Source organism: Dermacentor albipictus, chromosome 5 (assembly GCF_038994185.2).
Source record: "Dermacentor albipictus isolate Rhodes 1998 colony chromosome 5, USDA_Dalb.pri_finalv2, whole genome shotgun sequence".
NCBI lineage: Eukaryota > Metazoa > Arthropoda > Arachnida > Ixodida > Ixodidae > Dermacentor > Dermacentor albipictus.
Window position 1 is genome coordinate 106,020,879 of NC_091825.1, and position 72,089 is coordinate 106,092,967.

Below are 72,089 nucleotides of genomic sequence, written 5' to 3' on the forward strand. Positions count from 1 at the left end.
TATATTGCTCTGCTTATACTGTATTGCATCCATTCGCCATTTTCGTTGTCACGGTTATTTTCTGCTCTGTCATATGCGTGTTCACTTTTTTGGCAGTGCATCGCTTGAACTGGACACGCTTCCTTTTTTAATGAAGGTGTTGTCATTCTTTTATGGACTGTGAACTTCGTTTTCATAAACGCTGCCTTGTCAGGTTTAGAGTTATACACGCTAAAGAAAAAAAAATGGCTGTGGCTTAGGTAAGGTTAAGCCCAGGATGCGAAGCATACTAGCCTTTATTTTAGTTGTTGAACCACTGTTTAGCCTGGTGAACTGCTGTTGCTTGGCTATATTTGGTTCGGCTAGACGAAGAAACAACTCATGCATTACTTCTTCGCCTTCAAGAGTGGAACGCGACAGCGTTCCCGTCGACCCGCCAAGGGGTGTAAGACAATGGGCTACAGGGCAGCGACTACGCGCCCCGCATTGGACGCGGTGAGCGTCGAGCAAAGCAGCGTTCGGCGCGGCAACGAAATGTGCGCCTGAGCAAGAGACGCACGCCTTAGAAACAGCGCGTTTCTAAGGCAACACCGCATTCACTAGAGGCGCTTTTGTACCGCTTTGAAGCGTTGTACTCGTGGCTCAGTGGTAGCGTCTCCGTCCCACACTCCGGAGACCCTGGTTCGATTCCCACCCAGCCCGTCTTGCAAGAGTTGAGCCAAAGCCACTTCTCCTCTGTCGTGACGTCACGGTGTCACGTGATTTCATGGTCACCGCCGCGCCTGAGGAGCTGGGTTGAGCCCTCGTAATATGCTTCGCATAATTCTCCTCTGTCGTGACGTCACGGTGTCACGTGATTTCATGGTCACCGCCGCGCCTGAGGAGCTGGGTTGAGCCCTCGTAATATGCTTCGCATAAAAAAATGCTGCTTACTAACTTAACAAGCATGGTGTCACGTGCAGCCAGGCAAACGTGAACACATCCCACTCGATGACCGCGAACGCTCGCTGTCAAAAACGCCGGCGTGAGGAAAAGCGGAAGCATCAGCGAGCGCAATGTCGAATGCCTGCCTGTCGCTTCAACTAAGCGGCGAGAACACAGCGCGCACGGAGGTAACGGGCCTCGGTGCGCCTATGCTCTGTACACATCGCAGATCGCTCTCAAAATAGCGGCCGCGCGGCCGCGCCATACACAGCCGCCACCGGAGTAGAAGGCTCCCCTCCCCGCCTCCCGGTGCCTTGCGCGTGACGGAAGACGACGCGCTTCCTCCCCGCCTTCCTTCCTTGCGCGCACGATATCGAGCTACCGTCCTCGGCTCAGCCTCGCACCCACAGCATACGGTGCGAGGCCACCATGTGATCGCGCTTGGACTTTATACTGAACATCAATAATAACCGATTCGATTACGACTACATTATTTAAAGAAGTAATTGCAGAGACCAATTTCTGCCCCGCAATATGCAACTGCACTATTGCTAAGAAAAGTAATTTATTACATATTACGCCACATTCAACGTTTAATACGCCTTTCTGCAGCTCTTACAACGATGTTATTCTTCACTGAACGGTTCCTTCAGAGAGAGAAAAAAAAATCGGTGATCAACGTTCTGCGTTATTTCTTTAGGGGTGTGAAAACATCAGCAGTGACACTTAAAGCGACATGCGCATCCACGGGATTGTATGCGTTACGCAACCGAAGGATTTATGCGGTAGTTACAGTGTTACACAGCCCATGACGCAGTCTCGTGGGCTCTGTTGCAAACTCTATCGGAGCACGTTGAGAACCAGTCGAATGTATCGTATGATAATGCACCGTACGGGGTTGTAGAAAGATTCACTCCACTGCATTCTAATACCTCTGCCACGCGGGCAAACTAAAGTGTATTTTGACCAAGTGCACTTCAGCGCGCTTGGCGGTGTGCTGCTGCAGGAGAAAGAAAAGTGTTCTTTCAAAATGGTGGTGATGGCGATCGACAGCCAGAAGGCGAAACATGTATTTGTTCACTTAAATATGCGTGCACAGAAATAGTTTGTTATTGTTATGAGCATGATTTACAATCAACTTATGTGCACGTCAAGTCATTCATTGCAACCTCAATAACAAGATTAATTATCACGAGCCAAGACAAGACAAGATTTGACCAGCTAGTACCAGTCCAAACGACGCGTTCTGCCAAACAAGTGCGCGGTCATGACCCGGCGCGGACATAAACAGTGCAAGAGCGAGAGTAGTTGTTTTGCTGTTTTATTTTTTTTGCAGTGTGGCACAATTTATTACCTTGCACCGTTATCAATTAAAACTACGTTGTTAAAAGCTACTCCTATATTACTTTACTCGTTTTTGCTCATTGCTAAAAAGGCTGCACATTTCGTCGCCGCGAAGTGTGCAGCCTCGTTCATTCAGCGTTCAGTGTCATTCGCCACAGCCTGCGAATGACACTAGCGTCGAAGAAAGTGCGCTCAAGTTTGCCCGCGTGACAAGGGTATAACGACAAGTCACCAGCTGCACAGCTCGGCACTCCCACATTTGCAAGAGGGAAAGCATTCACACGTGCTGTTCGCTGTGAAGCTTGGTGTGCCATTTTAGTTCGATGTGGTATACAGACGGATCGTTTAAAAGATGAAAAAAAAAAACCACGCAGATCCCAAGCACCGGAGGAAGCACTGTTATGCGAAGCATATTGCAGTTGGCTGGCTATCCAGCATCATTTGGACTTCTTCGAAGAGTTGCCGGATGGGCCAAAGCGTTCGCGTAAAGCGAGCAGTTGTGTGTGTGACGAGAGTCTGTGTGCGTCAACAGAATGCCAACGATGACGATGGTTTCACGGCAGTTAACGAATTTTAACAGATTCTTAGTACTGTAAAGAGAAAGCAGTGAGACATTTTGCTTGCATTAGTTACAGAGCACTGCGGATTTTTTAAATGCGAAAGCAATAAATGGCTCACGCGGCGGAAAATCCAGCATTGTTGGCGTGACCAAACGATCGTCGAAAAGGGCTACGAACCCTCGACCTTTGGTGGGAGTCGAAGCCGCGACCTTTGTTGTTAAGATGAAGTTAATTAAGGCACAGGTAATGAGGATAGAGTTAAGTAAGGCACTCGAACTCAGACCTTCGGTGGGAGTCGAGCCCACGACCATTGGTATTAAGGCGACGTTAATTAGGGCACAGTGAATTAAGGAAGAGTTAAGGCCCTCGAGCCCGTCACCTTTGTTAGGAGTTGAACCCTCGACCTTGCGTTGTGGCACAATGTCTAAGCATTGCCCGGTGGTCGCAATGCTTTCGCATTCATCCACGTAGACAAGGAACTGGCTCTCTAATTTTCTTTTTGTTCGGTATAAAATTATGCAGATCTCACGTACTGTGGCAATCGAAGTTAGGCGAAGCATATTGTAGTTAGCTGGCTATGGCGTCAACCCTGCGGTAGTTTGCGCCTACCAGCTCTTTTCACTTGTGGACTTTGGACATGCTGAAGGTGAGAACGAGCGCGGGCTTGCCTAGTTGTTCTATCACTGTCAACACATTCCTCTTCCTTTGTGCCCCGTGGAACCTTAGCAGTGCGCCATCCTCGAGCTGCTCAAGTAAACCCCCTAGGAAAGCAAAGTGTGATTTGACGCACTTTATGACGAAGCTGCGGCAGAGCTTTCTGTTAGAGTCAAAAGCCGATCCGAGCCGCTGTAATGACGCTGCCATGGCGGAGTTCGGCGCTGCGTGGTCGTACTCGGGCACCATGTCCAGCACGAAAGAGAAGGCCTCGATGCTTGATCAAGCGGCCTGGCAAGGACAAGAAGTGCCGGGAGAGTACGGCGCGAGCGTGGGGAAGAACGAGAAGGATTCACCGCTATATTATCAGTTAATCCACCGTCTATGAAGCCATACGCCTCTCAAAACCTATTTAATGCCGAAATTAATAGATCTGGGTTACCTGAACTCAGAATATTGACTACGACAGTGAGAAAAGTACGTTTGTTAATAATTGCAGGCGCACTCAGCTTTGTTCCCCCACATGCCCTTGTGAATTGGAGACCGTAGAAAAGATTAGGACGGAAATTCCCCACTGACGAATCGTCATATGCTGTATATCATTCTTTGTAATCATTACTTTGGAGCCTTTACTGCACCCATGAAATCAAGACTGCCGTATTTTAAGAGATAATCAACTGCTAAAGACACCATGCGCGCTATGACGATCTCCCCACTAAACTCACTTTTACTCCCAATCCTGTGTTTGGTAAATAAGAGAAATGTTGCTGTAGTGCTTTTTTTCTCGCATAGTTTGCCCACCGACACACTAACCTTCTTTCCAACGCGTCCTCTTCAGAAGCATCTCCCCGTATTTACAGGTGCAGTAGTAGTAGTTTTTTATGGTTGCTTGTGTTCCCTGTGCGCACAAGCGCTCCCCTGCGTTATAATTGTGCCCCAGTAAAAGGCAAAAAAAAAAAACGCTTGACGCGTCTCAACGCGCTCACTTGCCCGCGGCGATAAAAAATTCATAAATGCCTATTGTCTATGCATGCGCCCATGGCGTGATGGTTTCAATATGGGGCATCTGTACTTGAGGTCGTGTGTACGAATCCCGCCGTCGGGTAACCTTAGTGGTTTTTATCTAATTATTTATGAAATAGTACTGTGTTTAAAACGATGAGTTTACAAAGTCCCGGATTCGTTTGAAGCCAGAAGGACGAACTTTAGGCAGATATATGTACTAACCCATAGGGTTTCCTACAACTTAGTAACAATCACACCCATGCCGGCTGAACCATAGAGTTATTGTATGAAACTCTATGGGCTGAGCCACCCCGCTTGCAGCTCCTGCAGATACTAGCGCCAGAGCTCCCTCTATATAGTTACAATTGTATGAACCACTATGCTTAGGGCGTTATGCGTTGGGCGGATGTGTGTCAGCTCCTGCACCGGCTTCCTGGCAAAATATCGCGTCGGAGTTTTGCGGGCCCGCAAGTAGGTGGCAGTGAGCGTACAGAAGTTCGCGCGTTCACAAATTCAAGCCTAGTAGATGTCGCTAGAAGTTTTGGGGGACACGAAACCGGAGGGACTGAACATAATGTAGCAGAAAATTACCCTGGGCGCCTAGCCATTCACCTAATTTGGAAAACGTAACCACTAAGTCAGCACCGTGCCTCACCAGTTCTGGACTTGCTGAGCCCCACGATATCCCAGATGACATCAAATCTCCGAAAAGCTTGCTACTCCAGTTCATTGGATCGCCGTCACATGTTAAGCATTGCCAACTTAAATTTCCAGTGACAGGTTTCCGGGCCACGATCTCCTCTTGGTCCGGACAGAAATTCAGAGCATCTTCGGTTACGCAGAAAGCACCGACCGGCGCATTCATTAAATGCTGCGCAGCTGAGGAACCGAGGCCAGGGGTTGTTAGTTGCAAGATTTATGAGGAAGGCTGCGGCCACATACCGGCACCAGGTATAGGGGCAAGTTCCTGTTTTGGCGAGGGAAGTGCCTTTTTTGGAGTTCGTCTTAAGCCAGGAAGAACGTCTGTCGCTGCATTGCGCAGTCGCGCAAAAGGAGAACAATTCCCTAAAGTGATTAATCGCGGGGGCGCTAGAACCTAGAGTTATTCCATTCTGACTTTATTCCAATCTGACTTTAAATTTACGTAACCACTGAAGCAAGCACGGGTGGTGACCCGCAAGGTTAACGGTTGAACAGCCTAATCAAATGCTCTCCACGTTTATGGGAGGTGAAATTTCTGTGGTTTCAAAGGGGTTAGCGCTGTCTACCGTCGTAGCTCTTCCTTATTTAATAGGCTGACGAGAAGCGAAAAGCGCGCAGGAGAGGAGTGGGTTTCGGTGGTGCCGAGCTAGCGCCGTAAATGTAGATAACCGGGTGAGGAAAGTGGAGCCGCCCTCTCCGATTGGTCCGCTTCCCCTTGCTTAGCTTGCGGTGGCTCGTCGACATTAGCGGCGACGTGCAGCGGTGCGTTAAAAATGCCGCTAGAACGAGTGCTCAGGGAGGAATGTTTGGCACAGCGGCGTCCTATACGCGCCAAAAGGGCTCGGCAACATCATACTGCCGCGCAAAATCTTCATCATGTGCGAATGAATCAATCTGCGCCGGCAGAAGAAATCAGCGCCACTGGAACGATCAGTGGACAGCCATGTTTTATTCCTTTCGGAACGAAAACAACCACTCCCCTCCCCCCTCACCCCTGCTGTTCCAAGAAAGTACAGTGATGGGCATAATAATGCAACGCTAGTGTGTAGACTACACTCCTACGTGGTGTGTTTCTGCGGATGTTGCGCCCGAAAACATTTTCGTCAATTGCGAAAGGCTAACAAGCATAGTAGTAAGTGACATTCATAGGAAGGAAACTGAAGAGAAAAAAAGTACGCGCAGCATCTCTTGCAGGAATGATCCAAATGATGCATAAGCATTGGCTGCTAACACTCGCTGTTTCGTCATCGTATGCTGCCGTGTTTGGTATAATTGTGAGAAACACCACGAAAGAATCGTGAAACGGAGAAGTGCAGTTGCTGTGCCGAAATTTTAACTGAGACCATCGTGTGACGACGAAGAAGAGGCGAGTGGTAGCGATGTTTTCACTCATGTTATCCATAACTCCTAGAGCACGTGAAAGTGGGATTAAATGACGAGGGATATTTTGTAAATTAAGCAAATATATGCAAGATTTGTTATGTACACTGCCTCTTGTTTGGTTCTTGTTGCGTTTTTTCTTTATCTTGAAATTCGATTCGATAATGATACATTTGGATGATGCTGTTGCTTCATGGAAGATGATCACTAGCTGATTCGTGTTGTAGTAGGTGACGTAAATGAACAGTACCACACTTGGTAGAAGTCGTATGTAGACGTGGTCGATGACGCTGCCTCCTCTCGACGCGAACCATTATCAACCGTGATAAACCGTACTGCGGTGCAGCTGCATATGACGCGGACGCGTGGGCCCCATCTTAAAAGCGATGTTCGATGAGGACAGAGTGCGCCGAGTGCTGATAGCTTCGTGTGGTGCTGTACCTTCACTGCGCTGGGGAGGGGTAAGGGGGAGGAGGCCTCCCCAGTAGCGGCAAAGCCGACCGCCCGAATAAAGCTAACATGCATGAACGCGCGTGGACGCGCGCATGTATTAGACAGACGGGCGGACAGACGGACGGACGGACAGACGGACAAGAAGACGCAAGGCCAAGCTCATTTTCATTTAGCTCGCCCTTTCTTCGCGACAGCAGTACATGAAAACGATCCTGCTCATCAAACGAAATGGATCAGCCAGCAACAGATTCTTAGTGAAGCGTTCTAGAAGTTAATTTATGAGGAACGCTTTCAGCATGTAATATGACAGCTCGTTTTTCATAACATGCGACTCGGCATCTTCTAATACCAGTGATGAACTGGAGACAACCTCCAGATGGCTTGCTTTTCCCCACCTCGTAATGTTCTGCGGTGAAGCATCCAAGTAATGTAGAAGGTATAGGTACCGTTATTGCCTGCTCTATGGTTCCACGTGTCAGTGGGTTTATGTTATGGAGGTCATATGCTATATATAGAGGTCACCAGGTGAAATATAGGTCATCACGGTGTTAACGGCCACCTTCGTTGTTGTGTGCCTCTTACTACGCGGGGATATGTGTGCAGACCGTGCACATATATTTTCATTTTTTTCTTCGTCAAGGAATGCTTTTATGCAAGGCTGGTTTATTTGTTCTGGCTAGGCAATAGTACAGTTTACTTAAGCATTTTTTATTTATTTGAATACCCAGTGTGTAAGACATTTCACAGCGGAGATGTAAACCATAAGACGCGATGACAGGTGTCTTTTTTTACTTTTGGCAAATTCGCCAGTTCATCCGCTCTGATTGGTTCACGGGGCTGCTATGGCCTTTCTCATTGGCTGAGAACTACAACATGGTGGAGTTTGACTCTGCGAGCCTTGTTGAGAACCTGTGTGTGTGGGTAGTGAAGAAGCTCCCTTGTGGGAACCGAAGCGTCTTTTAAAAAAAATGTTCACTAAAATTTTTTATTGGTCGATGTTTCCTTTTTTTCGTCATGCCACTTCCCGACCAGACGGGATTCCGTCAAACCCTGGATTTCCACCAATATAAAGTGTCTTTTCAGATCATCCAGTTCTTTAAGCTTCTTGAGATAGTAACTGTTTATGGAAAGGTTTTCAGCAAGATCTTCGGCGTCGACGTAAACGTTACAACAGACAAATTTATGTGCCTTAGTAACGCCCACTCAATGCAAACATGCGTTTTGATCGAGCGGCCGTGCTTCAGTTGTCGCTTTGTACGAGCAATACATATGGTGCCCTCGGACTCGCGATGTAATATGTACTTTCACTATTCAAAAATTATAATGTGACTTCTCGACGAAATTGCCCAATGAAGATTTTTGTTATTTTTCGAGTAAAGGTTTCTTAGGGTGTCTCTAACAGATACACAAAATATGCGGCCCAATATAAAGTAGATTTCAGATTTTATTCTAGTGGAATATCCGCAAAAATAATAATAAACAAAGGAAGGAAAGTAAAAAAAGAACGACAAGCAGTGTCGTGTGTTACATATGCAGCGCTGGCGTCTGTACAGCTTTTCTTTTAGCTGCACCAAATTTTAAAAAATTGCCTGTACATGGCAGAAGGCACAATTCTAACCCTTGATCTAAATTGCTCGATGAGGCGGCCATTACATCTACGAGAAATCAAAACGCTTATCTGTATGATTAACACAATTACGCTTATTACCGTTCTAAAGAATATCTTACGTCACATATTTTAACCTACGAATTGCAGCAAGCGTGTTCGCAAGGCGCATCCATTTAGAAATAATTTTAAGGACTGCACTAATTTCGAGAGAATAATTTTGAAACTGTCCGACGAGATGCATTGGTGTTCCAGTTACTTTTGTGCTTCAACGCATGAAACAGGGTTTCATTAAAACAAGTAACTGGAGCGCGAACGCATTTCGTCCGACACTTCGAAAATTTTTATCTCGAAAGTGGTGCAGTCCCGAGAATTCGTTCCAAGTGGATACATCGCCTTGCGAACTCACCGGGTATAACTCGTAGATTGAAAATGGGCCATGAGGTAAATAATTAAATAAGTTGGTTAGCGTAGCTGTTAATTATTCAGTTATGAATTTGGTTTTTCGTAGAAGTAATGCCCACCCCCTCGAGTAATTTACATCAGGAGTTAGAATTGTGCTACCATAGGGAATTAAACAAAAATTCGGTGCAGCTAAAAAAATGAAACCCTCTATTTAGTTGGTTGAGTTCGTGGTATCCCAACGAACGTTACGGTTCTTTCTTAATAAAATGAGTCCGTTTTAGTTTCTCACCAACCTCGTAGCGAGTAATGCGGTATACCAAATTGTAAGCGCCGATAGAAATGTACGAGCGTGTGTCCATTAAATGTTTACAGTACGAATCATGCATTTTATGTTTCCCGTTCCAGCCTCCAGACAAAAAGCATTCAAAGGAGAAGCTACCGATTTCTGGCCAACAGGTGAGATGAAGTCGGCACGTGCTACAGTATCGTCTGTTAAAGGCTCTTTGAATGATTGGTTAGGGGTTCGGTGCCCTTTCGCGAGTACAACTCTTCACTCACAAAAAGACCATACAGAGTTCTTGTTAGTAGACCGTTCTTCTTTCTTTTCAAACAATTTCATCCTCCAAGCATGAGAGCAAAGCTTTGATATAGGGACGGTTGTCTTTGTCTTTCTTAGAAGGGGGAAAAAAAAGCTCAAGTTAAGCTCCACGATATGACTATGATGAGGCAGGCCGTATTAGGTGACTAGATTAGTTTTGACCATCTGGGGATCTTTAACGTGCACTCGATGGACGACTCACAGCATGCGCAACGCCGCAGACGCTAGGCCACCATGGCGGGTAGGGAGGCGGTGAAGGGCTGCTGTGTTCCTGTAGTAACTCTAAAACATAATTTACGACCAATTTTATTACTTTCATTCAGCAAGTTCTTCCCTTCAGTGCGTAGAAGACGATGAATCCCAATTTCGAGACGATGGCTGCAGTGCCCATTCTCGTTTATTTGCTGCTTTAGTTGCGAAATTGATTGTTTATCTATCGACTTTCAACGCGACAGGGCTCCGTGTCACAAAGAGTCCGGTGACGGCGTCTTGCGTTGGACGCGTTTGGCGAAAAATCATTTCGAACCACAGCCACGCAGGCACTCCGCGTGGTGCAAAGGCGTTACAGAACTAATTGAATTACTCAAAGTAAAATACGTCAGAGAAATCGCACAGTACAACCTAAACACGACCTACAGGCATGTTAGCGTATGATTGTAATTTGAATATATCAGAAAACATAATCCTGTTACGCGGAAGCTCAAACATAACCCACTTTTCCAGCGTTTCTACCATTCAACAGAGCGGCGCGGCCCGCCCGGTTCATTGAAACAACAACATCAAGATGGCGCTCGACTCCCCGCATCCGTAAAGCCCCTTAAACTTTACGCATCCGCGGCCCGCGCAAGAGGCCGCGTATCTATCAGAAAGTTCGCCTGCTCTCCCCTTCGTGCATCGCATTCGCTGCCAGCGTTTCCCGTTAAACATTACGGTTAGATAGTTGGGTAGTTCCCGGGAAGCGTGGTAAGCAGTCCGAGATCTTTGAATGTTATCGCGTTCCACTCTTAAAGGCGAAGCTTAATCGTCTTTCAAATTTTCAACAGGGTCCCAGAGGCGCCGCAGTTCACACAGATCGCGATCATGTTTTCACTTCTGCAATACGTTACTAAGTTCATCGTAAGTGACTGATGACAGGTGCTGGATATTATTCTCACTGAACACTGTTTCTAGCAGATTGCTTATCTCGCGAAGTTTCCCCTACAGAGCTGGTACTAAAAACAACCTCTTGTTAATTTTTAATCTGCGCTTCTACGCCACTGGGCTAGCTCTTTTCTACAGTTTAGAATTTCTTGTAAATTGTTCTTTGAGTGTCTTTTATCGACTTGTAAGCCCGCTCAAAAGCGCCACTACACTGACCGAGATGAAAGGAATATCCAAACTGAATGCAAGTGCAAATATCCTCTTTCTGCGCAAACGCTGCGTCGCAGGACGAACAGTGCGCAAAATATAGCAATCATAGGTTCATCAGCAACAGCAGTGGCGATGGTGAAAGACATAGACAAGCAATGGAAACGATTAGCACCATCCAAAGACCCTGCGTGATGGTGTGGCAGCTTTGGCACTGCGCTGCTAGGCCCGACGTAGTGGGATATAATGGCGAATGCACCGGTCGCATTTCCGTCGCACCGAAATGCAAAAGTGCCCGTGCGTTGGGTGCCCGTCAAAGAACCCCAAGTGTTCAGAATTGTTCAGCTTTTTCATGCTTTCTTTTCGAGCCTTTGCATATTTAGGCGTTAAACATTCGCGAACACCGCCTATGTGGAGAGAATGTGATTTCAGTGAGCTCTAACGAAAAGCTTGCCCAATGTGTCATAGTCTTTGGTGTGAATATGTAACGTGAATAATTGCTGTTGCTGTCGGTGCTCTTCACCGCAGTTTGCAGATCGCAACCGGGACACTATACATCACAGGATCCGACGACATGTTTTCACTGTGGCCTTGTCAGCGCTGTCCCAAGTTTATACCTCCTCATGCGGGAGCTCTGTACTCGGTTAAAGTGAAGCTTCTCACCCTCCTCGGAACATAAATTTGTCACTTTAGCTTGACCTAACATTTGTATTTATTATCTGTTTAAGCATTTATGTTTATTAATCTACGTCTGATGTGTTTTTTATTGGAAAAATTTGCCTTTGTTTCTCTTCGTCCTCTCAGGCGTTGCCATCGACAACACCTCGTGCTAGAGCAAAGAAAACGTTGGTGTGCGTCGTCGTACTCTTGGTGTTTTTCTGTTTCATGGTGTTCACCAGCGTGGCGTTGTTGAAAATGTGGTGGCTTGCTCCTACGGTGGCCACGTGCACAACGCCGGGATGCATAGAGCACGCAGAAGCGCTCAGGGCCGCCATGAACGAATCGGTCAAGCCGTGCTCCGACTTCTACAGCTTCTCGTGCGGCTCTTGGAAGCCCGTCGGTCGTCACCGTTCCGTCATCGAAACGATTTTTGCCCGCTCTTTCGACATCGCGGTCCAGCAACTGGAGAGGAATGCCAACGACTCCGACCTTCCTATTGCGCAGCTGTACTTCCAAAGCTGCCTTGCCCAGCACTCCGACACTTCGTTAAAGGAAGAGGTACGCAAGTTCGCGCAGTTCAAGCGAGATCTCGGCCTCTTTTGGCCCGAGGAATGGCCCGAGAATGGCAGTCTGGCCGTGCCCCCTCTGGAACATCAACCTGATCTTCAAGGTACAGGCCATGCCAGGGTACAAAGGTCGGCGCAAGGCACTCTTCATCGAGCAATGACTGTTGAATCCCAAGCGGGGAATTGAGACGGTCGAAGAAATGAACCGGTCGGTCACAGAACACTGCGCGTACTTCGAAGCCCCTGCGCCTACGCTAGATCAGTTAAATGAGCTAAAAGATGTGCACAAAGCTGTGGTCGGTGCAACCCGGAGCTCCACGCCAGACCCTAGAGATGAGGAGAGGATGGAGCTAAAAGATATTTACGAACGTACGAAGTCTAAGAAAGACAAGTGGCAGTTATATGTGAACGATATCTTCTTTCCCGATTACAAATGGGAACCCCAAGACGTCGTGTTGGTTCAGCACTCCAACATACTCAGCAGCATCGACGATCTGCTGGAAAGTATGGAGCACAAGCCGCTCCGGTTGGGCATCGCGTGGGTGTTTATCCGTATGAACCTTTGAACGGTCACTGGAAACGCGCCTCTGCGTTACAATGGCAGTGACACCGAGCTCGCGTTGAGAAGAAAGACTGCCTGCCTGGCTCATGTGGCGCACACGTTCGGCCTGGTTGTCTCGACCCGTCACCTGCGCGCACGCTTTCCGCAACAAGTACGCGACCACGTGGGTTACGTATTCGAAAACGTGAAATCCCAGTACCGAAAACACGCCGCCGACGCGACGTGGATCGACGAATCAGTCAAGACAAAGCTGAGAGCCAAGATGTTGGAAAACTTAGACCTCGACTCTTCGCCCGGCAGCGCGTTCTTCTCCAACTTTACCACCGGGCCATTGTACAAGGAGTTCCCGAAGGAGTCGGCTAGGGTCGTTCGACAACTTCGTCAACGTATAGCCAAGGCCTTTCGCAAGAAGCTGGCCTCGGACAATTCGTCACCACCTTCTCCAAAGGGCTAGGTGACGGTCGCGTGGCCACATCGTACAGCTACTACTACAACAGCGTCCACTTCGCCGTCGGGGCGCTCGAGCCGCCGCTGTTCCACGCCGAAGGCTCGTTCGCCATCACGTACGGCTCGCTGGGCACGCTGCTGGCCAGTTCCATGGCACGGGCGTTCGACGACTGAGGCATCATGTACGACAAAGGAGAGGAATCCCCGTGGTGGAGCTCGGGCCGCGACGCCTACAAGGACCGCTTGAAGTGCGACCTCAAAGCCGGCACGTCTCGCTCCGGCGACGACGCCGCTCGCGCCAACTCGCTGTGGTTGCCCGTGCTGGGCTTGAGGACCTCGTACGCGGCGTTCCGTGCGGCCATCAAGGCCTAGGGCTTACCGGACGTCTTCCGACTCAATGGTCTCGAGGCGTACAGTGACGACCAAGTGTTCTTCATGACGTATTGCCTCATGACCTGCGCCGTGGGCAACAACGGCGACGATTGCAATGTGCCCGTGCGTCAGATGCGCAAGTTCGCCCTCGCCTTCCAGGGCGTTGACGGGACGCCCATGAACCCCAGTGAGAAGTGCGCTTTCTTCTAGCGAGCGCGCGCCGTTAACATTTATCTCTCTGTTACTTAGTCTAATTTGCCTTAATGTTACTTGCCTTCAGGGTGCGGGATATAAGTTTCACGTATATTTAGTGCGCGCCAGGGCACTCAGATTTAATAAACTTTTATTGGACATCAGCAGATACAGATTCGAAGATTCTGCTGATCCTGCTGAAGGCTGACACAAGGTGCTTGACGGTCTGCGCTGCTGTTAACAAAAGTATCCGCATGAAGCGAAGTTTACTCGGAGATTGTCAGCTCCATGCTCATTTGTGTTGCAAGTACTCTTGAACAAAGTTGTAAAATAAGGCGATGAAGCTGTTTAGTAGAGTACTTTTCACGGCACAGTCGAGTTCTCGCTCAGGCATGTCTGTCTCTCTTTTTAGTGTGTGCGTACGTGGAGTAGAAGTGCCCGATTTTTTCTCCTGTTACAATTCGTGGTTTTGCGATTGTCGGAAAAGACAGCACTATACATCTGAATTGCACTGCGTTATGCTAAGTAGCATATTCCGTTATGCAAGTAGCATAGTCTCCTTGTAACGTATTGCTGTGCTTGTACTGTTTAGCTTTCATTCGCCCTTTTGTTGTAACGCTTATTTTATGCTCCATCAAGTGCGTTCTCACTATTTTAGGATTGTATCGCTGAAACTCAACACAAGCCTTTTTCAATGAAAGTTGTGAAAACGTTAATTTGTGGGCTATGAGCTGGTTTTCATAAACGCAGTCCTTTTCTCTTCAGACTTCTACTCAATAAAGCTAACAAGTACCGATTACTTCACTCAAAAATGTTGAAACAGACCGACAGAAGTATCTGCGCAATTGCTAAGAAAGGCAATCAAGTGTATAATACACCACCTTGAACTTTTTAATACATCTTCAGCAGTTTTACAACCTTGTTGGAAAGCCTGAAATAAACGGATACTTTTAAAAAAAAGTTCGCCGGATCTCTGAAGCTTATCACATCTCGCTCATCTTCTATTCGCCAATGGCGAGATCCCAGATTTCCCGGCTAAAGGAAGTCGTGCGCTGCGATTGCTGTTTTGTTGGTTTGACCTATAGTTGCGCTTCAATAGACAAACGACTTTCTCGAGCACCTATTCATTCTTGCGGCTACTGATGCCTTTAATTTAACGCGTAAATTCACCTTACACACTTGCAACGGCGCTTGATGTATAGCAGTTCTGATATTTTTGTAACTTCGAAAAATCGCTCCGTTTCTTGGCCAATGCCCTGCAGTTTGTGTATGAGCCACGTGATGGTTAGGCAACAAGAAGAGCAGCCTTGGGAACCGTACACGAAATTCGCCTTGCGTGAAGGTTAATAACCGCATCGGCATGTATTAGTGAGATTTTTTTCGCAGCTTCAACATGCGAGTGTATACTGGAGCGTTGGATGTGGTTTATAGCGTTGACCCCGCAAGGCACTCCGAGTTCATGGTTATGCACCACATTAAGCGAGACCGAAGCCCACTAAGCAGTTGAGGGACGGTGTTGTTGCATTTAAATCTAAAGCCTTGTTAAAGCATGCGAACGACCGTTGCGTCCGAGTATCGCTTTTTACGAAGTGCGGGAATAACACTGCCGCAAATTTAAATGCTGCGTGAGCTACGGTAACGCTAAAAAGACGGATATAGAATGCTAGGTAGCGTTCCACCAAGTTCGCCCTCAATGTCTAATAATCGATACATTTAATGAATTTTTCTCGCACCTCCGGCACTCTCCTCCTTTACGTATAAAGGAAACATTAGGAAGTTTTAGAATAGGGGCCTGAAACGTTTTGGCGCCCCAAATAAATAGTGTCGAAGCCACTGCGCATGCTCCAGACGCTAATTGCGTTTGGGTTTTGCGCCAGGCGTGCTATTTCACTGATTTTGCGGGAGCCCCAAAAGTTGCCTCAGAAGATTTGCGTAAACAAATATGGCGGCACCCGTCAAAGCGACGGCTTTAACGTTGCACCAAACCGAGTTCGATTCGCGGTAACGCGTGAAGTTTGCAAGCTAGGAGAAGTGACTGCGGTTATCGTTTTCTCTCAACTAGCGTGTACGTGTTATGAAGACTGATTCATTAGATGCCGCTGATTCCGAATTCGACTGTAGATTTTATGGCTCGTAGGCCTAACACGGCCCAACTAAGGGCAACTATTGTTTGCTGCTTACAGAATAACCTCTAAATTGTAATTAAACACGAACGCACGAAAGTCAAAATTACTATTCTTATAAAATGGTATGTTTTATTTAATTTCTAATAGCAATTTTGACGTCGTAGTGGCGCTGTCAGCGCAAGACACTACCCGCGAACGCAAAGCCCTATTCTAAAACTCTTCATCCATGCGTGCTCCAACGACAGTACAACGCCATGCACTGCCACGATAAAACACTAATAAACATGCCAGGGTGACCAGGCTAACGTGGCGGGTTTTAAATTATTTTACATTCACCCGCTGCCACAATATCCTATCCTGCACTAAATAAACGATGTCCGAATCCGTAATATCCGTCACAGGCCCACCGTCAACGCCGTCATCCTTATGGAGCGGGAAGAGGCTGAAAACATGGCTTCAACCACGGCTTGGGTCTGATGGCTAGTATTCGTCTATCGCTATTTTTTAACAGCATTCTTATTACACTATTGTTCACTCTTACTGCCCTATTCATGACCCATAAGTAGTAGGCTGCACTATCACAGACCAACGAATCAAAGGGACGATTAAGGTCATCATAATCATTATCTACTGTTGTTCTCATGTGTGGCTGTGGCGCATACCCACAGTGGGGGATTGGCCGTGAATCGGGTGGTTAAATTAGGTGTATAAAAGCAAGGGAGTTGACAATTTGAACGTTGGAGCTTGAAAAGTGAATTTTATTGCGTGTGGGAAAAAAGCAATCAGAAGAAAACCGTATATAGTCAGGGCTCGTGTGCCGAACATCAGCATTCCCTTTCTGTTTTGCAATATTTGGCTTGCTTCGAGCGAACTGCTGTCCATACAGAATATTATGAATAAATAAATGTGTGCAGTTCTTTGTAAACAAGTTGCATAAGTGGCCCGAGGGATCTTGTCGTCATTAAAACCGTTCATAGCCTGCTGACCGGCCACTTGTTTGTACTCCTATTTAATTTCCCGTTGTGCAGTCAATCCGACTTTGTGTTAAGGCCATCAACACCAACTTCCCTACAGCTGTCTAGAAAGGCAAACTTGTCCATCGTCACCTCTTTGGTGGCAGTTCTGGGTTTTAGCCACAGGGACGTGTTCGATGCCGTTTGCATGCGCTTACATACAATCAACTAAACGAATAAATTTTTGAATGCTTCTTTCTTGCTTTTTTTTGTTTGGTTTTGCGTGCTTTTTGCTTTTGTTTTAATAAAATATGCAACGCTTCAAAGCATTAAGTGAAAGTTCAAGCACACAATTATTGGCCGATCCTTCCGTGTGGGTACGAGCCATAGTATGAGGCCATCATCATCATCATCATCATCATCATCATCATCATCATCATCATCATCATCATCATCATCATCATCATCAGCAGCAGCAGCAGCAGCAGCAGCAGCATCGGTATCAGCAGGACGCGTGCCATGCGGTTAACGTGACGATGCGACATAATTTAGGGCCTAGCTGTCACAAGTCTCGCATAGCTGAGGCGTTCCCGCATAGCTTATGTACGTCGTGCTTGCCCGCATCCCTCTATCCTTTCCCTGCAGGCACAAGGGCAGTCGTCTCCATGGCTTTCAAGCCGGGCACGAGGCACGACGAAATCGCTAAGGGGCGCCAGAAGCGCCGGAAGTCGTCCCAGACCAGCTCGAGCCGTTCGTCACGGTCTTCCAAGGCGAGTGGATCATCGCGCACGCGTCGGTGTTCTTGGGTTGACCTGCTGGTGTCGCACTTACTCACCTGTCGTGAATGGAAAGCGGAAGCCGCGTATCTGAAGTAGTTCATTTCAGCGCTGTCATTGCCGACGTAGCCCCCTCCCGTGTTTTACAATGCCTGCCCAGTCACTCCGCAATGCGTGGGCGCCAGTGTTTTTTACTGTGGCGGCACCATGATTTCAGGTCATTTCATACGTGTTGTTGCTGGAGCGTGGACAACTTTAGCTGGGTGCTGCGGCCGGCTCGAGTCCGCTTGAGTCCGCTTCTCGCATAGAGTTTCTAAATGACCACCCTAGAGGGAAATGTGGCGCTAGTGTCGTGAGTGTTGCCTCAACCTATATGAGAAGGCTGGGAAGTATCGGCTTCGGATTGACTTCGATCTTTAGACTAGCGGCGTCTGCTTGCGGCGCAGTAAACGGAACTATACTCAAATATTATTCGCATGAAACCTAATTTATTTCGGCAGTATCTTATGTAATGCACAACACATTACATTAGCTTTGTATGACTATGAGATTGAAGCACGGTTTGCCACCAGGGCACACCAGGGTATGCATTCTTCTGCAATTCTGTTCTCGATTTAGCGACAGAGTATAATTATTTATTTATTTTTACAACAGCAATAACAACCGTGCATGTGCTTATATAAAGATACTCATAAAGTATTTATGGAAATAAAATTTTGTATTGTGAGAAAGTGTTGCGCCTTTAAGAGGAAAGCCACAATTGTCTGCTACGGCGCCTGCTCGCTGCGAACGCGATATTTTTTTCGCAGACAGGCACTTGCTAACTCTGTCGCTCTTTCGAAAGGCTGCGTCGGCTGTCACGATTGCTGAACGCCTTCAAGTACTTTTAAGCACATCTGCTACAGCGCTAGCTTGGACGCTTGTGGTCTCCTATGAGTACATGCTTCATTATATTTTATATTGACGTATACCGCTTCTGAAGCGGTCGCCAGTAGCTTTTATGGCGTAGCTTTGCACTTACCCATTTTGTGACAGCAGACTACAGCCTGGAAGCAGCATCCTTTCATACCACAAGTAAGTTTGCGTTTCAAAGTCCTAAAGCACACATTTCAACGAGCACATAGAGGAGCAATGCATAACAAAGGCCACGATAAAATTTGATTGTCAAGCCACTGGAAGTACAACTCACTGGTTCTTATATCAGTTGTGCCTTCCTTTTGCTCTGCAGCGCTAACTTAACACACTTAACAAACCAAGGGCGAAACGGTCAAAACACGTTCTTTCAACGTTTACGATGCCGTCGCTTTCTCATCATAGCTTCGACACCACACCACGACACAAACATCGACCCAGCCGCTCACCCAGCGCGCTATCCTCACTTCGAGCAACAGAACAAAGGCAGAGAGCCTTGCGTCCCACCGTCTCACTGCGGCTTATAGCAATTGCACTTGTAGCGAAACCAAAACTGCCAAAAGATACCTGTAGACTAGTTCGCCAGTCAACAAAATACCAATCCGTAGCCTGTACTTCCCATCGTTCCCTCATGGTTGAAGGATCGCAAAGCCAGATTTCCCTCTTGTTATAGTAATATGAAACTCTATGGCTTCTCGACTTCCGAGTGACGCAAGGTTGATACTTGTGACCATTACTTTTCCCCATAAACTGCGACCAGGTAGCGAGCGGTACAATGGCGCTCTCTCTGTGGCCGCCGGTTGTGGTATGACTGGGCTGGCAACGAAAAAAATACAAGGAGGGCTAGCGCACTATAGGCCTAGCGGAGGCTCACGGCGGTTTACCAAATACTGTTGACATGCACGACTGACAAACAGGTGGCAGTGTTGTGTGGACTCTGATGTTTTATTTGCGCGCAACAGGTTTTAGCGAAAGATCTTGCGCAGAAATTGATAAAAGATGTCCAACGTTAAAAAACGAAGAGAAGAATTGGGCGAGGCACCTAGAGATGCTGCGGCGAACCAGAATGCATTACAAGAATTGTGTTCTTGAGGGGACGACTTTTGATGTGCCCAACCCGACGTAATCCTGCATTCCGCTTCATACATACTAGACTAAAGAAGAAATATTAGGGAGTTCTAGATAAAGGGAACCTAAAGTTAAGGGGCGCCATCGGCCAGGTGTAGAAAATAAGGCAAAGGAGGGTATAGAAGAACGCGAAAGGCGTACGAAGAAGTTTTCGTTTTAGGGTACGCAAGGTCGCTTGGGTACGCTATTTTTAAAACTCTACTACGAAGTTTTAGAGCTTTTTGCGTTTTCTCGTGCCCTCTTGTGTTCATTCGTACGCCTGGCCAATAACATCCCCAAGCTAGGTTTACTTTTTCTAACTCTCCCTTCTACCTGTCAGGATTTTGCACTGAATGAAATGCTCGAATACTAATATTTCCAAAGCATTCGTTTGTTTTTCAAATGTGCCTGATCCCATTTGATGATTTCGATTACTTCCATTCAGAAAACTGACTACTTCTAGTACCTAAGCGCCCCTGGAGTTCGATTCGCCTTCTGCACTGTGTCTCAGCAGTTCCGTACAGCGCTGCAGAAGCTACGGGTGCCTCGACCAATCAGGAAAACAAAATGTATCCGTCGGCGCTTTGTCATCCCGCGCTTTGTTGGCTGCGCTCAAACATCTGCGTTTGCAGTCCTCTCAGCTTTATTAAGTATATTCCTATTATTGAACAGATAAAATCCAACAGAAGCCTAATTGAGAGGCTTTAGGTCAAGCCAGATGGCTTAAAGAAGTGTGCTTACCTTACCGCAGATAATCGTAAAACTGCTGACGCCTGAAGTGGCTTATGGTGACTGAAGTGATTGCTTTCGACTGAGGTGAATTATGATGTTGCGTTGCCTTGTGTGTGTAGTAAGGATGCAACAGGCTTCGGGGCTTCGACTGAGCTGAATTATGGTGGTGCATTGCCCTGTGTAGTAAGGATGCAACAGGCTTGGGCCGTGGCCAATACTTAAGAGGAAGCTTTAGAACGGGGGTTCCTGTCAAAATACGTCGGAACAAAAAACCCTTTTTTCTCGGCAAGTCTGCACTGAATTTCATGAGGTTTGTTGCTTTTCAAAGCAAAAGTTCGAGCCGTTATTACGTTTACAACTCTGCAGCTCCACAATGAAGAATGGTATCGAAGTTGTGTAAACTGCCCCTAAAACATTTGATGCGGACAAAATTGATATAATATGCAGCGCTATGAAATATATGCCATTATTATGTGAATAGAGCATTTGCAAAACCCTTGTAAACATTGTAACAAATTTACGTAAGTTGTAAATTAATGCATGAAGCTTGTCTACTTTTAATGCTCTAATTGATGCATTGTATAGAACTGCGATATCTTTTTTTGTTGTAGAGTTACGGATTTGTAGAATTAAACATAGTAATTTCCGGCAAGTTGAAAAGGATTTACAGGGCGCTAAATCAGAATTCTATTTTCTACAATTTCACTAGAATTTAAGTTTACCTCTCCAATGCAACACATTTCATTCAAACTGATCCTGGGGCTGTTCCATAAAACCATTTCTGCGGTTTGCATGCGTTTAAATTGCCGGCGTCAGAGTTGGCCCCGAGCTGAAGCTTCCTTTTAAGTCTCGACTGAAGGGCTTTGAGCATTTGAATATTTTAACCATACACGATAATTAGAATCGGAGCAGAGATAAGCTATATCCGTGCCTAAAAATATGATTCAGTATCGAGTTAGCGCTAAATGCAAGCGAAATGCGTTAGCATCACGTCGCGCCTCTTTGAGGTCCATTACATATAAACACTCATGAGCCATTCCACTCTGTGAAGGGCGATGACCAGCGAAGCCGTTTATCGCACGACATAGAGGTGACAAAGAATTTTGAACAAAGGTACGAACGTATTTATTGTCCTGACCTGTGGTCATCGTTATGATATAAGTGCGCGCACACATTCGCGTATCACTTCTGTTACTAAATGTGTCCGTCACGTGACACGGTGAATAGTGACTGCCTAGTGACTGAATAGCTCATTGTCTCTAAGCAATGACTCATGGCCCCGTGAGCGCGGCCTCCCGATTAAAACGACAGAAGTGAAATTCTACGCTGGAATGATGAGCGGCAACGGAGCCAGCTGTAGAAGACGACGACGACGCTCGAGCCGTTGCTGATGATGATAATTTGGGACCCAGGTGTGACAAGGGCAGTTAAAGGGCGCGTTACAGGTCCCCGAACTTCGACCCTTTCTGGAGTATCACGAGGAAAGGCCCACATGATGATAGTTTTTGCACACAGACGCCACGAAATCCCGGATCTTTGTCCTATACAGCTTCGATGTAAAAAGAATGACGTAGTGTTGAACTCCAATGGCAGATCGCGAGCGCTCGGCCTGAGCACGAACGAAGCGCGTCGTTCCGACTCGGATCGCTCCCGTCAAATCTGCGAATGGAATGCGTGCGCTCCCGTGGCGTCACTTATAGTACAGGGAAATCAAGTGAGAGGGCGCTAGACTAGAGGTGGATCCGGTAGGCCACATCACCATCAGCACCATCATCTGGATCATCCCGGCATTCCGTGCGTTTGTCTTTCTTCCGTGTCGGAAGAATCGTCACTGGACTTGGGAACTTGTGGAGTCTGAGTCGGAGCTGTCACTATCTAGAAGCAGGAGGCGCGACGTAGCGTCGATGCTTTCCATGCCATCCATAGCTGCCCGCAACCCGAAACAGGCGACCTTGACAGGAAACAGAGGCGGGTGAAGGAAATACGTCACGTGGACTTCCGGTCAAATCTGCGGATTTCGGCGGAGCAAATATGTTTGCTCCACAGAGCGATCCGGAATCGGTGGCTGGTCCCAACATGCGATTGGAACGCACAACTTACGCTCTCATTCTGCCACTGGAATAGGATTGCTCCATACAGAGCAGATAAACTTGATCTGGATCTACCATTGGAATTCAACATAGATCAGAGCAGACGGCGTAAAAATCTCTGACGTCATGGCCATGTGGTACGGGAATTTCAGGGCGGCCTCACCGCACATTTTTCGGTTTTGTGGTTTCTGCTCACGGTGAGAGTGTTCTTTTGCTCTGGTATTGTTCAAGGATGATTAAAACAAATCCAAATATTATTGTCATTATTTTTGAACACCTCTTTTAAAGCCCGTGCACGTGCACCGTGCACGGGCTTTCACGTGCACCGCTTCACAAAGGTGCACGTGAAGCATTCTCTGCAATTGTGTTTGTACACGGGACCACAAGAGTGGTAGCACGTCTACAAGCTGTTTAAGGACGCCGATATATGTAGTAATGCAATTCAAGTTTTATTAATCGTACTAGCGTGGCATTATTTGGGACGCATGTCTTACGTTACCTTGTACTGCGGAATCGGTACTGAAACTGCACCTGGTGGAACTTAGGTGGAACTAAGCCTTTTTTTTCTTTCGGAAATACAGAAAGGCGCCGACAAGCACGGGACGTCGAGACGGGAGTCCAAGCGAACTCACTCGATCAAGGAGCCCAAAGAACAGACCAATGTCGAGGCTACTACTGGCCCCACAAAAGAGGTGCGTCCCACGCAAAAAGCTTTCCTGTATAGCTTGAGTCATGTATGAATGGATCCTACGTTTTTACATGTCAAAACCACAATTTGATTGCGAGGCACACCGTAGTGGGGGACTCTGTATTAATTTGGACCATTAGGGGATCCTTGACGCGCTGCCAACGCACAGGAGACGGGCGTTCTTGCATTTCGCCCCTGTCGAAATACGGCCGCCGCAGCCGGGATTTGATCCCGCGACCTCGTGCTTAACGGAACAAAGCCATAGCCGCTAAACCACCGCGGCGGGCACAGCTTGAGACAGCGCGATCAATTACTTCTGGGTGCATCGCCTCAGGCAATGTTCATAGTTCGCATTTTCGCTCGTTAGTAAATGAAAGAAAGTCTCACATGTCACGGTTAACACCGTTGATGAGCCGATGCAACGCTGCATATATAGTCCTTCAGATCTCTAAAACTCATGATGATGATATTTATTGGCATTCACTTTGAAAGGGCACGGCGACACATCGTCACCTAGCCTGCTTGATTTAGTCACGTTTTACGACACCAACCACCACGTGGCTTTTTTGCTTGTCTGATCTCGACATTAGAGCTTCCGTGTTTGAAACCTCCATCACTATATTGTACCGTCACCTACGCTTGCAATGACAACGCAATGCGAGGCAAACGGAGATCAAGCTGAGCCGCCGCCTGGCGGACACAGGCTGAACCACGCATAGTGCTGATGGCGCCTCGCGTCTTCTGCCAGCCGCGTGCTTGCTTGTGCGCGTACGGTGTGCATATCCCGCAAGAGTGCTCATTCCATGGTTGTAGCGCAGTCGTAGATGCTGTAGGTGGCAGCCATCTTCTGCCGGGGAATGCCTGAACAGGCAGAATTAACGGCCACGATAGCGTTCAGCCATTTCTTATCGCATGCTTGTCACGAGTTATCGCTCGCTATCAGCTGCAAAGTCATCAAACCCGCAGTGCCTACACGGGCTTCTCCGTTAGATGGTGTTGTCACTTCGGGGTGGAGGACGAGAGGCGGACTCTTCCAGTAAACGAAGAAGAAACGAGAAACTTTATGCAATATTTACAGATAGTGGATGATAGTGTACATGTTGCTCGATGAACGCATCAGATCGACTTGGCGGCTGGAGGCGACTCTCGCTTCACAATGGGCCGGTTCTCCCTTCAATCCCTTTGGCGACACCTCGTCGACAGGAACTAGTTTAGCGACTTCTCGTCGGCAGCAACCAGGCGGGGCGAGTGATGACGTCACCCGCGCCATCTTCTTGATTCGTCGCGGAGATCGCTGGGTGCTTCTTGAAGTCCCCTTCCGTGTCGAATTCTTGATTCGTCGCGGAGAAGTGGGAGCACTCGTCGCCTCGGTGATAGGCACGTAGTATGGCAGCTCCCGTCACCTCGATGATACGCAAGTGGTATGGCACTACAATGGCGACTGGGGTCGGGATTAGGTGTACTTGCCCTAAACACGGGGGCACGAGTGACGAACAATTCCGGTCTAGGGTGCGCATTTTTTGACGATGTACATAAGTACTCGGTCTTGCGCTGTAGTATTTGTGCTGTAATAATAGTGCCCTATTTAGTTCTTACTTATCTTCTCCAAGGTCGCAGAACACCTCTTCAACATGAAATTATAAAATTTTCTTGTTAAAGGGACCCTGAAACGATTTTGGCGATTTTCTACAAACGTACTGAGTCGTTAGAGTAGGTCCTTCTGATCATTAATTGATGCATCTAAGTGCTCTGCGTAAAGCGTGTAATTTATTATAAGGTTTTAAAAATACACATCGCTGCCGATCGTAGCGCACTGCTCGGCGGAATTTTAAGCCGTCCCTACCCATATGATCTCACCACGACGCAAACATCGACCCAGCCGCTGGCCCAGCGCGCTATCCTCACTTCGAGCAACAGAACAAAGGCAGATAACCTTGCGTCCCACCGTCTCACTGCGGCTTATAGCAATTGCAGTTGGAGCGAAACCAGAACTGCCAAAAGATACCTGTAGACTAGTTCGCCAGTCAACAAAATACCAATCTGTAGCCTATACTTCCCATCGTTCCCCTCATGGTTGAAGGATCGCAGAGCCACATTTCCCTCTTGTTATAGTAATATGAAACTCTATGGCTTCTCGACGTCCGAGTGACGCAAGGTTGATACTTGTGACCATTACTTTTCCCCATAAACTGCGACCAAGTAGCGAGCGGTACAATGGCGCTCTCTCTGTGGCCTGTTATGTTTGTGCCTTGGGGTTTGCCTGACGGGAGGCCAGTGCGGTGGTGTGTCGACCGTGGAGGCAGCGTTAATCCCCCCATGGTGCCCGCTTCGGGCACGTGACGACTAAGTGCACGGCGTGGGTGTCCTCGCGGCTGCACGGCGTCAACGACGGAAGCGGCCGTCGGCTAACCGACTGCTATTCGGCCCCTCCTCGTGCGGACAGCAATGCAGCCCACCCCTTCCTTTGTGCGGCGGCGCCCAGGGGCAACCCTTTTACCGACCACCCAAGGACTATGTCTCGACACCTTGCCTTGCAGATCGTTCGTTCCCTTTGTCGTATGCCGGGCCATTGAACTTGCCCAGCGCGCCATACCAACCGAACGCCAGATTGGCCTGACGGCGCAGCGCGGTGCCCGCAGGCGCCGGCCACTGAAAGCGGCGTTGGGACCACGGAGGTTGCCCGGACCCTCTCACTCTCGAACTTGTTCGTCCTTAGGGATTATCTGGGGAATCTGGGGACGGGGAAGTGTATTCTTCGCCGAGAAAGCTCTCCTCGTCTCAGCTGACTCTGCGTGAAGTGGGGTCAAGACCTCCTGCCGGCCACGCATACCTCGGCACACGCAACAGGCCACCACTTGTGATGTGACTGCATGGGCTGGCAATGAAAAAAATACGAGGGCTAGCGCACTATAGGCCTAGCGGAGACTCACGGTGGTTTACCAAATACTTTTGACATGCATGATTGTCAGACAGATGGCAGTGTTGTGCGGACTCTGATGTTTTATTTGCGCGCAACAGGTTTTAGCGAACAATCTTGCGCAGAAATTGATAAAAGATATCCAACGTTAAAGAACGAAAGGAAGAATTGGGCGAGGCAGCTCGAGAGGCTTCGGGGAACCACGATGCGTTACAAGAATTGTATTCTTGAGGGGACGACTTTTGATGTACCCGCCCCGACGTTATCCTGCATTCCGCTTCATACATATAGACTAAAGAAGAAATATTAGGGAGTTCTAGATAAAGGGAACCTAAAGTTAAGAGGCCCTATCGGCCAGGCGTAGAAAATAACGCGAAGGAGTGCACAGAAGAACGCGAGAGGCGTACGAAGGAGTTTGCGTTTTAAGGTACGCTATTTTTAAAACTCTACCACGAAGTTTTAGAGGTTTTTGCGTTTCCTTGGGCCCTCTTGTGTTCATTCGTACGCCTGGCCAATAACATCCCCAAGTTAGGTTTACTTTTTCTAAATCTCCCTTCTATCTTTCAGGATTTTGTACTGAATGAAATGCTCGAATACTAATATTTCCAAAGCATTCATTTGTTTTTCAAATGTGCCTGATCCCATTTGATGATTTGGATTATTTCCATTCAGAAAACTGACCACTGCTAGTACCTAAGCGCCCCTGGAATTCGACTCACCTTCTGCACTGTGTCTCAGCAGTTCCGTACAGCACTGCAGAAGCTACGGGTGCCTCGACCAATCAGGAAAACAAAATGTATCCGTCGGCGCTTTGTCATCCGCGCTTTGTTGGCCGCGCTCAAACATCTGCGTTTGCGGGCCTCTCAGCTTTATTAAGTATATTCCTATTATTGAACAGGTAAAATCCACCAGAAGCCTAATTGAGAGGCTTTAGGTCAAGCCAGATGGCTTAAAGAAGTGTGCTTACCTTATAGCAGATAATCGTAAAACTGCTGACGCCTGAAGTGGCGTATGGTGACTGAAGTGATTGCTTTCGACTGAGGTGAATTATGATGTTGCGTTGCCTTGTGTGTGTAGTAAGGATGCAACAGGCTTCGGGGCTTCGACTGAGCTGAATTATGGTGGTGCATTGCCCTGTGTAGTAAGGATACAACAGGCTTCGGGGGCCGAGGCCAATGCTTAAGAGGAAGCTTTAGCACGGGGGCTCCTGTCGAAATACGTGGGAACAGAAAACCGTTTTTTCTCGGCAACCCTGCACTGAATTTTATGAGGTTTGTTGCTTTTCAAAGCAAAAGTTAGAAACGTTATTACGTTTACAACTCTGTACCTCCACAATGAAGAATGGTATCGAAGTTGTGTAAACTGCTCCTAAAACATTTGATGCGGACAAAGTTGATACAATGCACAGCGCTATGAAATATGTGCCATTAATATGTGAGTAGAGCATTTGCAAAACCCTTGTAAACATTGTAACAAATTTACGTAAGTTGTAAATTAATATATAAAGCTTGTCTACTTTTAATGCTCTAATTGATGCATAGTATAGAACTGCGATATCTGTTTTTGTTGTAGAGTTACGGACTTGTAGACTTAAGCATAGTAATTTCCGGCAAGTTGAAAAGAAATTCCAAGGCTCTAAATCAGAATTCTATTTTCTACAATTTCACTAGAATTTAAGTTTACCTCTCCTTGTGCAACAAATTTCATTCAAATTGATCCTGGGGCTGTTCCATAAAAGCGTTTCTGCGGTTTGCATGCGTTTAAATTGCCGGCATCAGAGTTGGCCCCCAGCTGAAGCTTCCTTTTAAGTCTCGACTGAACGTTTTTGAGCATTTGAATATTTTAACCATACACTATAATGAGAATCGGAGCAGAGATCCACGCCTAAAAAATATGATTCAGTAGCGAGTTAGCGCTAAATGCAAGCGCAATGCATTAGCATCACGTCGCGCATCTTTGAGGTCCATTACATACAAACACACATGAGACATTCCACTCTGTGAAGGTCGATGACGAGCGAAGCCGTTCAGCGCACGACATAGAGGTGACAAAGAATTTTGAACAGAGGTACGAACGTATTTATTGCCCTGACCTGTGGTCACCGTTATGACATAAGTGCGCACACACATTCGCGTATTTCTTCTGTTACTAAATGTGTCCGTCACGTGACACGGTGAATAGTGACTGCCTAGTGACTGAAGAGCTCATTGTCTTTAAGCAACGACTCATAGCCCCGTAAACGCTGCCTCCCGATTGAAACGACAGAAGTGAAATTCTACGCTGGAATGATGAGCGGCAACAGAGCCAGCTGCAGAAGACGACGCTCGAGCCGTTGCTGATGATGATAATTTGGGACCCAGGTGTGACAAGGGCAGTTAAAGGGCGCGTTACAGGTCCCCGAACTTCGACCCTTTCTGGAGTATCACGAGGAAAGGCCCACATGATGATAGTTTTTGCACACAGACGCCACGAAATCCCGGATCTTTGTCCTATACAGCTTCGATGTAAAAAGAATGACGTAGTGTTGAACTCCAATGGCAGATCGCGAGCGCTCGGCCTGAGCACGAACGAAGCGCGTCGTTCCGACTCGGATCGCTCCCGTCAAATCTGCGAATGGAATGCGTGCGCTCCCGTGGCGTCACTTATAGTACAGGGAAATCAAGTGAGAGGGCGCTAGACTAGAGGTGGATCCGGTAGGCCACATCACCATCAGCACCATCATCTGGATCATCCCGGCATTCCGTGCGTTTGTCTTTCTTCCGTGTCGGAAGAATCGTCACTGGACTTGGGAACTTGTGGAGTCTGAGTCGGAGCTGTCACTATCTAGAAGCAGGAGGCGCGACGTAGCGTCGATGCTTTCCATGCCATCCATAGCTGCCCGCAACCCGAAACAGGCGACCTTGACAGGAAACAGAGGCGGGTGAAGGAAATACGTCACGTGGACTTCCGGTCAAATCTGCGGATTTCGGCGGAGCAAATATGTTTGCTCCACAGAGCGATCCGGAATCGGTGGCTGGTCCCAACATGCGATTGGAACGCACAACTTACGCTCTCATTCTGCCACTGGAATAGGATTGCTCCATACAGAGCAGATAAACTTGATCTGGATCTACCATTGGAATTCAACATAGATCAGAGCAGACGGCGTAAAAATCTGTGACGTCATGGCCAGCTGGTACGGGAATTTCAGGGCGGCCTCACCGCACATTTTTCGGTTTTGTGTTTTCTACTCAGGGTGAGAGTGTTCTTTTGCTCTGGTATTGTTCAAGGGGGATTAATACAAATCCAAATATTATTGTAATTATTTCTTTTTAACGCCTCTCTTAAAGCCATGTGCACCGCTTCACTAAGGTGCACGTGAAACATTCTCTGCAATTGTGTTTGTACGCGGGACCACAAGAGTGGTAGCACGTCTACAAGCTGTTTAAGGACGCCGATATATGTAGTAATGCAATTCAAGTTTTATTAATCTTACTAGCGTGGCATTATTTGGGACGCATCTCTTATCTTACGTTGTACTGCGGAATTGGTACTGAAACTGCACCTGGTGGAACTTAGGTGGAACTAAGCCTTTTTTTTTTCTTTCGGAAATACAGAAAGGCGCCGACAAGCACGGGACGTCGAGACGGGAGTCCAAGCGAACTCGCTCGATCAAGGAGCCCAAAGAACAGACCAATGTCGAGACTACTACTGGCCCCACAAAAGAGGTGCGTCCCACGCAAAAAGCTTTCCTGTATAGCTTGAGTCATGTATGAATGGATTCTACGTTTTTACATGACAAAACCACAATTTGATTGCGAGGCACACCGTAGTGGGGGACTAGGTGATGATATTTATTGGCATCCACTTTGAAAGGGCACGGCCACAAACCGTCACCTAGCCTGCTTGATTTAATCACGTTTTACGACACCTACCACCACGTGGCTTTTTTGCTTGACTGATCTCGACATTAAAGCTTCCGTGTTTGAAACCTCCACCACTACATTGTACCGTCACCTACGCTTGCAATGACATCGCAATGCGAGGCAAACGGAGATCAAGCGGAGTCGCCGCCTGGCGGACACAGGCTGAACCACACATAGTGCTGATGGCGCCTCGCGTCTTCTGCCAGCCGCGTGCTTGCTAGTGCGCGTACGGTGTGCATATCCCGCAAGAGTGCTCATTCCATGGTTGTAGCGCAGTCGCAGATGCTGTAGGTGGCAGCCATCTTCTGCCGGGGAATGCCTGAACAGGCCGAATTAACGGCCACGATAGCGTTCAGCCATTTCTTATCGCATGCTTGTCATGAGTTATCGCTCGCTATCAGCTGCAAAGTCATCAAACCCGCAGTGCCTACACGGGCTTCGCCGTTAGATGGTGTTGTCACTTCGGGGTGGAGCACGAGAGGCGGACTCTTTCCGCAAACGAAGAAGAAACGAGAAACTTTATGCAATATTTGCAGATAGTGGATGATAGTGTACATGTTGCTCTAAGAACGCATCAGATCGACTTGGCGGCTGGAAGCGACTCTCTCTTCACAATGGGCCGGTTCTCCCTTCAATCCTTTGGCGGCGCCTCGTCGACAGGAACCAGTTTAGCGACTTCTCGTCGGCAGCAACCAGGGGGGCGGGTGATGACGTCACCCGCGTCATCTTCTTGATTCGTCGCGGAGATCGCTGGGTGCTTCTTGATCTCCCTTCCCGTGTCAAATTCTTGATTCGTCGCGGAGAAGTGGGAGCACTCATCGCCTCGGTGATAGGCACGTAGCATGGCAGCTCCCGTCGCCTCGGTGATACGCACGTGGTATGGCGCTACAATGGCGACTGGGGTCGGGATTAGGTTTACTTGCTCTAAACACGGGAGCGAGAGTGACGAACAATTCCGGTCTACGGTGCGCATTTTTTGACAATGTACATAAGTACTCGGTCTTGCGCTGTAGTATTTGTGCTGTAATAGTAGTGCCCTATTTACTTCTTACTTATCTTTTCCAAGGCCGCAGAACACCTCTCCAACATGAAATTATAAAATTTTCTTGTTAAGAAACCAATCACCGATCAGCAGTGTGGATTTCAGAAAAGAAGAACAGCAGAAGATATGCTTATGCACGCAGGAGACACCATGTATTGCAAAGCACTTATATGAGCGCCTTTCCACTGTATAGGTATATGTCTCGATTTAAAGAAAGCGTTTAATACTGTTAGCCACGATATTTTATTATAATAAGTAACAAAGATTTAGGGATAACTCAGCAACTTAAGGCGGTTACTTCACCAATCGCTGCCAGTATGCTGAGGTAAACAGAATTCGTTCGTAAACAGGTGTCCATAAAGTATTGTTTGATTCTGTGACCTATCTTATTTTTGCTTTACGCAAATCACTTATATAACTAACACAGCAAGCCATTTAATATGCAGGTGACACAAGTTTTTCGCAGAAGAAAACAGTTATACTTTGAAAGAGAATGCAAACACTGGCTCGCGCAGCTATATGTATGGATAAATGCAAACAAACTGCAATTGAACGTTTGTAAAACAAAATATCTTATTCTTCAGGAAAAAAAGAAATGCGCTTCCTGCAAAGGGCAATATGAAGACATCGCTCTAAAGCACGCTTCAGCGCATAAGTTTATGTAGGAGTTGTTTCTGATGAGAATCTTACCCCAGGGAATGCACACGTGGTGGTCCTACGTCCATCTATCTCAATATCATCAGGTCTCTTGAACAAATGTAAAGATTGCTGGCCCCTATGGCTTAATACCACGCTATAATATTCTCTCCCAAAGTACCGTTTGTAGTATTGCCTCTTTGTATGGGAATTATACGTCACAATGTAACTTTCATATATTACGTAAGCTGCAATACCGTGGAACTCAAAGTATTATGGGCTACAACGAACTGGTTGGTCTCACTTTGCCTTACAACACTAGAGCTACAGCACTGCCCCTAATGTTTCATGTACAACTTAACCATTCATAAATAAGTTCGTTCTGTCTTTGAAGCATTTAAGAATATGTTTTTAAATTAAGATGTTTACAACTCTAGAACTTCACATTTTTGTTTAAGATTAATTAAATTGGAGCGTTTTACATGCTAAAACGAGGCCTTCTTTAACGTGCACCCAAATCTAAGTGCACGGGTATTTTCTCATTTCGCCCCCATCGAAATGCCGCCGCTGTGGCCGGGATTCGGTCCTCCGACCTCGTGCTTAGTAGCCCAGCACAACAGCCACTAAGCAATTACGGCGGGCAACATTTTGTTTCTCCTCGTATTAGATCGCAGTGCGGCTCTCAGCTGACACAGTATATGCCATTGAAGCGTTTCTGAATAGGTGACCGTCAATTTTCACCTAGCCCATGATGTCAAGTCTGCTCAAGTGTCTAAGAAAATTTCGGAAATGTACTTACTGTTACGTATGCGAACTTAAACATGCTTTGTGCAGTTGCCCGTTATTATTTTCACATTTCTTATCGCATCCTCTGCCCCTGTAAATATTCATACATCTTAGCAAAAACGTACGGTTATCTTTTATAGCTACGTCATTGCGATGTATATCACCGCTAATGAATGCCAGTTTGACATTTATTTAATGCTTTCACATTTGTTGTCGCAGTCTTGGCATTTGCAGATTTTGCAAATGCATTGCAGCATTTGCAGATTAGCAAAAACGCGTTGTTTCCTTGTATATAGCTAAGCCGTTGCATCGTATGTCACTGCTGACGTACGTTACTATGATTGTTTCTTACGCTGTACCACATGAATGTCGACAGATGGCCGGGAGCACGCCAGGCAGATATGCAGCCTTTAGCCGGCACAGCCAGTCACGAACGTAAATCTTTAGCGACTTCTTTCGCGATGTCTTAATCATTCGATAACCTACGTGATAGCACGAAACATGAACGAGATGGTGTGGATGTCACCCGTCTCGTTGTGGCACTCGTATCGTATCGCGGTATACACTTGATATTGGGTGTATATCCGCGTGACTGTGGCTTACTGGTTACGCGACCAGCCTTGTCTGCGCTTGAGCTGCACTTTTTATGTGGTTCTGATCCAACGAAGGCTAAGGGGGGAAACAATTTTCCTCCCATATGAATTGTGAGACTTGAAGAACGTATATGACATGGTAGTTGCTAGGCGGAGTACGTGAATCGCCGGTGGCTATTGTCATCGTTCTTTATTGTGTCACTGCTTGTTTGAAGGAAGGTGGCGGTCATTATTTACTTCAATAAAAGAGATCAGCACAACTTTAGCCCTTAATGCGTAGCCGTGTACAGTACATTTCAAAGCGCGCCGTCGATCGCATTAAAGCATTCAGTTTAACACGCGCTATGATAAGAGGTTGCCAACGGCGCTACGGCTCGGCACACTTCGGGACGTGGTTGGCGCACGCCTGCACCACATAACACGGCATGGTTCAACTTAGAAGAAACAATGAACAAGAACCACGTGCCCACTCGGAAAGCAGTTACTGCACTTGCAACTAACACCTGGAGCAGGACAGCTAGCTATGTATAGTGAGGGTTCCCTCGAAGAGAATAATACGCTAGATAGAGAGGGGCTTCGAGATTATCAGCTGGGGCACGGGTGGCCGTGAAGTCTACCACGACTTCAATGAGGTTGATAGGCAGGTTGGCCTTAGGCGCCCGCGGTAAAACCACAAATGAGGCAGTGCAAGGAACCGTGGGTTTGGGTCTATATTGAAGTCGTAGCAAAAATTAGTCTCGAAGAAAGGCTGTACCTCAAAAGCTTGGACACCTCAAATCTGTACCTCAAAAGCTTAGACACGGAATGGAGGAAGCGGTCAAGAAAGTTGGCAACCAAGTTCAGAGTAATCGAAAGCGTAATTAGGCAACGAGGAGTCATCAGAAAGAAAGTGAGCGAAAGAGAGACAGTGAACTGGATGCAAATAATGGAAACAAGAAAGACCATGGAGATAAACAAGAATGAGAAAAAAGAAATTCGAAGGTAAAATCTGCACGATAATACGAATGACAGTGTCTTGCTGTTTGAGGCTCGAGCTGGTTGCCTAAGGGCAAAAACACACCGGAGCAAATATTCCCAGCAACATGAGTCATGCGTATACTGCAGCAAAAATCCAGAGACCACTGAACAAATCCTAATGGAGTGCGAAATGAGACCCGTAGGTAGCGTACACCTTCCAGAAGCGCTCGGTTTTAAAGCGGACTGAGGCAGTAACCGGTCAACAGTCGATATACACAAGCGCCATTTAGAGTACTGGTGATAAATAAGCAGGAAAGAAATTGATAGGATTGGATTCGTGACAGGCATAGGCAGATATAGGTGTTAAGGTAGAGAGAAAAGACTAAGGAGAGATAGGCAAAATGCTAGACTGCGATGAATGTGGCAAAAGCAGTCTAGTTAAAGCAGGCTATGTGACTATTGGTTGCCACGCCGTTTAAAGGGGGATGCCAATTATCATCATCATCCTAATGTGGGCGGTGCTTCTACTGAACTCTTACAGGCGTTTTGACTTAGGAGCATGTAGTAGTGAATAAATCTTCTATGGACAACAGAAGACGCCCACGCTCAAAAGGTGACGTCATGAGTGAAGGCTGGGAGAAAAGATGGGAGAAAAGAGCTAGTACATTTTGGCGGGTTGCAGAGATACCGTTTATCACTTTTCGGTAGCCCATTGGCTGCGGCGTTGCACGTATGAGCACGAGGTTGCGCGTTCGATCCTGGCCGTGGCGGCTACATTTCTATGAGGACGAAATGCGAAGACGCTCATGCACACTTACATTTAGCTGCTACGCCAGGGGATCAAGATTAATCCGGTGTCTTGCGCTACGTCGTATCTCATACACAGATAGTGGATTTGGCATGTAAAACCCCAGAATTTAGTATACATTTTTTTTTGCAAAAGCAGACCCGCAACGCGGGCCTTGCTGCAGCATCTTCCAGTCATCGTCTCGCAATCTTCGTGTCCACTGCAGCGTAAAACTCACGAGTTGAGACTGCGTAACAAACAGTAGTCAACAAACAGATGATATTATAACGCGATAACGTTAAGGACACCATGTCGCAGAAAATCCGGTGTCGGCGTCGACGGCGTTGCCCGTGAGAGAAAACTCATCCCGGACCACGCAGGCTCTCTGCGTGGCGCATATGCGTGGCTGAACCAACTGAATTTCTCAGAGTAAAATGCATCAGAAAATTCGTAAAGCACGACTTACACGCAACCTACAGACATGTCAGCGTCGGAATGTAATTTGAATATACGAGGAAACAATTCTGTTACGCGGAAACTCAAACACAAACCCCTTGTCCAGCTGCCGTGTGTCTTAGTGGCCGCGGACGCTAGGTGTGGATACTAGATATATCTAATGAGTGGGTTGTTGTATTTAACTTAGTGAAGTGTATTAAAGACGTATACCGATGCGTGCTTGAGTAATTATGAATATCCCTATTACGAACGAGGTAATTATGCGAAATTAACGACGATTGTCGTAGTTCATTGTTATTGAACAATCGGATGCGCTTGTATCGCATAAACATTCAATTTTGGAGGAAAGGAAAGGCGGAGTAACCGTCTTGCTCCTCGATGGACACGTCAGCCGTGCAGTCAGGGAAGGAACTCCTGCGTGCGCGACATTGGCACAGGAGCGGAATGCTTCCACTGCTCGTGGAGGCCCCTAGGAGGAGCGATGACGTCAGCGCTAGGGCTTAAAGTGCCGCAGCGCGCGCTCGTAGTAATTACGTAGGTATGTTACTCAAGGTCATGGCAAGGGAACGAGAAGGCGATGCGGACGGAGCCCGACAACGCTATCGCGTTCCACTGTTAAAGGCGAAGCTTAAGCATCCTTTAAGTTTTTTTTTTCATATTGGGCGTTGAACTAACCTGCTCCGAATATTGCTGCTGCATTAAGCCACACCGCTAGCCAGTGACAACATTCTACTGAACAAGCATGACCATAATAATTTATTCACACAGCATTGCCTGCCCACTGTGCACACCGATTGCCTATTCCAAGAACGTATCACGAGGAAACCCTTTGGATCAACCAGTACGCACACGTCAAAGACGTGCGTGCAGGTAATTGAAACGATAGCTGGGGAAGTTTACCGATTAAAAGGCTTGGCACGCTATGCTAGATGTTTGATATACCGAGCGTCCCAGCGAACTTGAACCGAGATTAAAAAAAAAAAAAGCAGGCAAGACATCTAGGGAAATTGTACCAGCTGTATATTAGCCGCAGTCGTGTGTACATGCAACCAGTATTTTTCATCACTAAATAATAATTAATTGTTTTTATTTGGTCAAAATTTTAAATATTGCTTGAATTTCTAACGTGTCGATTATAAGGTTGTCGAGCGCCGTAAGTAACTTCGGATTCAAGCATTCCTTTTTCCTGCTGAAATTTGCCTGGTTGTTGCAGAAAAAGAAAGCCCCTGCGAAATACCCACACACACAGACAAAAAAAAACAAAAAAAAACACGTGACGGGGTTCTTGCGAGGGTGCTATTATGGCCCTAGAATACGCAGTCAAAATGCATGATGACGTAGCAGCGAGTTATTGCGACAACTTCAAGGCGGAGCCGCTACCCGTCTGTTGTTGCGCTTTTTCTGGCTTATACCAAGCGTCTTATCGTGATGGGAGTCGTGTTTTTGACACTGATAGAAGAAATAATTTTTCTATGTTTTGTCCCCCCCAGGGAGGCTGCGTCAACGCAGACAGCGAGTTATTGTCGGATATTCTCAAGCTCGAAGGCATATATGATGATTTCGTGGAACTGATGAGGGAGATAGTGACAACCGAGTACAAGTCGTATGGGGAAGCCGTAACGCAATGAAGCTGCGGAAATTCACCGACGACTGAAGCAAGAGTGTCCTCTGTCGCCACTGTTCAAGCTTTATGTTGAGGGCATAGAAAGACGCGTGGAAAGCAGCGAATTAGGCTTCGATCTACATTACATCCGTAATGGGCAAAGAGTGGAACAGAAGTCCCCCTGGGCTGATGTATGCGGTTGGAATAGTGCTACTAGCGGACAACGCAAGGGATTTACAGAGAGCTGCGAACATAAGTGACAATGTAGTGACGAATCTGGGTATTAAGTTTGGCACAGTGAAATGGGGAATTATAATCTTCAATGAAGAGACGAGTAATAACGTGATATCAATTCAACAGGAAGTCACACCGATTGTCAAGCAATAGAAATACTTTGGTGTACGCATAAACGTAGGAAAGATCTACTCAAGCATCCACCAAGGTAATCTAAAAATGAAAGGGGAGCAGAATGTAGCAATAATGAAACAGAGCACTTTGGAGCAACGATAAATACGAGGTGGTGCGGAGAACTTGGGCAGGTGTAATGGCGCATGCGCTAACGTTCGCAAATGCAGTTCTGTGCTTTAAAAAACAGAAATCTTGTAGGGGTTGGAGATTACGCAAAGAGCGGTGGGCCGACTGACTATGAGGGCCCAGGGTAAAACCACAAATTAAGCAGTGCGAGGTGACATGGGTTGGGCTGCTTTTGAAGTCAGAGGAGCGCAGAGAAGATTAGCTTTGAAGAAAAGCCAAGGAACATGGATGAAAAGAAATGGCCGGCTAAAGTGCACAAATATCTGTACCTCAAAAGCGTGGACACGGAATGTACGAATAGATCAAGAAAGTTGGCAACCAAGTACAAGTGTAAACAGACAACCAGGAGCCATCGAAAAGGAAAGTGAGTGAGAAAGAGACGGCAAGTTATATGCGAAGCTTGGAAACAAAAACGACATATAAATTTATAAAACGGCAAAAAAGAAATCAGGATTCAAGACCTGTAGACAACGCAAACGGGAGCACCTTGCTATTTGAGGTCCGAGCTGGCTGCCTTAGGAAAAAAAAAAAAATCTTTTGATACAAATATGCGCCGAGCATGAAACATGTGTGGGCTGAAAAAAAAAAAAAAAACGCCCCGAAATGATCATTCGGCAACTCGTGATGGAACGCCAAGATACTGACCAAGTGAGTGTCTAACTTCTAGAAGCGTCGGGATTCAACACAGATGGAAAGACTGTCAGGTCAGTAGTCGAGATAAGTATACGAGACGACTGCAATATTGGCGGAAGAAAAGCAGAGAAGGAAATTGTTAGAATTGGAGTCATTGCAATTGTAGGTAATGGTACGGTGCAGTGATAGAAGGTTTTAAATTCGAAATTCAAGATCGAGATCAGATAGGCAAAAGGTATATTTAGTGATAGATGTAGTAAACCAGATTAAATCAAGCAGGCTAGGGGCCTCCTTGTCCCCCGACCCGTTTCAAAGGGGATGCCAATAAATAAATAAATAAATAAATAAATAAATAAATAAACAAATAAAACGTGCATATAGAAGTACCCTGGAGCAAGCTCGATAATAATAATAATAATAATAATAATAATAATAATAATAATAATAATAATAATAATAATAATAATAATAATAATAATAATAATAATAATAATAATAATAATAATAATAATAATAATAATAATCGATTAATCGGTGCGCTTGCATCAACGCCTCGCATAGGGATCGCCTGTCGATTTTTTTTGCATCGCAGCGAACGTACGTCGTTGTACGCATAGTCGCGTAGCACTGCACACGATCGGATAACATCGCACCCGCCACGATAGCCGAGTCGCTGTGGCGCCGAACCGTTGAGCTCGAAGTCACGGGTTCGATCGCGGCCGCGGCAGCCGCATCTAGATGGGGGCGAAATGCACAGGAACGCGCATTGCCAGGTGTTCAAAATTAATCCGGAGTCTCCTGCCACGGCATGCCCCGTCATCATATCGAGGTTTCGACACGTAAAACCCCTTAAATAACTATGTTTTATGCGAAGCATATTACTAGAGCTCAACCCAGCTCTTCAGGCGCGGCGGTGTCGCCTTCAATACCACGTGGCACCGTGACGTCACGACAGAGGAGAAACGGGGCTCCAACTCGCCCCGTCGCTCGCGGCGTCGCGGCGGTATATAAGCAGCTGCGCTTGCCTCTGCTAGACACTCACGAGGTGAGATGCCTCCTGGAGACAGAGCTGCTCGTTGCAATGAGAAGCGAAGGTTGCAGCGTGTTACAGAGACTGTTTCTAGGTGGCTTTGCTACGGCGCAGCGACTACGCTCGCCGCATCGGACGCGGTGAGCGTCGAGCAACGCAGCGTTCGGCGCGACAACGAAATGTGCGCCTGAGCAAGCGCCGCACGCCTGAGCCGACGCCGACGACACCGGCTTTTCTGCGACACGAGCTCCTTAACGCTGTCGCGTTAAAATAAAGGCTAGTATGCTTCGCATCCTGGGCTTAACCTTAGCTAAGCCACAGCCACTTTTTTTATCAACGAGAAGAAAGGGGGTTAACCGAGGGGCCCGATTTTTATTAGTCATATCATAAGAAGCCAACAAACACTGACACTAAGGACAATATAGGGGAAATTACTTGTGCTTAATAAATGGAATGTAGAAACGATAAGTTAATGGAAATTAAAGTGGATGAAAGAAAAACTTGCCGCAGGTGGGAACCGAACCCACAACCTTCGCATTTCGCGTGCGATGCTCTACCAAGTGAGCTACCGCGGCGCTGTTCTCCCATCCACTTTCTTGGGAAGGTTGTGGGCTCGGTTCCCACCTGCGACAAGTTGTTTTTTCACCCACTTTCATTTCCATTAACTTATCTCTTCTACATTACATTTATTAGGCACAAGCAAGTTCCCCTATGTTGTGCTTGGTGTCAGTGTTTGTTGGCTTCTCAGGATATGTTTTTATCAATTAGATAGCGTCGTACATTGTGACGTGCTCGCTGGTTCGGTAAATGCCAATCTACATAAATAGTAGCATGAAGACAGGCGTAGTGTTTTTTCAGGAGCTGTTGAGTAATCTTATTTTCCCTTTTTTTATTTATGCAGGATCACAGCAAGACTGGTGATCGGGATGCCTTGCAAACAATGCAATTGTCACGACGACGGGTATGACAGATTCACGTTTCGCGAAATTACCAGCGCAAAACAGACGAGGACGAAGTGCTCGTCCTTGCGCTGAATGAATCAAGCAACACGAACACCCTCAACTCGCGCAAGCTTCTCTTCTAGTTAGGGTATGGCGGAGACGATCGCAGTGGGGACTGTCAAAGCTTGGTTCATACGATAGTATATATAAAAAAAAGCAAGAAAGATTAGCAGTCGTCAAGTGAAGCTCTAAAGAGTATTGAAAGATTATGCGAAATATGGAAATGTAACGTAAACTAGGGCAATACATTTGCATTGCGCAGTATGTGGTCGGACACATTTACACAGTGCAGTCTGCAGTACTTCACATGGCAGACACCTTTAAGTGCCTTGAGTTAAATATAACAAAAGAAAGAGAGCTTGAGTTGGAACGACCACATCACGAAATTCTGCAACCAGCGTCCCAGTCAACAACAATTAACTGAATATCTGAAACACGTGAGGCGGACGCTTGAATACGCAAGCATTGTATGGGACCCTGTTCAGTCTGGATTGACCGATAAATTGGAAAAGGTGCAACAGAGGGCAGCCGGGTTTACACTTTCGGGTTGCACCCGCACAGACTCTGTTTCCTTAATGCTATACGCCGGCTAAACTTGCCAACGCTAGCCGAAAGGAGGCGCGCAGCTCAGCTGAAGTCTCTCTTCCTGATTACAAAAAAATTATTTCACTAAAACCATGCCTAACAGCACAACAAGGTAGAACGTTAAGAAGAAGACGGCACGGTCTTTATTTCTTCATTTTTTTAACAACCACAATCATCCAACAAGCTATGCTTGCTCCTTATTTCCAGAAAAAAAAAAGAATGGAGAAGCCCTCCTATAGCAATCTTTGAATCTAGATTCATGTATTGTGAAGGAACTGTTTTCATCTCCTTCACAATACAGAGAGTTCGAGCAGCATCAGACACGAGACTTATACTCCTCGTGTCTGATGCTGCTCGAACTCTCTTCATTAGATTTTTTTGACGACGTGTATATTTTTGCATATACTCATTTATACCGGGCTTTGCTCCCTTTTTATATGCTTACTACATGTATTTTTCTGATGTTTCTCAGTTTAATCATGTTTATACATATTTATTTGTTTTAATAGCTTGTGATTGTATTACTTACGAATTCAATCGTTATTGTACGTGCTGCTTCTCACTAACCGTGTAACTGTCGAAAGGCTGACAGCACAAGCAAATAATAATAGTAATAGCAAATAATAATAATAATAAAGGCTCGGCGCCGAGTGGCGCTTCCCCGTCATTGCAGGCGCATAAAGCACGTTTCACACGCAGCAATTATCTGGTGTCTCTTTCAGTGAGTTAAGATGTGGACAGCCATAGGGAGCTTCGGACTATATAGTTTATTTCTACGAGATTTTTATATCTAATAGGAAAGTCATTCCGTACATCGGAACCGAGCTTACTTTTTCGGCGCACGCTTTTACTTCAGCATAAAAAAAAATATGTAAATTGACACAAGGTGGTAAATGCGGCTTACGCTTATGCATTGCACGTCGTTTCCACCTTCAAAGAGTCTGCAAAATATATATTTTTTTCGTGCTTTTATAGGTGTCATGCCTTGCTGTGAGGCCCGATGAAACAGCATAGCAGTTTAGACCGAGCGAGCTAGAGCGAGTGTCAAAACGTCGCGATGCCCTGTTTTCACACGACCCCTTTCTGCGTCATGACGTCACGGCGCAGTGGCATCCTGGGAAACAAAACCGATACCGGCTGTAGAAAACCGTTATAATAAATTATTTAGTGGTAGCGTTTTTTTTCTCGTGCTTTGAGGTCTAGGACATTCACTTAATAGAAGAAAAAATCAAGAGTCGGCAAATCTTCTCAGTACTCATTTATGGCTTCCCCTTCTACGAGCGAAACAACTTGCAGTGCCACAGAAGGAACTCAGGCGCATCTTTTTTTATTAAGTCGAACGCCTTTCTAGGCTCATGGTGAAGTTTCTGTCAGCAGAGCTGACCGCCGGAGTGTCCGCCGAAGCGTCATCATGCCACATGAAGTCAGATTGAAGACAGATTCAAGAATGAAACATGATTGACAGTGACGGTGAATGATAATGTTATAATAGAGATTGGTAGAGGTTAATAATGACTAGTAATGACTAATAATGACTACTAATGACTTGTAATGACTACTAAAGACTCCGAAATGACCAATATGTCTAACGACGGCTTTTAATGACCACAATTGATTACAAGCGACTAAAAATGCTTACTAGTGAGCAGTAATGACTAATAATGACTGAAATGACTTGCAATGACTAGTAGTGACTATGAAATGACCAATATGTCTAACAACTAGTAACAACTTCAATTGATTAGAAATTTCTAAAAATCCTTAGTAATGACCAGCAATGACTAAAAATGACTGGAATGACTTGTAATGGCTACTACTGACTATGATGTGACCAACATGCATAACAACGCCTTGTAATGACAATTGATTACAAATTACTGACATGCTTAGTAGTGAGCAGTAATGACTAAAAGAAAGAAGAGATAGAGGCAAAAAGAAAGAGGCGAATGCTAAGAGGGGGAAGAGTAGGCTTTCGCCGTTCCCCTCTTAAGAGAGATCTTAAGAGACCTTGTAATTTTTTTAAAATAAGTGTTGCAATGTTGTCACTAGCTCTAATTATGGTGACTCAGTGAATACAGCATTCACGTGCGGCACGCGAAGTCGTGGGTTGAAATACCTGTCGAGGTTGGCGCATTCCAAAGGGGGCGAACACAAGGACGCTCCAGCTAGTTAAGGAAGCACTAACTAAGGAAGTGTACGTTAAGGAAGTAGCGTTAAGCATGCACTAGTGGTATAAACTAATCCAGAGCTCTCAACTGTGGCGACTCTCGTAGCCTCTGCACTGATTTCACAATCAATCAATCAATCAATCAATCAATCAATCAATCAATCAATCAATCAATCAATCAATCAATCAATCAATCAATCAATCAATCAATCAATCAATCAATCAATCAATCAATCAATCAATCAATCAATCAATCAATCAAATATAAAAAGAAGTAACTAGATGTTTGCTGGAAAATTGTGCCTTCTACTTGCTTCACATATCCAGCTTTCCTGGACATGTTGCAAATTCAAGCTTTGCAGCATGAAATGGATGTGTCTGTGGGCTCGGTAGGTTATGAAAATGCAACGAACGTTGTAATGTGTCTGATATTCAGTGTGGTGCTATGGCAACGTCATCCTTTAATATGGGTGCTGCTTGATGCATTCGTTTAGAAGCATTGAGTTACAACGGTGCAAAAAAAGAAAAAAAAGAGGAAATGCATTTCAAAACCTCTAAAGGTAAACGTGTGGCTAACATAGACGTCGCAAAACTTCAAGCATCGTGGCTGACTAGATACGGATGGACTCCGTGCAGGTCATTACACGACACGATCTGATGCTGTAGATGAAAGAGAGAGGACTCAAAGCTTTATTTTCTTTTTTTTTGGTTCTGCTGTGTTGCTCCGTAATTACCACACAATAATAGTAGACATGCTGACAAACCTAGGAACGTAGGCATCCAACAAACATACTAATTCTGATACTTATGCCTATCTCATTGCAGTCACTCAGCAGTACCACAGTACGTGGACCTGGTGCCTCCGCCTTTTACTCAGTGTTTGCCGTCGAAATCTCGCTGAATAAACGTAGCAGGGACTTTTGCACACAGCTGCAGTAAATAATTACGTTAGTAGGACATATCGCATTTACTAGTGTTAGGCCAGCCCTTGTATAAGGCCTGCACCCAGACTTTGGATTGCGAAAATTTGAAAGAAAAAGGTTTCGATAAGCGTCACATGCACCATGTAGCGCCTTCACGGCGCTACTAGGTGGCACTAATGCACGTCTTAAAAGTTGGTCGACTAATGTTAAGCACATGACCTTTGATGTTAATTAAGGCGACACGACACATTCATTAAGTTACTTGACATTCTCATTTGAATGCGTTGTTACTTCCTATTACTTGTTCTCTCTGCACTTGTTATAAGACTAAGTTAATTAAGCCATAGTTAAAATATATCTAGGTAATTAAGTCATTTGAACCCACAAACTATGATGGTAGTCAGACCCACGACCTTTGGTGCTAATTAAAATAATTTTAATTAAAAATAGTTCATTAAAGTAGAATTATTGCATACGAGCCTACGACTTTTGGTGGGAGTCAAGCCTTAGACCTTTAGGCGAAGGAAATTAAGCCACAGTTAATGAAGGTATAGTTATTTAGGACACTCAAGCCCACTACCTTTCGTGGGAGTCGAGTCGTCGACCTTTATATATTGCCGGATTTCCCGCCTCATGAGCCATATAATGCTCTCGCATTAAAACAAGTGCAGAGAGAGAACAGGTAATAGGAAGGAACAACGCATTCAAATGAGAATTAATGAATGTGTCGAAAGCGCGCAGGATTTCGCCTTCATCCTCTTTAGCGTGTGCTCAAGCGACTGTCGATTTTTCTGTAAACCCTAATTCGTCTATTAGAGCAACCAATCATGTGAATAACTGATGCTGCCTCGAATAATTCTCCAAGTCACGTCTCACTTTGAGTGGCGACTCAACACTGCCATGTACGATCGACGCCAACTCTCCGGCTGGGAGCGCGGCGCCAGCGAGGAGGAGGGCAGACTGTGTTTGTTGGATTCAAACGTAAACTCTTTCCGCGGCTCCCAGGGACGTAATACTTAGCAGAACCGATCGTTAGTGCGCATTGTATGCACTGCGCTCGTCTGCTCAAAATGGCCAGGCCTGGTGACGGGTCCTTTAACTACAATTAGGCATAATTACGCGTCCCTCTGCAAAAACCTCTGTCGAAACAGTTCAAGAAAGCATCGCTTAATTGTAACAAGTTGGTTGCAACTGGTGTCATGCTTTTTTTTTCTTCTTTCCATCGTATGCAGACGAGCTCTTTACATCTAAGCTCGCACAGGGCAAACACGCACAGGGCAAACACGCACACCGCCATCGTGTTGTTCCTGACGGCGATGACTGTCGCCGTTGCCGTGCTGCTCATCAGCAGATGGCTGGCCTACGTGCCCGTCGTGGGCTTCTGCGAAACTCCCGATTGCCGGAAGCACGCCGAAGAGCTGAAGGCCGCCATGGACACGAGCGCCGATCCGTGCACCGATTTCTACAAGTTCGCCTGCGGCTCCTGGAAAGCCGTGGGCAAGGAGAAATCAATGCTAGCGCGCGTCTTCACCTCGTCGGCCGCCATGGCGATGAAGGAGATGGAGGCGGATCCACAGCTGTCCGTGGTGCCGATGGCACCCCAGCACTACCAGAGTTGCATAGGGGGTCGCACCGACATGGACAGCGAGCTGGAGATCTTCAAGAATTTTAAGCGCGACCTTGGCCTGGATTGGCCCGAGAAGGTACAGAACGCCGTGGTCGATCCGCTGAAGTTGCTGCTGAACTTGAGCATCAACTGGAACTTTCACGTGTTCTTTAACCTGCGAGCCATGCCCGTGTACAGAAAGAGGAGCCAGACGCTTTACATGAGACGCGGCTTGATGACGCCCAAATGGCAGGACCTGAGCGAACCGCAAAAGTGGATAGCCAACGTCCGGGAGCACTGCGGACATCTGAAGGCCAAGCTTCCGGACAGCGCCTACGCGGAACTGGAAGCGGTGGTCAAGGACCTCATGAACGCCTCCATCAGCGTGCCGCCGGATGCCACCAACGACACCACGTTTGCGCTGAACGAAATTGAGCACTTCATACAGCCCGCGTCGAACTGGTGGCGGGACACGCTGAACGAACTCCACGGGCCCCAGTTCAGGTGGACGCTGTACAGTCCAGTGTCGCTCGAGGACGCCACCATCCTCCTGAACCTCGATCGCCTGGTGAAAAACTACGCAGAAAAGAGGGCGTCTCTGCTTACTGGGTTGGCGTGGGTGTTTGTCCGGCAGAACCTGTGGATGATCGCCAGAAAGCCGGAGCTGGTCCTCAATCTTGACCCCGCTGCGCTCGATATGGCCATGAAGAGGGCCTGCCTGAACTACGTGCAGTCGTATTTCGGACTCCTCATCTCGGCCAGACACATATACGAGCGCTACAACTCCACCGTCCGCGCCGCGTTGCAACAGTTTTACGACTTCATCAAGGCGGAGCTGAAGCAGCAGTTCCGCAACAGCCGATGGATCGAGGAGAACGTCAAGGCGAAGGCGATCGCCAAGCTGGACGAGCTGAGCTTCAACGCGATGCCCGATGACCGCTTCTTCTCGAAGATCGACTTGAACCAGCTGTACAAGAAGTTCCCCAGGATCCGCGGTCATTTCGTGGAGAACTTCATCGCCATATCCAAGGCGTACCGCCAGGTCATCGGCGAGGACAGCTTCATCAGCATCTTCTCGAAGCGGCTGGGCGGCGGCGACGCGAGTCGCTACAACTACTACTACAACATCGCCTACGTGGCGCTGGGCGCCATGGAGCCGCCGATCCTGTACGCCGACGGCGCGCCCTCCATGCAGTACGGGTCGCTGGGCCCGATGCTGGCGCAGTGCATGGTGCGCTCGTTCGACGGCCGCGGCGCGTTCGTCAGCAAGGCCGGCGACAACGAGGCCTGGTGGGGAGCGTCGAAGGAGTACCACAAGCGCGTCAACTGCGACTTCCTGCACGGGCAGGGCGGCCCGACCGGAGGACCCGGCTCGCGGCGCCAGGCGGCGCTGTTCCCGCTGGCGACCGGGCTGTCCGTCGTGTACGCGGCGTACCGAAGCGAAGTGGCGTCGCAGCACCAGCGCAAGTACGCCGTCGACGAGCTTCGTCTGCGGGGCCTGGAAGACTTCTCCGAGGACCAGGTGTTCTTCCTCACCTACTGCCTGTCCACCTGCGCGGCCAACAGCAGCGGCGACGCGTGCAATGTGCCCCTCCAGCACTCGACCAATTTTGCCCCCGCTTTCCGATGCGCGGTGAATAGCCGCATGAACCCGTCGTACAAGTGTCGGTTTTTCGAATGAACCGGCACCGCGTGCAGTGCTGTTTTTCGTTCTGCCCATTCTTCTTCTCTTCTAGTAGAGTTCGCAATTTTTACGCTTGCACACGATTGGCAAGGACAATCGGACTTATCGCGGGAACTCTTTGTACGTTTCTTTTCTCACTGTTTTCGTATAGACAGCTGATAGCTAACGGTTGTATTTTATTCTAGATACGTATCACGTGTTCTCACTTTTCTTTATTTGCGATAACACAACGACGGCCGAAATGGACTTATAGCATATGTCGCACGTGCGCGTCCACTCGACGAACGCGGTGCCTGTCACGAATTCGCACTTACGGACAATCGTTCACTAAAGATTCCGGCCTGCCATCGAATACGACTCCTTCACTGCCGAAAGCCAATGTTCTAGTCGATGCACTTGAGGACGCAAGAGCAACAATCCCTATATTCGCGGAGGCTGTCGGAACGAAAAGGAAATAAAAAGGGGTCCCGAGGGCGACAACGCGGAAGGCTGAGTTTGCAGAAACGAGGGGGAAAGCTTTCTTGCAGTAAATGAGCCTTCGCTCTATAGCAACATGCCACGTATATGCCTAGATCGCCATGTAGTCAATTTCAAGAAAGAAAAAAAATTATCACCTCAGCTTGCGTTCGCGGGAAGTCGCGGTATGTTTTGCTGCGTCTAACAAGTGGAAAATGCAGATCCTCTATTTGCCTGCGATATCTAGCTAGAATCTACAGGGGCCATTAAAGAGCAAAGTGAGGCGGCCTTCGATAGTCGCGAGAGTATGTACACGCTGAGGTGTTTATTTGCGCCTTCGAAATTGTAAGTACACGCAGATGTATTTGCGTTTTGCGTGATGACGCACGAATACGCACTAGAATGTAGTTAATATTATGCGCGTAAACACAGCCGGACATCCCACAGAGAAAGCGAAGCACGCTAGCAATTTGGAAGTTGTAATAAAATCACTCGCACCTTAAACACAAGCCATGGATGGTCACGGGATTTTTTTTTTTTTGGCACGAGCAAATAGTGCAGAGCAGAGCAAGCACGTCAAAACGCCATAGATGGTTAAAATTAATCTCGAGTGCCACCCTCTCTAACCGCGTGGCTCATAATTGGATCGTGGCATTGGTGCGTAAAACCCCTGACTTCAATTTCCAAGAAAGAACAAGGCAAAATAACTAACAGAAAGAACCAAAATTGGCATGGCTTCCTAGCTCTCTGGGGCTAGGGAACCTTGATTATTTTATAGTTAATTCATATAGTTCTTTCATATAACAGTGCGATTAATTGGACTAGTTGGTGCACGTTCAGTGTTACTGCGCTATATACAGTACAAAGTAACGAGGACAAGGGGGACCCTGAGTGGGAACGAAGACGCAAACTTGTTCGTGCCAGTTTGCATCTTCGCTCCCAGTCAAGTGTCCATCTTGCATCCGTTATTGTCTGCTGTACGTAGCGCAATAACGTTGAAAGTTCTTACATAGTTATTGACATACTTTGCTAACCTTTCCGGGGCTAGGAAAGGTTTCCGGGACTAGTCTTTCTATTGGTTGTCTTGCCTTCTTTCTCGTGTTTTTTTTTTCAGACAGTGCTTGACCATGGCAAAAAATAACGTGACTATAGCTTGTATTTTGGAGGGTGTGCGTGCTTTCAGTTTCAGGTGGCAGTGTCCATTTGAGTGCCCGACCCTGTTCGTCCAGTGAGTATTGCGCCTCCTCCGCCAAAGAAAGCGAGCTTCTTTCGAAACGAAACCAACTATTGTGGTACCCTCCGGCACCTTCCTGAACGCGGCTGCAGCTGTCTCTTTATTTTTTATTTTAGATGCAGAAGCATGGAAATGCAAGCTGCTGTCGCCATCTTTGTAACCCTACAGATGTGATGGTGCCTTGCACTGCTCTCTACGGAATTACGCAATGAAACAGCTCTACATCTCAGTAATACATCTTAGTTACAAAGATTAATTCACATTGTAGTAACACAGTCCATTAAGTTAGCAGGAAGCAAGCGCCTACCTTGGCCAATTCCCCCTCGATGTGTACGTGCCACTCAATGAAAGAATCAACAACAGTAACGCTCTACTTAATCGGTTGAGTAGTGGCGGAAGGAAATTATTGTGCGTAGAGTTCCCAAGAATTACGAGAAGGAACTCTGGCGCTGCGCTCCTTTTGCCACCATGGGAATGATTCCAACTACCAGGTGGTCGCACACGAACTATTCTCGAAGAGAGCAGAACTCGCAATCTTTCGAAAGTGCGTGAATCGCAGTAACGAAATCCTTGGCCGCATCGCCGTCTTGTTGCACTCTGGTGTTGAATCTGGCTCGTTCAAAGATTACGTTGCGTCGCGGTATCAAGTATTTGTTGAACTGCTCTACAACTGCATCGAGTTTCTTGGCGTTCTCTACAGAGAGAGCAGAGGGCGCGTAGATTTCCTCGGCCTGCTCGCCCATGATGCAGAGTAGCGTGTCGACTTGATCTTTTTTGGGCTTCACGCACAACTCTGAGGCGACTCGGAAACGTTCGAATCTTGGTTTCCCCTTCGGCCACTCGTTCGGCGAATAAAATTCGAAGACGTCCGGTGGTAGGATTACGAATGACGCCATGGCCCAGAATGTTAAGCGTTCGCGTTGCTTGTGTTCCGAAATGTGCGTACAGGGAGAAGCTCACCGGCGTTTCTTTGCTGACGTCATCCTTCGCACCGAGGATGGCTAGGAGCCGATGTCCGCTGGTAGCAACCGTTATTCCGACACCATGTTGTAACATGGAGGGGAGAGAGAGACAGCCAGACGAGGAGTCACATAACCACACGTTTATAAGTCTCTCTGACGTAGATGTAGATCCTTGGGATCTGCTGGAACGTACCCACTCTGGGAGATTGGCCAAGAATAGGGTACAGGTTATAGTAAAGTGTAAAATAAGTCAGAATTTTATGATAGGCAAGCTATAATCGAAAGATAGAGGATGTAGAGCCTGCACTATTTTACGAAACTGAAAATTCTACCACGACCATGAAGTAAAAACAATTCAAGTTCAATTTAGGTAAAAGAAAAGGAGGCGAAAAATTTTGCATTCAGAGTTTGAATAGAATATGAATGGCTAGGCCAGCTAGGGACGCCTTTGCCAATGAATCAGCCGTTTCATTTAGAACTAGGCCTGTATGCCCAGGCACCCAGGCTAAATGGATATTAGTTAAAGGGACACTAAATGCAAATACTAGGTCAATAAAAAGTGATAGATTAGTGCTTTAGAATCTTTAAGACGTAAAGATTATCGCGAACAGAGCCTTAGTAATTGAGAAACTGAGGTAAAGGCAGGACATTATTAGAGACTTGCCCAGGACATTCAAGTACTTACCCGATGACGAAAGCACTCAGCTAAATTTTGTCGCTATGTACTCAACCACTCGTTGCAAAAAAAAAAAAATCTTTGTATGATATTATAAGACGAAATGAAATGCTACTTGCCTAGTTCTATCCTATATTTAGAAAAAAAAAAGAACTCATTCAAATTACTCTTGACAACGACGCGGGCGGTCGAAAGGTTTCGTTTTCGCTCGACTCCGCGCCGTCCACGCTTTCGCGTTTCAGTAGTTTCGTACAAACTGCAATTAGCAGAAAATTCAACTTCCACGTGATGTCGCGGGATGCCCCAATGGTCTAGGCCACCTGACCAACAAGCAGCTGCAGCGGCGAAACCACCGCTAAGTCATCCATTACACTGGGTGTTTTGAGCAAGTGGAGAGGAGGAACACAGGTGGAATGCCCCAGATGCCCTGCGATCAACGTCAATTTCAAACAACTGATCTGGTCCTCTCCTGCCACAGCCAGCCTCAGGGACAAGCACACCCGACCTCTAAGGGTGGTGTCGTACGAAGACTGGGTCGCACCGCAAGCAGAAGTCGCCAGAACAATTAACGCTTTGCTGTCCTTTGCTAAGGAGGCAGGCATCCTGCCTTTCACCTGATCCCTCACCTCCTTCTTAGGCCACCCTTTCTAATAAACGTTTCAATCAGTGGTGATGGCGTATGTAACGTCACCAGTCCCTCGGTTGAGTGGCGGGCGATTTGAATTTCAAAACAAGGCATTCGGGCCCTTCCGATGTAAATTTCTCGCAAACAACGTATTTTCTTGGCACGAGAAAAGCGTTGCGAGGTTTCTAGAACGGCATTTAAACAGTCCACGTCGACTTAGTATTTGTCTTTAATGTGTCTTTAAGTGTTGAGGTACTAATAATTTAAACACTCCCAGAACCCGAGATTCTTTAGGTGCGGTGAGCGAAGTACACAAGGACAAATAATCAGGAATGACTACATAATCTTTTGTTCGGCAAACTTATGAAGCGCCAATACTATCGCTAAAAATTCTGCAAGAATTATTGGTACAAAGTCTGGAAGCCGCAGCAAGGATGACCAACCGAGAATAGGGCCGCATGTACCATTACATTTTTCTTGGTTTTGCTTGGCAACAGTCGCTATGACTATATCTCTTTGTGATTTTATTAAATAATCCTGTAAAATAGCAGTTAAGATTCGGTAAGGTAGGTGTTTTGCGTTGCCTGGAAAAATATCGTCAAATTGTATGCTAAGAAAATTTTCCCTGTCACAAATGGGCTTTACTTCTTTGATTCTAACGTTCAACGGATCGAGAAGAGTTTGTACGAAACGAACTTGATGGGTATGGAATTGAGAGCAATGTACATCGAAAACCATACTAGGCTGAGCAATGAACACTGTTTGGCAACGTCTTATTGGTGATTCGTACGCCATTAAAAATGTTTGTATCGCGAGCACACGAAACTGAGTTACAAGAGAAGGAATTCTTGCTTCTAGATAAAAAAAATCGTATTTGCTACAAATATTGGCAGCCCTAAACATATCCTTAATGCCTGCTGTTCTAGAAGAACAAGAAGGCGGATCTTATATACAGGCTCCCGAGAGTATAGCACACAGCCGAATTCCAGGACAGGGAGTACATACATACAGTAGTTTGATAACAAAGTGGCCATGCGCATCCCTGATCGACTGTTGCTCAGTCTACGTAACAATCCCACCGCTCGAATGCCCTTAGCTGCAATATAATCTATGTGTGCACGCCACAAAAGAGAGCTAGCTGTCATAAATAACACCAACATACTTAACAGCATCCACTTGTGGAATGACAGAGGTATATGTACTACATGTACGGGACAGAGGTATATGTACTGGGTCCTCCAGAGGAAATACGAGCAATGAGCACTTGTTCACGTTTGGAGCCAGACGAAAGGAATTTAGCCAGGCTTCTAGAACAGGTTTTCGTATAGTGTTTGTATATCCTTTGCCGATGAGATGAATGCAATGTCATCAGCAGACACGTATTTGTACACGTCCTCTTGGGATGGAATGGAGCTCACTAAAATACTGAATAAAACCGGAGGCAGCACTGAGCCCTGTGGAACTCCTTTTGCCTCTCTCTATGTACTCGGTGAAAAGCCGTTCTTGAAGCAATAAAATTTTCTGCCACTTAAAAATTGCGTAATCCATGCTTGGAAATATTTGGGAAACTTAATTTCTCGCAGCTGGCTTACCAACATCCCGTGTTTGGCGCTATCGTATGCATTGGTGATATCAAGCGCAACCGATGCTGCATACTTACCTTGGCGCCGTGCAAGTTGTATACGACTTTGCAGGTCAATATGCACCTGTCGTATGGAGTGCCCGGCCTGAATCCAATTTGATATGGACTAAGAAGCATTCTCTTATTATTAAAATTCTGAACATGAACATGTAATGCTCCTTATATCAACTTTACAAACTTTGATGTTAGTGCCATTGGCCTAATGTTGTCTCGCGTATAACCATCGTCCGGTATTTTAGGGCTTGTTCGCAGACGTGTTCTATTTAAAGAAGAAGCAGCAGCACGCTCTGCCAAATGATGATGATGATGATGATGATGATGATGATGATAGCAACTTTATTGTACCGCCGGATAAGGAGGCCCCTACTCCCCGTCCCCAGTACACAGGCCTTGGGGACGGGGGACGAAACCTCCGCGATTAGAAACAAGCAAAGAGGTCTTGACTCTTCGCGGCTTCTTCCGCCAGGCAGAAGCACTAATGAAACGCTTTGATTCAATGGACAGCTCTGCCAGATCGCCGACCACACACCGTCACGGGAACTATCTCGCCCCGCTTTCACCAGATGGCAGCATCTACAACACTATCAAAATGATTAACTGTATTAACTATGCGAATTACACATTTTTTGTGCAGACACAACGTATTACACTTTTCGCGTAACAGGGCTGGGGAGCTCGCCAGCGAAGGCTTACGCGTTAAAAGAAAAAAAAATCACTAAGAGGGAGCGTCACGGGAGAATCTTGAAGCTCATAGTCATAAACATAAAAAAATAGAAAGAAAAAATATGCAGATCCCACGCACTGTGGGAATCGATGTGAGTGAAGCTTTGTCTTTGTGCGTTCGTTGACGTTATTTGGCGCTGATATATTGACGGCATACGACAGTCGTGACGTGATGTGAAATGTTATACCCGTGCCACACGGGCAGAAAAAATGGCATTAACTTTCTAATGCCTTATTTTTTAATGTCATTTGCGTGGTGCCACACGAGCAAATAAATTTCATTCACCTTAATCCATTCGTTACTTAATGCGTTTGCCAGAACTCATTCGACTGAAAAATGCGTACTCTCGACGCTGCAGCTTCCCAAGCCACGGCGTCGAGAGTACGCATTTCTCACTGTAATTAACGTATTTGAAACGTTTAAACCTGTGAGAAAACATTTATACACAGCTTTGAAGCTTTGAATCGGCACTTTTACGAGAAGAAACCTTTTGATTTATTGTAAACAATATCTGAGAACACAAGGATGGTTGCAGCTAGCGAAGCTGCACGAAAGGTTGGCAGCCTGTGAAGCAGATGAAAGTCACGTGGGGATGGGTTGTATTTGCTGCACGGTAGTCTTTCATCGTGCGCAGGCAGTTCACACGCAGTCTTTGTGTTTACAGACTCCTCGTGATAAGATAAAATGCAACGTCATGCTTTCCGCGCCACTTGGACTGACGAGGAGACAGATGTACTAATAAGGCTGTGGGAGGAGAACCCGGATGGTCTTCGCGGCCAGAAAAGAAATGGGAAAATATATGAAGACATTACAGCCGCGTTGGTGAGCTGCGGAATTGCGAAGACGCGAGCGCAAGTCCACTCTAAAATGGAAAACCTGCGGAACAAATACAGGTGTGTGTCTTTCTCTTCTACGCTTATGTAGCAATGGGTGTTGAGTAGTGCACGTGGCAGAGGTGGGTGTTCGTCTATGCGAGGAGGGTGTCTGCTGTATATGTAGCCTGTTCAGGCGATGCTTGTTGAAATGTACATTCAGGGAAACACAGCAAATATTTCGGAAAGCCCGTACACGCCTACACGGCGGATACGAAATACTACCAAGAAAGTTCTTGGAGCAGCCACGAATTCGGGCTTTGTGTCTGGTGGCTTTAAGTGCTGTTCTGGAGCAAGGAAATGAAAACAGTGCTCGTTTATTATGTGGGCAACGGTAGTGCAGTTGTGTTCCCGTCAGCGCACCTTTTCGGTAATGCGCACGTAATACAAGCGGCCTAGTCACGAAACTTTTGACCATCGTGGGCGTCTGCTGTTTTCAATAAATAGTTCGAAAGTGTCAGCGCCAATTTAATGCCCTATGATAGCTAAAAATTTGCGATGTCAGTGTACACATGCATGTTCTATGGCTTCTGTCATTTTTTACGAATGTCTTTTTCATTTCTTTACATATAGATTGCACACGAAGAACCGAACAACAGGTTCCGGAGCCGTTCCATGGAAGTTTTATCGGAAGATACATAAATTTTTGGGAACATTGCCAGCAAATTATGCCAGTCTTGCTGTTGAAAGCAGCTGTGGAGAGCTCACAGTCTCTGAAGTAAGCATGCATGGATCTTTCAACACCCTAGGTTGAATTGTATCAAACTGTTCAAAGTGTCACCTAGGTTCTTACGACCATAAAGTACACATTCAGTATCTGTGACTGGATCTCTTCAAGTCAGCAATGCTTTTGCAGCCTTTTACAGATTGTCCGAAGCATGGAACCAGGGGAGCCATACGAGGGACATGAGGTATGGACATACCACGCTCCATTAGACAGCCTGGAACCACCAGGAAACGACGAAAACAGCCCACCTCTATGCATTTTCTGGGAGTCAGTGCCAACAGAGCTGGTCGATGGGCTTGGCCAGCCGGGGACATGCCCCAACCAGCCCACTTCAGGCCAACCTTCCCCAAGCTGCTGTACCGCCTGCCAAATTACCTGGCAAAAAAAAAAAAGAAAACGAAGCAGGGACGGCGTGCTTGGGGATATTGTCCAGGAACAAAAGAAGTTTCGGACAAGCTGGTACGACTTGAAAATGCAGGAACTCGAACTTTATAGATGGCATCTCCAGCTGCAAGAGGAAGCTGCAAAGAGGGACACGCAACTAATTAATGTGTTGAAGAATATTTTTCCGTTAGAATATTTTGTGTGTGTGTGTGCGCTATTTTTTATTTCAATGCCTTCAAGGCCCGACGCTGTTGCAGAAAGTGTTCCTTATTAGAAGCTTAATAATATTCATAGTTAAAACCACTGAATTTCATAGTTAAAACCACTGAACCACGACCTCTCACCATGAAGCAGTACATTCAATAGTTGCATGACTCAGAATGAAAGACAATGCAAGTGTTATATGAAATGAAATTGATATCTTTAAAAATTAACTTGGAAAGCATATTTAGCGCCAGCGAACAAGGACAGAAGGGAGACGACACTATAACACTGTCCATCCTTCTCTACTTGTTCACTGGCGCTAAATATGTTTTCCAAGTCAGTTTACCAACATGCCCAACAAATGGCAATGCTCAAAAATTTAACATCAGTACAGGAGTTCACACTTTCCTATAAGAATACGTGGTTTCATAATTGCCTTCGACAAGCACTTGTGCATGTAAGTTCCGCAATTGCGAGGTATGCACAATGGGGGCTGAAATCTACTAATTACAGCCCATAAGAAATGGAAGTTTGCCCGACAGTCTTGCCATAGTATTCTGCACGAAACAGGAAATGCTTTGTTTGCTTTTACAGCCAAGGAGGCCATAACTAGATACTGTGTCCATCTCTCTCTGTAGGTCATACCATTGCGAAGCAATGGTATGACCTTCTGACAACTTCGTTAAAATAGAACCAATCAGTTACAGACTTTCAAATCTGTGTTTGTACATCTAAATAAATAAAAAAAAGCAATAAGGATGTGCTAGAAATGGCTGCCTATGTAACTACACGTGAACTGTCTGTCCTAGTATAGTACACATAAGGAGCTTTAGCAGGTCAGTCTAGCCTAGATGGGCTGGTTGCTGGCATATTGCAAAAAAGTGCTTTGCCAGTGCCACCTTTATAGCTTGGCCCCATTACTAGCATATAATTCTAAACTATGAGAAGGATGTTCATGGGTGGCATCCCACATAGCCACCTCTTGCTCCCATTGCTGCTCCACTCGTTCTCTAAATTCCTCACATACATTGTGCAAAACACAGCATGCCCTAATAACTAATCTGACAGTGTCGAGACTGCACTCCATGCGCTTCATAACAAAGCGAAATCTGGCTTTCATTAGGCCAAAGACGTTTTCCGCAATTCTTCTAGATTTAAACAAGTTGTAATTAAATGCATATGCAGGTGTGTTGGGTAATGCATTCGGGTATGGCTTTAGAAAATGACATGTCAGTGAAAACGCTTGATCGCATAAAATAATAGCAGGAACATGAACACCTTCAATGACAGCTATTGGATGTTGAAATAAATCACTTTCAATGAGCTTCCGAAGTGTCGACTTGCCATAAACAAATACATCATGGCACCGCCCAGGAGAGCCGACATTTCTGAAGCAGAATCGGTAACGGTGGTCGACCATTTCCAGCAAGATCATATTGTACCTGCAGGCAGAACGAAATGAGTGTTCAAACAGCGATCAAAAGCAAGAAAACAAACAAACAAACAAAAACCAAGCATTCGAAAATATGTTCACACTTAAAATAAACCAACTTCTACACTATTCAAGAAACTATGCAATAGTAAACAACCGTTGAAAGAACAAAGTGTGTAATCAGGAGGGCATAGTCGTAAAAATCTCAACTCACCACACTGTAAAATAATTTACACCCTTAAAAGCGAAAAACGGTTTAAATGTGTCTATAACTCACACGCTTAGGGTGTCACTTACATAAATCACCCCCTAAGGGTATGAGTTGTAGACACATTTACACCCTTTTCGACTTTTAAGGGTGTAAATTTTTTTACAGTGCACCCCTTGTATGTAGTAATCTGAAGCTTGTTCTTTCGGAGGTGACACAGGGAAATGGCATCCGTCAAGTGCACCAACGCCTTGTGTGAACCTAGTCATGACAAGCGACTCCCTCATCTGACCTTCAATGTCTGCGGGTGCAGGCATCTTGAGCCAGGCTTCTTCAAGGTTTCGCAGAACAGCTGCACAGAACTCCTTGTATATTTTGTTCACTGTTGAACGACCAAGTGAAAATCGTCCTGTATTCCGCAGTAGAACACAAACGGTAGATCGCGACGGCGACTCTTTATTTCCACAGAAATGGCCTCGGTCATTACGGTATCTACACGTTATAGAACGCTGCGGCAAGACTCCACGATATACTTGAACGTGGCTGGCGAAACACGAGAACATTTCTTGAAGTGCGCTTCTCCCAAATTAGGCAGGGCGTCCTCAAACCTCCGCTGGCATTGAGGAAAGCGCCATCGAGATCTGGCTGTCGTGCTCAGAATGGTAGCGACGGCAACCAAGTTGAACACGTTCGAAAACATCTGAAGCTCTAAGTCGGGGATCTGACGTCTCAGAGCTTCTCTTTGCTCTTGGAGCCTGCACTGTTACACACGTTCTTTCGCGTGGAGGCATATCAATGCAGCTGTCAGGACTTGTGCTCGACGAACTTCCTCAGGTCGGCGTTGCAACGGCCTCGCTGCGGCAGGCACCATTTTGTCTCTGGCCTTCGGATTTGACATACATTGGCCGCAGTTGCTATGGTCGATTCTGAAAGACAGCAAGAAACTCAAACTAACCATGCCATAGTATGCTTACTTTTATATTTCACTATTTATTACGGCAGTTTAAACTTGTAAATCAGTAGTCATGAGATTTGCTCTGAACTTAACACTTCCTTCCAGTACAATCATTTTAATTGCATGCTATCTAGCCCCGGACGCCGACAAATCATCTGTTAACCAACTGTATTCAACTCTGCTGGATCTTCAGGCCCGCTATCCCCGCGCGAGGTGCTTACTTTGTGGCGATTTCAACTTCCCTGACATTAACTGGCTTGACTTATCGGCGCACAGTGACCAATCGAAGGAGTTTATTAATTTAGTTCTTACCTTCAATCTTACACAAACAGTTGACATGCCAACCCGCCAAAACAATACTCTTGACCTTGTTCTTGCTTCGAACCCTGAATCCATTCAGTAAGTATCATGCATTCCCGGTTTCAGCGATCATTGCTCCTTATTGTTCAAACTGTCCGTACCCATCCCTACTCGTTAACCATCTGTCAAATATATCCGAGACTATAAGAAGGCTGACATTCAGAATATTATCACTGAGCTGGACAAGTTTCTTCATTACTTCCGTCTTCCACTTCCAGAACAGTAAATGAAAATTGGCTGTTTTTCAAACAAAAATTGTTATCACTCGTTGACCGATGTGTACCCCTTGTTTGCATTCGAGGCGATGCCAGCAGACCCTGGTTTTCTAATGCCCTCGGAAAACTTTCAAATAAAAAGAAACGACTCTTCCGGGCAGCAAAACATTTGGCTAGCACTTTGCGTTGGGAAAGGCATTTATCTTGTCTTCGCGATTACACAAAACTGTTGCGATGCTCAAAAACAAAATTTTATCATAGGGATCTACTGGACATTACTCGCTCCAATCCAAAAAAAAATCTGGAAACTTTTAACTCCCGGCATTAGGTCATCACATAATATCTCATTGGTTAGCGATAATGGTTCCCGAATTCCACCAGACAAACGCAGTCATGTAATGAATTCTTACTTTTCCTCAGTTTTTACTGATGAACCGACCTTAGATATCCTTGCCCTATCTAAATTTCCGTTTTCACAGATGCCGCCCATTATCATCACTGCACATGGTAGCGTAAATCTTATTGAAAGGCTTAAAGTCTCAAGCGCCCCGGAACCGGATAATATATCATCTAAGCTACTGAAATGCACCAAGGACATATCAAGCCAGTTTCTGCAAATAATATTCGTGCAATGGATAGCTACCGGCTCAATTCCAGACGACTGGAAGCTGAGCAAGGTAGTACCGGTTTTTAAAGCAGGTGACCGTTCTGATCCTTCTAACTACCGACCGATTTCACTAGCATGCATTGCTTGCAAACTACTAGAGCATATAATATATTCACAAGCTGCATCTCACCTTAATTCCAACAGCTTCTTTTTTTCCCAACCAGCACGGCTTCAGGTCCGGTTACTCATGCGAAACCCAACTTTTCCATTTCACAACCGATCTTCACCTAAATTTAGATTCCTCATTTCAGACGGACCTCACATATCTCGACTTCTCGAAAGCTTTCGATCGTGTACCGCATCAGCGCCTTTTAGCCAAACTTTCATGCTTGTGTCTTGATCCGCTGATATTAACATGCATGGATTCGTTGTTTACTATCCGGTCGTTATCAGTTCACTGTTATCGATAATGATCATTCGCCCGCAACGGAAGTTCTTTCTGGTGTCCCGCAGGGCTCGGTGCTCGGCCCACTTTTGTTTTTAATCTTCATGAACAATCTTCCTTCCAGCATTTCATCGTGCATTCGTCTTTTCGCTCATGACTGCGCCTTGTACCGCCGCATAACCACATACAATGATAAGTTGTTGCTTCAAAATGACTTAGACAGAATTGAAGACTGGTGTTCGACATGGCTAATGAAGCTGAATGCATCTAAGTGCAAATACATGCAGGTAACACGCAAGCGCACTAACCTCAGCTACGCATATTCGTTGTACTCAACCACCCTTTCCCAAGTTGAATCTTACCGTTATCTTGTAATTCACATCACCAGCAAACTCACCTGGCCCGAGCACGTCACGAAGATTGCAGCTGATGCATCGAAATCGCTCGGGTTCATCAGACGGCACCTCAGCTTCTCCCATCCCTCTATTCGCAGTCTAGCTTACAAAACTTGTCCGAACCAAACTAGAATTTGGTTCCCCAATTTGGAATCCACATCAGGCTTACCTAATCGATAGCCTAGAAGCTATTCAAAACCATGCAGTACGATATATTTCATCTGATTACGGCACCCACTCCAGTGTTAAATGATCGCTTGACATCGAGCCTCTGACGCACAGACGAAAAATCGCCCGTTTGTCATTATTTCAAAAGCTATACTTCTGTTCTCCTTCGCTTCGGGACTCTCTTCTGCTTCCACCTCTCCGAACATCACGCCGTCTCTTCAACTCCATCAGCATTCTACGTCTGCACGGCTCCTCTAACGCATTTAACAAGTCATTCTTGCCTCTTGCCATTGAAAAATGGAATTCATTACCAGGCCATATTGTAATAGAACGCGATACATATAAGTTTCGGCAGTTGCTGACATCCTTTTTGAAAACATGATGTGGAGAATTCTTGGCTGCTTCTGTTTGCCTCTGTTTACTGTTGCTGTTTTTATACTTGTTAATGCTTATTTAAATAGTTTCTTGTACTTTTCTTTCTTCTGTATATATCCTGCTGATCACTGATTGCGACAATGTTTGACAGTGACCTACGTTGTTGTGTTCGATGTACCGCCCCGCCCCTCCCCCCTTGTGTAATGCCCCTTCCAGGGGTTTTTAAGGGCCAATAAATGATGAAATGGTGATGAAATGCATAGCTATTTTTTAATTCATACCCTAACATTGCTCACTTCAGAAGACGCTGTTATCGACATGATTGGTTCAAATTTCATTAAATTTGGACGCGTGGCATCTCCACCGAAAAAGATGTCATTCAGGAACTTAAAGGGAAGCTGAAGAGTCTGTCGAATTCAATAAGACGCTCATATACGGATGCGGGAACCTTATAAACCATGTCGGTAAAATTTGGGTTTTTTTTTTCAATTAGGAGCGACGTAATCGTCGGTTGAAATTGCGCTGTAGCTCCGCCCCCCTTTGAGTGAGCGAGCGGAGCGGAGACCGGAAACCGCGGTGTTGTGACGTCAACTCTGCTTCGTTCCTTCGCAGCGTCCGCGACCGTGCCTGACCGCGCTTGTTTCTGCGTGCGTGCCATCGTGTATCTGCTTCGATCGACCCTGCATTCCTTTGTTGGTGCGTCTGCGTGTATGTAGAGTGGTAGTCAACGTGCGTGGTAGTCAACGTGAGTGGTAATCAACGTGAGTGGTAGTCAACGTGAGTGGTAGTCAACAGATGAAGGTCGCTACACGTACCGCATGAACCGGGAAGCTTTTCGCGCGTTTAAACCGTCTTTGTAGATTGCCGACAGCTTTGGACAGCGCACAAATGCCGACGATCGCATCCCCGCTTACGTTCCACGAGGAGGCATGCAGGAACACAACACTACAGTTGTTTGACCGGAAACTAGCTCACTAGATCACCGAAAGATCGCCGAGATCACTAGATCGCTTTGGAAAAAACACACTCACTAAAGAGCATTTCCAACACGAGGAGATCACAAGGCTTTGCTTTCGTTCGCGTCTAAAGCACTGCTCGCACCAGCATCGTTTGCTTCTTCGAGAGGCCGGCTCTTCGCAATCGGCTCGTACATGTAGGGAGTAACGCCGAACTCCTCAGAAAGACGCAGTCTCTCTAAATTTTCCATTACTGTCTCAGAAAACAGCACCAAACTACCTGGCACCGCGCTTCACGTGTAGCGGCAGCGGTCGGCAGCGGCAGAGTTGACGTCACGACGCAGAGTTGACGTCACAGGCAGAAACGAGACGCACGAGCTGGGCGTGTCCGCTGCTGCACTTTTCGTCAAAATAAAATATATTTGCGCTTTCTTTCGCTCAATTTGGATACGATATTCGAATTCGGAGGGTTGAAAACCATTATGTACAGATGTTCACTCATTTTTTCTGGAAAACCTTTCAGCTTCCCTTTAAGGCCTCAACTGCTGAATTCCATTTTCTGTACCCGTGTGGCACGGGTATTTGCTTGCTCCACTCGACGCTTTAAGCGAGCCTTCGTCTCCTCGGCACTAAGTGAACGCTTCGGCGCCATTCTGGGTTGTAGCTTTGTAGCTCACAAAATTGAATCTTCTATCTCTCTCTGTATTCCCTCGCTAGCATTAACCCCGCCTTCTCCTTCTTCTGTCGTTGCTGTTGCGGGTGAGCACGGAGACAAGCGCGGCAGCGCCTGCACTGCATTTGTGGGCGGCCCCGCCTAGTTACGGCGTCAAGAGGGCATTGTGCACACGCTACACGGCGTAAATGTTGACACGAGCTTCTAGGGTCGTGTTTCCTTTGTGCCGCACTCCCGTCATGTACTAACGCGATAGCTGAAAATCCGTTGTCAACGCCGCGGGCGTCGCTTGGCGAATAATCATTCGGAACTACCACCGCGCAGGCCCTCCACGTGGCGCATACCTAGTCTTTCATTCTTTACAAAGTTGTTCCCCGGAATTTTGAGAATGTCAGCTCATTAACAAAAGTGACGAAACAAAACAGCGATAGCGCATGCCTTTTATGTACTTGTGACGTGGCCACCTCTCAACCACGTCCCGACGGGGCCGGCGTTAGCGGCATGCAGGCCCACATCAGCAGCAGCACTGGAAAGTCGAAGAGGCATAGACAGCCTCGCTTAAAAAGTAGAAATCGTAGAAAAACCAAGGCCACCCGTGCAGACGTGATGGCGAGCGGTCACTTCTGTAATCACCCCGCGCTGCTTTCCCGGGCTCGTCGTCTGCTGCGCCGCTCGGAAGTTGTAATGCACAGCTAATGGTGTGGGGCCTCCGGCGCAAGCGTTGCCTTTGCAACGGCAACAACGTTTCCAGGTTATCGAGGCCAAGAACAAGGGCCTCAAAGGCGGCGAGCAGAAAGAGAACGGCATTTCGCTGGGGAAAGACGCGGCAACGCCGGCGGCCAGCGTCGCTCAAGCTTGCCACGAATCAAGCAACGTGTACAGTGCAGTTGACGAATGAAAGCACAGCAAGGGAACGGTGTCAAACGAGGTTGCCTCGCGAAGGCTGACTGCCGACGTCACGCTAGCTCCCCTCCTAATGCCCTTTTCATCTTCTCCTTTTTTGCTTTTTTTTGACGTCAAGGCCTTCGTCAGAGACTTCAAGTTGATTTGAGGTTCATAGGGCCTGGGTGTGTGGCCAGACAATTTCGTATCCACTTTCGTCAAAGCAAGGCGATTTGAGACCTTCTAGTGCACGTATAGGACAACGAAAAAGGCCTCCAAATGGATCTTGGAACGAAAAAGACGCCCCAAGTTAGCGTATAGAGGTGTGTAAAAAAAAATGCTGAAGCTAAACCCAGGTGCACTCGCTCAAAGTGTGCGCACCTAAAACCGGGACCGGAAGTGCGGCTTCACTCAACAAAATATGTGGCCCGATTAAGGAGATAGTGCAGTCTAAAAATGTAGGTATTTCCCGAAGGTAGTTCAGTCTTAACAACGAACCACACGATACACTAATGCGCCCAGAGAGACCTTGTCTTCCTCCGGTCTCCCGTTGACTCGCCTTTTAGTCGGCACAATCTCTGGGATCGGCCCATATTCCTTTCTTCTTTCCTCCACGGTAGCGAACTCTGCGCTGACACCATCCTGTTGAGCTCCGATGGAAATCAGACGATCCGCTTCCGCAACCTATGTAAGTGCAGGTCGCTTGCGAACGCGTTCCAGCTCCGTCAAGAAGGAAGCTGCGCGCATACTAGTTAATCTTCGGAACAAGCTGGACACCGATGCCTCAAGATTAGCGTCAGTTACAAGCGACTTGATGGAACCACATAGCACTTACCTTACATACACTTACCTATATGTACGAACGACATGCACCATTCCGGCCGCTAGGCCTCAATGCGATATGGCTGTTCCGTCAGGAAAGAAGAATCAATAACGTTGGTTGCCGGGGTATTCGGTCGCGACAGAATCAAGTTCTTTTGAGAAGCTCGCATGAAAAACATATGGCTGTTGCCGTCCCTGGTTCTCTTAATGCAACGTACATTTCAAACCCTCCTCTGACGAGAAACATGTACCACGCTTCCCATTTCTACCGGGTGCCCGTTACTTGCTTTATGTGCAGAGAAAAATGACGCAATTTTCATAGCGACCCTCCAGGCGGTTAACGCGCCACGTTCACGAAACTTCCGGTTCTTCGGTACAAACTCAGTGGCGTGAGAACGATCAACTAAGGCCCGAAAGGGATGACGCAATGAATATGCAAATGTTGACACCTCGCAAGAGCAAGTAGTAATGTTGTAGGTAACGATGCACTCTCCTCTTCGTAATTATCTCGTGGCACTCTTCCAGTTCAGGCTGTCATACATGCTATCAACAAAGAGACTCCACGCAGATTCGCTTTGCTCCAGCGCAACAGTTACGTGCTAATATAACATCAGATAACTTATGTGCGGTCTGTACCTTCTCTCAATTCTTTCTCCTTATTTGCATCTGTGCTCCTATTTGCATGCCTTCTTCGCGTAACTTCGGTGGCGCGTACGAACGGTCTTATTACGTAAACCTTGGGAGCAGGCTGTAAGAAAATGAAAAATGAAGCCAAAGCAAATAAGATCGCGCGATTTGTGGCCGTGTAATAGTTACACTCTCACGGCTTTACAAGGCGGCGCTGACGCAACCGCGATGAGCACAAATTTCATCAGCTTCAGGTCCAAGATGGACAGCGCGACGTTCAAGCGCCGTGCGTGTAAAGACCTTGCCCAAGTTTGTTTATTAGGCAATGGGAAACTTTACCGAGATTTTTATCCACGGAGCAGTCCGCAGTCACCATCAGTTATTAGAGAGATGCCTTTAGCTGGGTGTTATTTATCTGCAGAGGATCCCTCGTTGCACATGCACACGCAGCTTGAAGTGCGTCTTACTGCGTAACAGCCAGGCTGCTATCAGGCGCCTGCGCAATTTACGTAGGATATTTCTTGGGCTAAATCATCCCCCCCTCTCTCTTTATTACCTTCCCCATCGTTTATCTGTCAGCCCGAAATTTCGATGCGACTTACGTAATCGCTCGCTTCGTACCATTCGAGTCGTCGCGCTTTTTTTTTTTACTTGAGACACCTATTACCTCGTGATGTCGCACTGGAAATCAAAGTTCCGCACGCTTTATATTTCTTTTTCTCTTCTGATCAAAGGTCAAGGTCTTCGTGACGGCCTTCAAGGTGGCAAACGCCCGCGGTCATCGCCACAGCGAGTGAATCCGGAAGGGAAAGCTTGGAGCAGGCCGAAACAGGCCGCGCCGCCCGAGGTGTACCTCGGCGAACCTGGCCGTCACACGGAAACGTTGGCGGTACGCACGTGGTTACGCCGAGCTCCTAGTACGCCGCCCAGAACCGGCTGCTAGCGGTGCGGCTAGGTGTAGCGTGCGGGATGCGACGCAGCCTCCCGCTGCAAGTTAGCCGGCGGCTGTCGGAAGAGGTCCGGCCGCCGCCGGCGCAGCGCAGAACGAGGTCTCGATCGTCCCGCGCCCAGCCTCCTCTTCCGCCACTGCCGCCGCCGCCGCCGTTGACAAAAACGAAAAAAAACGGGGGCCTCTCCCTTCCTCGGCGATCCTTCCTTCCTCCTTGGCGGCTCTCTAGCCTACTTTCTGAAGCAGCTTTCGCTTTCTATTTCAGGATTTCCTGCTGCCGCGATTGAGAACGCGCCGAGATAGGGGGAGGGGCGGGTGGTCGTGTACGCGCCGGGTGACGCGATAAATTTGGCAACATTCTCGGAGCAGCTCTTCTGGGAGGAGGAGCGGAGTCTGCGGGCGCCCTTTCCTGCTCCGGCGTGGACGTGTCTGACCGTGGGCTCTTCTTCACCTGGTCCGACGACCAGGAAGGGAGGCCCCCTGGCTGGGGGAAAAGGCGCATTCCGGTCGCCGCCGGTGGACTGTGCGCGGAATGTCGAGGCCCTACAACGGGGAGACTGTCCACCGACCGACGGGACAGGATGCCTGCACGTGCGCCAGTATCACTGTGGGCGCCATGTACGCATATATGGCTCCCACCCGCTGTCGCGAAGCGAAACCCCCTCCCCCCCCCCCCCGCCCAACCACCCCCCTCTTTCGCCAGCGCGTTCACCGCCTACCCCCTCCAGCCCAAACGTTGCGCGAAAAAAACTGTCGGGGGAAGCAGGATATACAACACCGCTCCCTGACCCAGTATGGCGACCGACGAGTCCGGCTGTCGGACAACGACAGGGGAAACCGAGGAACGCCCAAGGCAGCGGCGGCAGCAGCAGCACGGGTTGGGAAGCCTCCTTGGCCTAGAAGCCACATGGGCGCACCGCGTTGCCTATCGGCGGTAAAAAGGAGCGCGGCGCAAGAGAGCACACGGCCTTGGCCGATTACGCGTCAAACCAAACAGATGATACCAGCAGATGGCTAGAAATAATGGTCTTACCACCGTGACGTTTCTGCATGGACGAGGCCTGGGCAGACCACACGCGATACCACAGCACGGGCGGCTTAATATCCACCAGCCACGACGATGACGAAAAATGTACAAGCACTGGTTTATTGTAATGGGGCTAAAAAATAAACGAAATAAACCGGAGCATGGAACACGACACATGCACGCGCGCGCGGTGAACTATGTACAAGAGGACGAGGGGAGAGTGAGACGCCATGACACGGCGACACACCGTACACCGGAGACAGTAGGTCCTTGAGGGCAGGGGCTGCCACGACGTGCTTACTCGTCCTTGCGTAGCAGGTAATTGCGGTAGTAGAAATCCGAAAAGAGTCCCGTGAACAAGGCCGTCTCGAGCACCATGAAGTAAGACATGATACGCGGGAAGCCGCAGTCATAGAAGATGGGAATCCCGCCGTGCACCATGAGCATAAAAAACTGGATGATCTGCAGCTGGGTGACGTACTTCTTCCACCATAGGTTCGGCCGCAGCGAGGGTCCCAGGGCGGCGAGGCCGTAGTAGGTGTACATGAACATGTGCACTGCAGTGTTCAGGATGGGGAACATGGCCACCTGTCCCGTGATGCCGTTGTTGATGTCCATCCAGACGGTGGACAGCGCGAGCGAGTGGTGCAGCAGGTGCAGGAAGCTGATGTGGCTGTTCTTCTTGAGCAGCACGAAGAACACCGTGTCGAGCAGCTCGCCGACCTTCATGAGCATGTAGAACCAGCCGTGGTAGAGCAGTGGTCCCGCACTAGCCGTCGTGTCGGTGCCCTGGCAGAAGAGGTCGTACGGCTGCAGGGACGGCGTCCTGTCGCGCAGGTAGGTGAGCCTTAGCGTGAGGCAGAAAAAGTAGACGCTGAGCAACACCATGACCACGTTGTAGGCCACCACCACAGGCCGGATGGGGAAGGCCCTCCGGTTCTTCATGAGCGCCGGCCCGAGGCGTAACGAAAAGTAGAGGTAACCGGCCAGGATGGACACGATGACCGCCGGTGATCCCATCAGGGGCCAATGCCGCACCCGGGGGTCACCCCCCGAGAACAGCATAGACGACAGCGAGTGGTGCTGCGCGGGTAGGTCCTCGGAGTTCGCCATGCTCGACTGGCCCAGATCGGGCCCCCAGCGCCTCTTATACGGCGCGAGCGTGCGCCAGCGATCGGACCCTCTCCCTCCGAAGTCAATGCACCTTGCGCCGGAGAAAGCAGCCAAGGCCGGGCTTTCCTCTTTTTTTGCCGAACTAGGCCAGCCGCCCATTTATAGACCCTTCCTGGGTCAATGTCGTTATGCAACGCCTTGTGCCGGGCACTGTGTTCTCTCTCGCGTTCACCCTCTCCCCTTCCTGATGGCGCGCCTGTTATCGAAGGCTCGGAATCACTGCCCCTTTCTCTCCATCGTTTCCCCTTCCTCTCGAGGCCGACGGAAGGAATCGCGCTGCACTAATGTGGAAAAGTAAAACTCATCCCCTCGCGATGGCTACGCTGCCGTCCAGCAAAGGAGTGCTCTGCGAGGGATCTGCAGACATGCGTGCAGAAACACGTCTTGTTAGCAAAATATGTCAGGTAATGCTTGCTCGCGGGGATTCCCGTACACCGAACGTGATTAGCGGTAGCAAACAAGCAGCATGCGCAACAACCGGCTTCTGCGAAGTTTAAAGCGCGACGTAAACATATGGTTTAGCAATAATGATCAAACTGGCTGCCGTCGTATAGTGCAGCGTCGCCGGGACGTGCGCTAATCCCGGGACTCGGTGCGCGTTATTCAGGGGCACCGCGTCGCTGTTACTCTTTGTCGTTTCCATTTCTTTGGGCAGTTGACGGAGCTCACAACGTCCCAATGCAACACCTGTAGATTTGGGAGGCTCCGTAGTGGAGGGCTCTGGATGGATGTTGACCACCTGATGTTCCTCTAACGAGCTCATAATTTATAATACGGGAGTGTTCTTGCATCCCGGCCTTACATAAGCGTGCCCATAAATGGAACTCATGACTTCTTGCTGACTAGCAGGGGCCGTATGTTCGTTCGATCACTTTCTGCGTTTTTTTTAATGTTTAGCGCACGTTACTTGTTAAGTTTAGTTATTATTAGTGGAAACAAATTAACGCCACATAAGAGAGCAAGCGAAACAGGTTAGCAATTATTTTCTGAAAGGGACACCACACCATACCCATGAAGAGTGGGGAAGCAAGAAGAAGCCACAGCACAACACACCACATGACACATAGAGTATAAGCACTACGATAAAAAAGAAGTGGTAAAGCAGTCCCGAAGCCGGGAATCAGTCTGAGGCATCTTTGTGGTTCTCGCGTCGACGAACGGGAGGAAGGCAAACAGAGGGGGCCCGATTTTAGCCACAATCATAGGGGAAACCATCGATCATTGATAAAGCTTAATTGACTTTTTCGGAATTAGTCAGTGAACAAACTTCGTAAAAGAGGAAACTACCAGACCTTGACCAGCAGCGCAGAGTGACGACCTATTCAAGGCGGGCATTGTAAGGGCGTTATCAGCGTTATCTTCATGTGGCCTACAGCCGTCAAGCGCATTGACAAGATGCCCTCGCTATGTTATGCACAGCGTGGATTGGACCCCAAATGTCACGCGAGCTAAACGTATTCCACGAAAGTGATGGTACGGGCGTAGTCTCCTGAGCGCCGTAGTCGCTCAGCTAGAACAAAGTGTGATGTATTTAAGAGAGCAGGAAAAAGGTACAGACAGGTGGCGCCACGACAAGTGATTGTTGGCTTTGTGAGCCCTCGTAATTCGACAAACATTGACAGTGAATAGGACGGCTACAGAAAGAGGCGGAAAAGACACTGCGATGCTGCACTTGCAAGTGATTTATTGCGGAAAACACAGGTACTACAATTAGCCTAATTCCTTTTCTTAGTTACTGAAGCCCTTTCGTCAACTTGACTTGAAATGTGGCGTTTTCTTAGGCGATCATGCAACCGGGGACGTGACACGGACACATGCCGGTTCTGGCCTGCTGATGAAGTTCGCTTCAGATAGTTCACGCACCGCTTTGCCTTTGCGGCGCGCCGGTGCAACTCATTGGGCAAACAGAGCTGTGTATCAGGGTAATGTACTGAAAAATGGACATCACGATACTGTTTAACATTATGGTTGAGCTGACGTAATATACCGTTTGGACAACTAATTTGTTCGTCATACGCACTTACACAAAGAAACGGAACCCAATAGACCATAGACGGAGGGCAAAGATGTGATAAAAGAAGCATGGTAAAAACAGTGAAGTGCACGGATTGTTACTTTGTTGAGGAATTGTTGACGCGTTCTTGAAGGCTTACAGCGGACGCATTTCTAGTAACATTCAGAAATAGTATTTAGCGGGCAGATAAAGCAAAATACAACGCCTATTTAGGCACAGAATTCATCGGAACTCGCTTGTTATGTCATGCCTATTGTTAGCAAAGGTAGTAATCCACCTTTCGAGGCTTATCACGTTGTCAGAGGCTATTTATGATCTTGTACATTTTTCTTCGTCCCCCTTCCACACTATTCCTGTGGACCGTTCGAGAAATTGCCAAGTGATAACCACTGTGATTCCGTACATACACCAGGTGTCACATAGCCTGAAAAGAATAGGAGGTCGCGCTAACGTGCGGGTTGTTTTTTCAGCTCCAAATAAGCTAAGTACCTGGTGTAGAACCACTAACCCAATGAGGACGAAAAGGCTGGTGTGTGATAAGAATTACAAAGAACAGTTCTTAGGATGCGCGGTAGGGGTGGTCTAGCGCATTCCGCTGTCATGTGGTAAATGCTACGTAGGTCAAACCGGAAGATGCATCATGAGCGCTTAAGCGAACACTGAAAACAATGTCACAGTGTATCAGGCGACGGTTTTCTTGCTTTCCGTTGCAAAACGTGAATATGTTAGCCATGTCGCCCACTTCTAGAAGACACCACTGTTATAGATATGGATAAGCGCGAGTGCGTAGGATTGACAATAGAAACGGAGTAAATCATCTCGGCCGCTGACCAATGCGTCAGTAAACTGTCACTATCATCATGTCCGCGAAAGAGTTTGATTATTTGCGCATGGTATGAAGGCTGACCGCATTTGCGATATGTCATTTATGTTTTCTTGTGTTTTCCTGATGTACCAGTTTTAGTCATGCACGTAAGTGTATCTTCATGATTGATATTGCTGTGCACGTGGTTGTTTGGGGGTGTATGACCAATCCCGGAAGTAAATTTTCGTTGTTGATCGCGCTTGTCTTCGTCTTCGTTTCTTCTTGTGACCCCGTTCTGTTGCGCTATACAGATGCCTTTCAATGATGACCGACCAACAAGCCCATATCTCCCCCTTCGTCGATTTCAACAGCCACCCGCCTTAAGTGCACGATAAATATACAGCCTCAAAGAGCGTAGACGCACAATCTGTCTGATGTAATTGAAGATACAAGACTCCACACGGGGTAACCCGCTGCCCTCCATGTTTTCTATTGTACGGAATTCCGTCATATCCTCAACTCCTCCAATATAGCAACGAGATCGCTGAAGAAACAACGAACAAGGCAGTCACAAACTCAGCTTACCAAGGCAAAAAACAAGATCATCTTCGACCGCAAGTCTATTCACACCGGCCTTCAAATCGGAGAATCAGCACTGTATGAAACTACACGGCACCCAAACAAAGGCAAACTCAGCTCGGTTCTGGAAAGTCCCTACAGCATCCTGCGCACGATGTCTCCGGTCAACTGATGACTAGTATGAACGACACACTTGTTGCCGTTGAAGAAAAAGTAGTTGTTTCGCAAGCCTTTTATGCGCTCGACATTGCTCAGGAAGTGTCAGATGCCATGCAGAATAAAGCAGAGGCGTTTCATAGATGACTGGACAAACCCGAAGACAGGTCACGACGCGACAGTCTAATTTCCCACGGCTTAACTAACAAGCTCAACGAAACGTGGGCCGCGTCTGAACAGCTTGTGTGTCAGGTGCTGCTTTCTGCAAGGAGCTTTCAGCTACCCAATGAGGCAATAGCTCGTGCGCATCGGCTAGCTAAATTTTCATCCAATCTATCTCGTCCTGTCATAGTAAAGTTTTCGAACTCTCAAGATCCGGGAAACTATTTTTACCAACAGAAGCAAAATGAGAAGTTTTGTGGTAAAGGTTACAGAAGATTTTTGCGTGGCAACTCGGACTTCAAGTAAAAAACTTTTTCGAATTTAGACAGACAAAAAGGGAGAAGTTTGCTCTTCGTGAGAACAAGTTCGTCATCAAGAATAAGTGTTACTTTTTCATTTCACCATCAGATAGGGCCTGTGAATATCACACAAATAACAAAGCATTTTCACACAGCATTGACGGTAACGACCTGCCAGCCGAACAGCCCCGTGCATAGCTATCTGTTTGAGGTGATGAGCCTACAAATAACATATGTGTTTTGTTCTCTAACACTCGTAGTATATTGTTAATAAGCGTGATGATTTGTGTAATCTTGCTGACACGTGCAGTGCA

At 47.1% G+C, this 72,089-nt stretch overlaps 2 protein-coding genes across 4 annotated transcripts; one reads left to right on the forward strand and one right to left on the reverse strand.

Annotated features, from left to right (window-relative positions):
- Window positions 1-17,344: 17,344 nt before the first annotated feature.
- LOC139060001 (neprilysin-like) lies at window positions 17,345-47,177 on the forward strand. Of its 3 annotated transcripts, XM_070538677.1 has the most exons (5): window positions 17,345-17,605; window positions 23,034-23,144; window positions 29,654-29,764; window positions 39,921-39,980; window positions 44,928-47,177. In XM_070538677.1, the coding sequence occupies exons 1-5, from the start codon at window positions 17,372-17,374 to the stop codon at window positions 46,980-46,982; spliced, it is 2,571 nt and encodes an 856-aa protein (XP_070394778.1). In that variant the 5' UTR covers window positions 17,345-17,371; the 3' UTR covers window positions 46,983-47,177. The 3 variants fall into 3 exon arrangements, with proteins under 3 accessions (XP_070394778.1, XP_070394779.1, XP_070394780.1); XM_070538678.1 differs by lacking the exon at window positions 29,654-29,764; XM_070538679.1 differs by lacking the exons at window positions 17,345-17,605; window positions 23,034-23,144; window positions 29,654-29,764 and having other exon boundaries at window positions 39,919-39,980; window positions 43,598-47,177.
- A 19,516-nt stretch (window positions 47,178-66,693) lies between these two features.
- On the reverse strand, window positions 66,694-67,912 carry LOC139060002 (very long chain fatty acid elongase 1-like). Its single transcript, XM_070538680.1, has one exon. It carries the CDS (start codon window positions 67,857-67,859, stop codon window positions 66,885-66,887), a length of 975 nt encoding a protein of 324 aa, XP_070394781.1. The 5' UTR covers window positions 67,860-67,912; the 3' UTR covers window positions 66,694-66,884.
- Between the last annotated feature and the right edge of the window lie 4,177 nt (window positions 67,913-72,089).

Coding starts and splice junctions, on each gene's coding strand:
- LOC139060002 (XM_070538680.1), bottom strand. CDS start 67,859: ATGGGCGGCTGGCCTAGTTCGGCAAAAAAAGAGGAAAGCCCGGCCTTG.
- LOC139060001 (XM_070538677.1), top strand. CDS start 17,372: ATGCGACATAATTTAGGGCCTAGCTGTCACAAGTCTCGCATAGCTGAG. Junction 17,606..23,033: donor GTTCGTCACGGTCTTCCAAG/GCGAGTGGATCA, acceptor TCGGAAATACAG/AAAGGCGCCGACAAGCACGG. Junction 29,765..39,920: donor CTACTGGCCCCACAAAAGAG/GTGCGTCCCACG, acceptor TTATTTATGCAG/GATCACAGCAAGACTGGTGA.